Genomic DNA, 72,089 nt, shown 5'->3' with positions numbered 1-72,089 from the left:
CCATAAACTTATAAGTAACAAAAACACAGCATGCAGTATCCTCTTAAAGACCATCATTGTTCTCCTCACAATAACTTTTCTTCCAAGTTTGCATCGTCTGCACCATATGGCTTCCCCCAGAATGCAATTCTCTGTTAGTCTTTCTTTTAATATTGTGGACGTTTGACTCATCTGCGCTGCTGGCATTCAAGACTTTCACAAGTTGTTTTTTTTTCTCTCTTCAAAACTCTAATCTAACAGGTTTTCCGCTTTAACTGAAAATTACATTCAACTCTTCACGGGGTTCTAATTATAAGGACACGGTTTTATTCCAAGCTGCAGAACGAAAGTGTTTCTGCAAAGAAGCCGCTAAATACATCAATCATCCGAGGCATAATAGGCATTCCTGAGACGAACAATGTAGGAATGATTACAACATCAAATGAAAGCCAGTTATACAATGACTCCCACTTCCTTTCACAGAATTAGGGGGGAGTGCCTTCTCCCCGAACCTTGTATATTCTTCCTTTTCAGGCAATCGTCTATTTCTTCGATTGAACCTACCTCCACCACCCTCTCAGGCAGTGTACTTACTCCAAACCCTAACCACATGCTGCCTGTAACACATTTCTGTACAAGCCTCCCCAAACAGGTGCCAGAATGTGGCGACTAGGGGCTTTTCACAGTAATTTCATTTGAAGTCTACTTGTGACAGTAAGCGATTTTCATTTCATTATTCATTTCATTTCTTTTGCTTCTCTTGCAAATTAAATCTGTGCCCTCTTGTTCTTGATCCTTCCACAAGTGGGAACAATGGGCGGGATTCTCCGATATCGGCGCGATGTCTGCCGACCGGCGCCACAAACGGCACGAATCAGCCCGGCATCGCATCGCCCCAAAGGTGCGGAAGTCTCCGCATCTTGAGCAGCCGAGCCCTCACCTTGAGGGGCTAGGCCTGAGCCGGATTGATTTCCACCCCGCCAGCTGGCGGGAAAGGCCTTTGGTGCCCCGCCAGCTGGTGCAAAACTGACTTTGCCGGGCGGCGCATGCGCGGGAGCGTCAGTGGCCGCTCACGGCATCCCCGCGCATGCGCAGTGGAGGGGGTCTCTTCCGCCTCCGCCATGGTGGAGACCATGGCGAAGGTGGAAGGGAAAGAGTGCCCCCACGGCACAGGCTCGCCCGCAGATCGGTGGGCACCGATCACGGGCCAGGCCACCGTGGGGGCTCTCCCCGGGGTCAGATCGCCCCGCGCCCCCCCCAGGTCCCCGGAGCCCGCCCGCGCCGCCATGTCCCACCGTCCCAAAGGTGGTTCAATCCACGCCGGCTGGCGTGGGTTGACAGCGGCGGGACTTGGGCCCATCGCGGACCGGAGAATCGCCGGGGGATTCCCGCCGACTGGCGCGGCGCGATTCCCACCCCCGCCGAATCTCTGGTGGCGGAGAATTCGCGACACGGCGGGGGCGGGATTCACGCCGGCCCCCGGCGATTCTCCGACCCGGTGGCCCAGTTTCTCCCTATCTAATCTGTACAGACCCTTCATGATATCCAATATCCTGATCAAATCTCCTCTCAATCTTCCTGTGTCCAAGGAAAGCAGTCTTAACTTCTCCAATCTATCTTCATAACTGAAGTTCCTCATCCCCGGAACCATTCTCCTGAATGCTTTCTGCTATCTCTCCATTGCCTTCCCATTCTTCTTAAAGTGTGGCACACGGAACTGGACACAATACTCTAGGTGAGGCCGAAATAATGCCTCATCCAAGTTCAACATAACCTCCTTGCTCTTGTAGTCTTTACCCCTACTAATAAAGCCCAGGATTTTGCATACTTTATTAACCTCTCTCTCAACCTGTCCTGCCACTTTCAATAACTTATGCACAAGCAAACCCAGGTCCCTTTGCTCCTGCGCTCCCTTTACATTTGTACCCTCTATTTTTTATTGTCTCCCCATGTTCTTCCAAAATGAATCACTTCACATTTCTCTGCTTTGAAGTTCATCTGCCACTTGTCCAACCATTCCACCAACTTGTCTATGTCCCTATGAAGTTTTGCACTACGTTCCTCAAAGTTATATCAATGCTGCCAAGTTTCATGTCATCTGCAAATTTTGCACTATATACCAAGGTCTAGATCATTAACCATGATATGGAGATGCCAGAGTTAGACTGGGGTGGGCACAGTAAGAGGTCTTACAACACCAGGTTAAAGTCCAACAGGTTTGTTTTGAATCACTAGCTTTCGGAGCACAGCTCCTTCATCAGATGAGTGAAGAGGAGGGTTCCACGGCCACATATATAGACACAGTCAATGATGCAAAATGGTACTTTGAATGCTAGGGTGTAGAGAAAAGATCAACTTAATACGAGGTAGGTCCATTCAAAAGTATGATGGCAGCAGGGAAGAAGCTGTTCTTGAGTCGGTTGGAACGTGACCTCAAACTTTTGTATCTTTTTCCTGATGATGGAGGAAGGTGGAAGAGAGTATGTCCAGGGTGCGTGGGGTCCTTAATTATGCTGGCTGCCTTTCCGAGGTCGCGGGAATTGTAGACAGTCAATGGATGGGAGGCTGGTTTGCGTGATGGATTGGGCTACAATCATGACCTTTTGTAGTTTTTTGCAGTCTTGGGCAGAGCAGAACCAAACCAAGCTGTGATACAACTTGATATCAATCCCAATTCTGAAACTTCTTACGTTCTTATGATTTCAGCAACATTGGAACATTAAGCTACTCAACCCTTCAAACATGCTTAATGAGATACATGGCTGATCTGTACACTTTTTAAGAATATCGTCAATAGCAGCGCATGAATATTTAGTTACCTCTCAGCTCCTAACGCATAAAGACAGCTACTCATCTTCAGCACCCAAGGGGCAGAAACACAAAACACAGCGTTGGGTAGCAGCTACTCGGAATTTCTATCTGATTTTAAAGGATGGAAAATGATGAGAAGCATGTGCGTTGGTTTGCAATTCGCGCATCTAACCTGTCAAGGTAGCCAGATTCTCAAGAAAATGCCTGGCTCCCTATTATTTAATTGTCAGTGCTAACTTAAATCATTTAATGATCAGCATTGACTGCTAAGCCAGGGGTGAAACTTACAATCACGCATGCAACCATGGTAGTAGAGCTGACTGGACAACAGTGACCCAGGGTATATAAAAGTCAGTCAATAGGATTGGATTAACTGAGCAAGTGCAATTCTCACTCAAGTGTGAGCATTGGTAGGTAGCACAATAAATAGAACAGGTGGGAACAGAAAGTCTTAAAGGGACATAGAAAGATTAAGGCATGCATTGTTGCAGCACTGTAGAGACTCTGCGAACCTTTAAAATTAACTTGTCAGACCCAGATGCGAAGTTTCACCCCCATTTCCGACAGATCCCTTTTTCGCTGGTTAAGTTCAAACTGAACTCATTGTCACACTAGCAAGGGCCATAAACCAAAGTGCAGAGTTACATCTATGGAGTCGATGTAAAGACTCTTGAAGGACGGGTATGGTTTGTATAACTGTCATAAAATCAAGTTATTTAAAAACACGGCCCTTTAAAAAGTAACAAAATAGGCTGCCTCTCCCAGTGATGTTATAAAAACTCTATTCTAGCTGTTCATTGACATTTGCCGAAGGGCCCTTTGTGAATGCCTGGCTGCTTTCCACAATTTATAGAATTTACAGTACAGAAAGAGGCCATTTGGCCCATTGGGTCAGCACTGGTCCTTGGAAAGAGCACCCTACTTCAGCCCACGTCTCCACCCAATAACCCTGAAACCCGGTAACCCCACCTACCCTTTTGGAAACCAAGGGGCAATTTAGCATTGCCAATCCACCTAACGTGCACATCTTTGGACTATGGGAGGAAACTGGAGCACCCGGAGGAAACCCACGCAGACATAAGAACATAAGAACTAGGAGCAGGAGTAGGCCATCTGGCCCCTCGAGCCTGCTCCACCATTCAATGAGATCATGGCTGATCTTTTGTGGACAAAAAACTATCTATCTTTATCTTCAAAACATTTAATGAAGGAGCCTCTACTGCTTCACTGGGCAAGGAATTCCATAGATTCACAACCCTTTGGGTGAAGTAGCTCCTCCTAAACCCAGTCCTAAATCTACTTCCCCTTATTTTGAGGCTATGCCCCCTAGTTCTGCTTTCACCCGCCAGTGGAAACAACCTGCCCGCATCTATCCTATCGATTCCCTTCATAATCTTATATGTTTCTATAAGATCCCCCCTCATCCTTCTAAATTCCAACGAGTACAGTCCCAGTCTACTCAACCTCTCCTCGTAATCCAACCCCTTCAGCTCTGGGATTAACCTAGTGAATCTCCTCTGCACACCCTCCAGTGCCAGTACGTCCTTTCTCAAGTAAGGAGACCAAAACTGAACACAATACTCCAGGTGTGGCCTCACGAACACCTTATACAATTGCAGCAGAACCTCCCTAGTCTTAAACTCCATCCCTCTAGCAATGAAGGACAAGATTCCATTTGCCTTCTTAATCACCTGTTGCACCTGTAAACCAACTTTTTGTGACTCATGCACTAGCACACCCAGGTCTCTCTGCACAGCAGCATGTTTTAATGTTTTATCATTTAAATAATAATCCCTTTTGCTGTTATTCCTACCAAAATGGATAACCTCACATTTGTCAACACTGTATTCCACCTGCCAGACCCTAGCCCATTCACTTAGCCTATCCAAATCCCTCTGCAGACTTCCAGTATCCTCTGCACTTTTTGCTTTACCACTTATCTTAGTGCCGTCTGCAAACTTGGACACATTGCCCTTGGTCCCCAACTCCAAATCATCTATGTAAATTGTGAACAGTTTTGGGCCCAACACTGATCCCTGAGGGACACCACTAGCTACTGATTGCCAACGAGAGAAACACCCATTAATCCCCACTCTTTGCTTTCTATTAATTAACCAATCCTCTATCCATGCTACTATTTTCCCCTTAATGCCATGCATCTTTATCTCATGCAACAACCTTTTGTGTGGCACCTTGTCAAAGGCTTTCTGGAAATCCAGATATACCACATCCATTGGCTCCCCATTATCTACCGCACTGTTAATGTCCTCAAAAAATTCCACTAAATTAGTTAGGCACGACCTGCCCTTTATGAACCCATGCTGCGTCTGCCCAATGGGACAATTTCCATCCAGATGCCTCGCTATTTCTTCCTTGATGATAGATTCCAGCATCTTCCCTACTACCGAAGCTAAGCTCACTGGCCTATAATTACCCGCTTTCTGCCTTCCTCCTTTTTTAAACAGTGGTGTCACGTTTGCTAATTTCCAATCCGCCGGAGCCACCCCAGAGTCTAGTGAATTTTGGTAAATTATCACTAGTGCATTTGCAATTTCCCTAGCTATCTCTTTTAGCACTCTGGGATGCATTCCATCAGGTCCAGGAGACTTGTCTACCTTTAGCCCCATTAGCTTGCCCATCACTACCTCCTTGGTGATAACATGGGGGGAAGTGTAAACTCCACCCGAGTCTGGAATTGAACCCAGGTCCCTGGAGCTGTGAGGCAGCAGTGCTAACCACTGTGCAGCCATGCCGCCCAACTTATAATTATCTCAGCAAGTACTAAGTTCACAGCTTGATTGAGAGCTCAAATGATTTATTCAAGGATCAGCGTTCTCTGATGTGGTCCTTTGAATAAAAGTTTATTGTTAGAGGTGATTGAGCACTTGAGAAGATTTAAACATTTTGAACGGACTTTTATGAATGAGAATGTATTTTAATATGGTGAAAGATAGCTCTTTATTTTATATGATTTTAACCTGCCCATGGTGGATACTGGATGAGTTGAAATGCAGGGTGTAAATTGTGTAGTTTAACATGGATTGGCATTAAATTGGCAAGTGGGCATGGAGTTGGCATGGAACATGGATGGCGACATTATGGGGTGTGAGGAGAGACAATTTTTAAAAAAACAACTGGAAAGAAGTTCTAGACAACCGAGGCACTCGGTTGCCCCAAGGGTCTGGCCGTTCACCTTCCACCAAGGTGGGAAATTTCTAAACTTGAGCCACGTGCCTCAATGACAAAAATACAATTCCAAGTATTTCTTACTATTCATTCATGTGGGGCGGGATTCTCTGGTCCTGAGGCTAAGTGTAGACGCCGTCGTAAATGCCGTCACGTTTCTCGACGGCGTCAACATGCCCTCAGGAGCAGAAATTCTGACCCCTACAGGGGCCAGCATGGCACTGGAGCGACCCACGCCACCCGGCATCAAACGGGCGCAGCAGGTCTGCGCATGTGCAGTGGGGCCAGCCAACGTGCACATACACAGTGTGACCGGCGCGATTGCGCGCATGCGCAGTGGCTCCCTTCTCCGCGCCGGCCCCGACGCAACATGGCGTTGGGCTACAGGGACCGGCGCAGAACAAAAGAGGCCCCCAGCCCGAGAGGCCGGCCCGCCGATCGTGGGCCCCGATCGCGGGCCAGGCCACAGCGGAGCCCCCCCCCACCCCCCGCCGGGGTAAGGACCCCCTCCCTCCCTCCCTCCGCCCCCCCCCCCCCCCAAATCAGGCCGCCCCCAGGTGCATCCACGCCGAGGTCCTGCCGGGGAAGAGCAGGTGTGAACGGCGCCGGCGGGACTCGGCTTTTTTAGCGTGGCCGCTCGTAGACCGCACCGGTGCCAATGGCGCCGATTCTCCGGTGAGCGGAGAATCGGCGGACCGGCATCGGGGCGGCATGCCGCGATTCGTGTCCCGGGGTGTGAGAATCCTGCCCGGGATGTGGGGATCACTGACAAGAAATATAGTTTTTGCCAAACTCTAATTGCCCTTGGCAAGCAATGGTGGTGATGACCGTGAGCCTCCTTCTGGAACTGCTGCAGTCCATGTGACGTAGCTACACCCACAGTGCGGTTAGGAAGGGAATTCCAGGATTATCACCAAGCAACTGTGAAGGGACATCGATACATTTCCAAGTCAGGATGGTGTATAGTTTTGTGAGGAGCTTGCAGGTGGAGTTGTCACAATGCATCTGCTCCCCTTGTCCTTCGAGGTGGCAGTGTTTGCAGGTTTGTACGGCGCTGTTGAAGGTGAGTTACTGCATGGCCTCTAATAGATGGTACACACTGCTGCCACTGGGTTCCAGCAATGGAGTGGCTAAATGTGTAAAGTGGTGAATGGGGCACCAGTCAAGTAAGCTGCTTTGTCCTGTTTGGTGCTGGGTTTCTTGAGTGTTCTTGGAGTCATACCCATCCAGGAGAGTGGAGAGTAAACATCACTCTCCTGACTTATGCATTGAAGATGGTAGGAAGGCTTTGGGAAGTCATAAAGCAAGTTATTCCCCAGAGAATTCCCAGCTTCCGAGCTGATCTTCTGTACCCACAATATTTTTGTGGCTAGTGCAGTTAAGTTATATGGATAACACCCCTCCTCTTGTTCAATATGATTGTGGCAGATCTAATTGCAGCTACAACTCTACATTCTCATTTTGCTGATACCTTTAGCTTTTGACTCCCTTGTTACTGATTAATCTATTGACCTCTGCCTTAAAAATATTCATCAACCCTGCCTCCACCACTCATTGGGGCAGAGAGTTCCAAAGACTGACGACCCTCAGAGAAAATATCTCTCTTCATCTCCATCTTAATGGGAGACCCTTTATTTTAAACTGTGTCACCTTGTTCGAGACCCTCCCACACAGGGAAACATTCTTTCAGCATTGATCCTGTCAACTCCCCTCACTACCTTATGTGTTTCAATAAGATCACGTCTCAATCTTCTAAACTCCAATAGGTACAGCCCCAACCTGTCCAACTTTTCCTCATAAAATAACACTCACATCTCAGCTATTAGTCAGGTGAACCTTCTCTGAACTGCTTCTAACCCATTTATATCCTCTCTCAAATAATGAGACCAAAACTGTCAGCCCTGTACAGCTACAGCAAAACATTCGGCCTTTAATATTCCATTCCTTTTACAATACACAACATTCCATTTGCCTTCCTAATCACTTGCTAACTTTTCAATGATTCATGCACCAGGACAGCCAGAACTCTCTGTGCCTCAGAGTTCTGCAATCGCTCTCTATGTAATAAATGTTCCCCTTTTCTATTCTTTGTGGAATAGTGTATAAGTTAATATTTTCCTACATTATACGCCATCTGCCAAATTCCTGTCCACTCACTGGACCTCCACATTCCCCTTGCAGACTTCATGGGCGGGATTCTCCGACCCACTGCCATGTTGGAGAATCCCTGGGGGGTGGCGTGAATCCCGCCCTGCCACTCTGGTGCCGGCTGCCGTATTTTCCGGTGCCAGTTTTCAGGCGGGGGCGGGGATCACGCCACCGGCAATTCTCCGGGCCCTGATGGGCCGAACGGCCGTCGGTTTCTGGCCAGTCCCGCCGGCGTGGATTAGACATGATCCAGTTGGCTGGCGCGGTCCTCAGGCGGCCGCGGGGGGATCCGACCCCGGGGAGTCCCTCACGGTGGCCTGGCCCGCGATCGGGGCCCACCGATCTGTGGGCAGGTCTGTGCCGTGGGAGCACCTCTTCCTTCCACGCCGGCCCCTGTAGGGCTCCGCCGTGGCCGGCACGGAGAAGACACCCCCCCCCCCCCCCTGCGCATGCGGCAGAATACGTCGGCCGGTCTACGCATGCGCTGAACCACGCCGGAGGTTCTGATCATACACTAACTTGCGTAGTCCCTTCGGCACCGGCTGACGTGGTGCCAACCCCTCCGGTGCTGGCCTAGCGAATTCCGCAACTTCCGGTCGGCCCGACCCCAGAGTGGTTCGCACCGTTTTTTACGCCAGCGTCGGGCCATCGCGGAGAATCCCGCCTTGTGTGTCCTCTCCATAACTTACTTTCCCACCTGTCTTTGTCCTGTCAGCAAATTTAGCCACCCCATCCATCACGTGGAATGGAATTCAAAGTGATGGGAGTTAAGTTAGGGGTCATAGTTTGAGGCTAAGGGATGAGGTGAGCAGAAATTTCTTCACCCAGAGAGCGGTGAATCTGTGGAATTTGCTACCACATAAAGTAGTTGAGGCCAAAACATTGTGTAATTTCAAGAAGGAATTAGATACAGCTCTTGGGGCTAAAGATATCAAGGGATATGGTGGGGAAAGCGGGCTCAGGGTATTGAACTTGATGATCAGCCATGATCATAATGAATGGCGGAGCAGGCTCGAAGGGCCGAATGGCCTCCTCCTGCTTCTATTTTCCATGTATCTATGTATCTATAAGTTAGAGCTGTACAGAGTTCTGATGCAAGCCATTCCATCTCCTCAAACCTGTTCTGCCATTCAATTAGATCATGGTTGGTCTCGATTACCACATTCAGCTTTTAATTTCTTTTTAAATCTTTCCAATTCAGGAGGAAATTTAGCGTGGCCAATCCACCTACCCTGCACATCTTTGGGTTGTGGGGGTGAGACCCACGCAGACACAGGGAGATTGTGCACATTCAGTTTTTGGCCCTGAAGGCTTTGGTTGAGGCACAGGGCAGATACTGGAGTTAAAAGGGATAAATTATGAGGACAAGTTGTGTACATCAGAATAACATTCACCTTAATCTAGAAAAATTAAGGGGTGGTCTAATTGGGGTAGTGGAATGATTAAAGGAGTTCATAGTTTAATTAGAGAGAAGCTATTTATTGCTGAGGGGAAGTCCAGAACCCAAGGGGAATACACTCAGCATTACAGCTAGACTGTTTAGCTCGGTGGGCTAGCTCAGTGGGCTAGAGAGCTGGTTTGTGATGCAGAACAATGCCAGCAGCGCGGGTTCAATTCCTGTACCAGCTGAGAATTCTGGATTCTTCCTCTGTGTACCTGAACAGGCGTTGGAATGTGACAACTAGGGGCTTTTCACAGTAACTTCATTGCAGTGTTAATGTAAGCCTACTTGTGACAATAAAGATTATTTATTTATTTTATTTTTAATTCAATGGTAATGTCAGAAAGCCTTTTGGCTTGTGGAAATCTGGACTTCTCTCCCACCCAAAATGACGTTGAACCTGGGAGTTCAATTGAAACTTTCCAAAACTGAGATTGATAGATTTGGGGTAGGCAAGGGTATTGAGGCATTCTGGACCAAGCTGGCTAGATAGGAACAGGAGTAGGCCATTCAACCCGTGGAGCCTGCTCTGCAATTTAATACGAGCATGGCTGATTGGACACTTCAATGCCCTTTAGACCCACTATCCCCATAACCCTTTATACTATTGTTAATCAGAAATCTGTCAATCTCTGCCTCAAACATACACAATGACTGAACTTCCACAGCCCACTGGGACAGGGAATTCCAAAGATTCGCAACTCTCTGTGTAAAGAAATTATTTGTTATTTCAGTCCAAAGTGGTTTCCCTGTTATTTTTAAATTGTGCCCCCTGACTCTAGACTCCCCCAACTGTTATAACCCGCATGAGGTCTCTTTGAGTCTCGTTGGATACGAGCTCCCCCGGTAAAGGGGATTAAGATAATTCATGATTAAGATCAGTATAAAGTCAGCCAGGTATGGAACTGACAGAGCAGACCCGGCTGGGATCTGGGGCGCGATTCTCTGAAATGGAGACAGAGTGTTCGTGCCGTCATGAACGCCGTTGAGGTTCACAACGGCATGAAACGGCCCCTATCCCAACCGATTCAGGGCCCGACAATGGGCTAGGAGCGGCGCCGCGTCACTTACGCGCGCCAGGCCTTGCCGCCGCGTAAAGGCGGCGCCGCATACATGACGCGGCCGGCGGCGCATAACTGGCGATACCCGCGCATCTGCGGGTTGGCCGGCGCCAACCCACGCATGCGTGGTTGCTGTCCTCCCGGAGTCCGCCCCGCAAGAAGATGTCCGACGGATCTTGCGGGGCTGCGGAAGAAAGGAGGTCCTCCTTGAGAGAGAGAGGCCCGACGATCAGTGGGCACCGATCGCGGGTCAGACCCCATTTGAGCCCCCCCCGGGGGTGCAGGATCCCCCCCCCCCCCCGCAGGCCGCCCCCCCCCCCCCGCAGGCCGCCCCCCCCCCAGCGTTCCCGCGCTGTTCCCGGCGGCAGCGACCAGGTGTGGACGGCGCCGGGGGGGGACTCGCCGTTTTGGGCAGGCCGCTCGGCCCATCTGGCACTGAGAATCGTGGGGGTACCGGTGAATCTCCATTTTGGCTGTCTTGGGCGATTCACTGGACAAAATGTGATTGTGTCGATCTGGCCGCTTCCGTGAATCGCAGGAGGGCGTCGGACCGGCGTCGTGGGAAAATTTGGCGACCCAGGCGATTCTCTGAAACGGCGCGGGAGCAGAGAATCGCGCCCCTGATGTGTATTGGAAATATAATTGTTTTGCAATAAACCAAATTTTCTTTTCACTAACTCAGTCCGGACTTGTTTGTGGCCTACTAAACCAACCAAGGGAAACATTGTACCTGCATATATCCCTTTAACTATTTTGCAGGTTTAAATGAGATGCCTCTCATTCTTCAAAACTCGAGAGAATCCAGGTCCAGTTTACACAATCTTTCCTCATAAGAGAGTTCCGTCATTCGTGGAACCAGTTTGGTGAACCTTCATTGAACTCCCTCTGTAACAATAATATCCCTTTTGAGTGAAGGGAACCAGAACTAACAATAATAATAGCTTATTGTCACAAGTAGTCTTCAATGAAGTTACTGTGAAAAGTCCCTAGTGGCCACATTTCGGCACCTGTTCGGGGAGGCTGGTACGGGAATTGAACCTGCGCTGCTGGTCTTGTTCTGCATTACAAGCCAGCTGTTTGGCCCACTGTGCTAAACCAGCCCCTGAACTGCACTCAGCACTCCAGGGGCGGTCCAACCAAGCATCTATGCAACTGAAGCAAGACTTCACTATGCTGTACTCAAAACCTCTTGTGATAAAAAGTAATATTCCATTAGGGTTCCTAACTTCTGCAAGTGAATTTTGGATGAAGGTACTGGTCAACTGTAATCCAACTGAATGGTGGAACAGGGGCTGAATGACCTACTCCGATTTATATGGAGGTGACAGAAAGCAGTGCAATTCTCCGGGCGTTTGCTGGTGGTGGGATTCTCTGTTTCCGCTGGCAGCCCACCCTGCATATGGATTTCCCAGCAGCATGGGGTGGCTTCAATGGGAATTTCCATTGACAGCAGGGGGAACAGAGAATCCCGCTGCCAGCAAACAGTCTCCCACTGCCGAGAAACACACCGCTGGGAGGCCGGAGAATCCCGCCACAAGTTATGAACCATATTAAAACAATTTGGCGGAAAATGCAAGTGTAGAATTCAAATTTCAGTAGATGGTCAATGATATCAGAGTCTAGATTCATTTCAAGGAAAATCTACTTTTACCGAATCGTTTAATTTTCTGTAACTTTGATACAAGCCAGAGGATGTCGGTAGGGTTCGAAATGAATACTTTGTGTCAATGTTCACCAGTGAGAGGTACAGCGTGGGTCTAGAGACCAGGGAGAAAGACTGGGATAAAATTAAAGAAATTAACAGACAGAGAGGAGGTAGGCTTAAAAGTCAATAAGTCTCCAGGGCCGGATGGAATGTATCCCAGGCTGCTGAGTGAGGCTAGGGAGGAAATAGCAGGGGTGCTGGCGATAATTTTCAATTCCTCTCTGGCCACAGGAGAGGTGCCGGAGGACTGGAGGAGAGCCAATGTGGTGCCATTATTCAAGAAGGGAGGAAGGGATAAACCAGGAAACTACAGGCCAGTCAGTCTAACCTCAGTGGTAGGGAAACTAGTGGAAGCAATTCTGAGGGACAGAATTAATCTGCATTTGGAGAGGCCGGGATTAATCAAGAACAGTCAGCATGGTTTTGTGAAGGGGGACGTCATGTCTGACCAACTTGGTTGAATTTTTCGAAGAGGTGACCAGGTATGTAGATGAGGGCAATGCATTTAACATAGTCTACTTGGACTTCAGCAAGCCTTTTGATCAGGTCCCACATGGGAGAATGATAGTGATTTGAATAAGTCATATCAAATGAAGGTAAGAACCCATGGGATCTGAGGAAATTTGACAAATTGGATCTAATATTTGCTGAGTGGCAGGAAGCAGAGGGTGATAGTCGAGGGGGGGTTTTCTGACTGGAAGCCTGTGTCCAGTAGGGTCCCGCAGGGATCAGTGTTGGGACCCTTGCTGTTTGTGGTTTATATAAATTTCATAGATTTCATAGAATTTACAGCGCAGAAGGAGGCCATTCGGTCCATCGAGTCTGCACCGGCTCTTGGAAAGAGCGCCCTACCCAAGGTCAACACCTCCACCCTATCCCCATAACCCAGTAAACCCCACCCAACACTAAGGGCAATTTTGGACACTAAGGGCAATTTACCATGGCCAATCCACCTAACCTGCACATCTTTGGACTGTGGGAGGAAACCGGAGCACCCGGAGGAAACCCACGCACACACGGGGAGGATGTGCAGACTCCGCACAGACAGAGACCCAAGCCGGAATCGAACCTGGGACCCTGGCGCTGTGAAGCAATTGTGCTATCCACAATGCTACCGTGCTGCCCTTGATTTAGACTTGAGTATGGGATGGTTGATCAGTAAGTTCGCAGATGATACAAAAATTGATGTGGTGGTAAATAGTGAGGAGGATAGCCTTAGATTAGAGGAGGACATACACAGGATGGTCAGATGGGCTGAGCAGTGGCAAATGGAATTTAATCCCGATAAGTGTGAGGTGATGCACTTGGGCAGAAGGCAACGGAATACACAAGGAGTGGCAGAACCCTGAGAAGCACCAAATATCAGAAGGACCTTGGTGTTCATGTACATCGGTCCGTTAAGGTTGCAAGGCAGGTGGATACATTGGTTAAGAATGCATTTGGTATACTTGACATTATTAGCTGAGGCATAGCATTTAGGAGCTGGGAGGTTCTGCTGGAACTGTATAAAAAATTGGTTGGACTACAGCTCGAGCACTGTGTGCAGTTCTGGAATCCACATTATAGGAGGGGTGTGATAGCACTGGAAAGGGTGCAGAGGAGATTTACCAGGATGTTGCCTGGGCTGGAGAATTTTAGTTATGAAGAGAGATTGAATAGACTGGGGTTGTTTTCCTTGAAGCAGAGGGGGCTGAGGCGGGACATGATTGAGATCTATAAAATTATGAGGGGCATAGACAGAGTAGACAGGAAGAAACCTTTCCCCTTGAAATGAAAATGAAAATGAAATGAAAATCGCTTATTGTCACAAGTAGGCTTCAAATGAAGTTACTGTGAAAAGCCCCTAGTCACCACATTCCACCGCCTGTTCAGGGAGGCTGGTACGGGAATTGAACCTGCGCTGCTGGCCGGCCTTGGTCTGCTTTAAAAGCCAGCTATTTAGCCCACTGTGCTAAACCAGCCCCTTGGTGGAGGGATCACTAACCAGGGGGCATAGATTTAAGCTAAGGGACAGGAGGTTTAGAGGGGATGTGAGGAAAAACCTTTTACCCAGAGGGTGGTGGGAGTCTGGAACTCACTGACTGAGGGTGGTGGAGGCCGAGACCCTGAAAAGATTTAAGAAGTATTTAGATGTGCACTTGTGATGACAAGGCATACAAGGCTATGGGCCAAGTGCTGGAAAATGGGATTAGAAGTTAGATAGTTGATTTTTACCAGCGCAGACATGAAGGGGCAGAGGGCCTTCTCTGTGCTCTGGACCTCTACGACTGTATGGCTGCTTATCAGTCTGTTAAGTTATTGAAGTAAAATCATGAGCACAAGAGTGTAGAACCACCTACGAACCAGAGCGACAAAAACATCTTGCAGATCAAGACTGCATGAAAGGCTCTCTAATTAAACTCAGAACCACAGGAATTCCGGACGGAACATGGAAATGATATCGGAGTCGGTTAAAAATAGGAAGTAGACAGGAATCAGAAGAGGGTAATGGCAGGTGATGCTGATTTGAGCACTGCAGGAGTCAGTACTTGGGTGCTTGTTGTTTCCAATCTCCATTAATGATCTGAACATCAGAACTAAGTGTTAGCTTGTTAGGCTGGCTGAGGAGGCAGTGCAGGAGAGATACCAACAGGACTGGCTAGAATGCTGTAGTTTCATCACACCTGATTTACCTCTCAATGACTTCAACACAGAGCACGCTGGGTAAAATGTAAAGGTGGCATTTAACCTGATCTCACCAGATTCATGACTGGCAAGTGTCTGTGTTCAGGTTTTAAGGGGAGTTCTTTCTCCCAAAGTAAGCTGCTTGAGACTGTAGTTTGTTGAAACTATTACTCTTTACTGTACAGTGGGTCAGGTTAAAATTGGCATGGACTCAAATGGACAGAATGGCTGCTCTTTGGATCCGTAGAGACATAGAAAAAGGAGTAGGCCATTCAACCGCTCGAGCCTGCTCCGCCATTCAATGTGACCATGACTGATCCTCTATCTCAATACCATACTCCAGCACTCTCCCCATTCCCCTTGACACCTTGGGTGTCTCAGAATCTATCTATTTACTTCTTAAATATATCCAGTGACTTGGCTTCCATAGAAATCTCTGGTGGAGAATTCGTGTTAGGTTCCTCACCCTCTGAGTGAAGAACTTTCTCCTCACTTATTTCCTAAATGGCCTACCAATATCTTGAGATTGTGGCTCCTTGTTCTGGACCCCCCCCCCACCACCAGCCACAGGTGGCCATCTGTGAATACAGGCCCAGTAAACTCAATCACTCCTCAGACACCAATCCTGCTACCCCAGTTTTAGTCTAGCAGATATATCGCACTGTCCTCCTGCTCAGCCGGAGTCACAACGGCCTGCCCCTTCCGGCAAATCCTTGAATGACAGATGCTGCCTCATATGGCGCCTCCTTTGCACCTCCTCCTCCTTGGGCTGTTGGGCGGCTGGCTATCCAGCCTCAGCAGCTGCCTTTTATTCCTCCTCCTCAAGCATGTCCAGCCACAGGGCATCTCTCAGGGCTGCGGAGACTTGGAGGAAGGCCACCATTGCTGGATGTATTCTAATATCCATTGTCTGCAGGGGGTGAAAGGCTGACATGTTAGCATGGTGCGTATCCCCGTGCCCAATGGGTCCACATGGTCCAATGGACTACATGGTGGCATCGGTTGGCTCTGCAGACTCTGCCACTGCTTGTCCCCACATCCCCCATCCCCACACCCATGGCTCTGTGGCCCTGCGCCGTGTGGGCCTCTGGCCCTGGCACCCATCTCTGCTGTCAGGAGTACTATCGTCTGACACTACCTTTGCCAGCAATATGCTCTGCAGCCCCCACTGGTCTGGCACCCCCCCCCCCCATTGGGGCTACTGTGGGTGTTGCCCTTGGGTGGGCTGCGGAGAGCTGAAGTGTAGGGGTGGTGGAGTGGGGGGCCCATAAGGCCAGTGGAACTCTGCAGAACCAGGGGCCAAGGTGGGTGGTCAGTGGGGTGCGCAGCAAGTTGGCTGCTTTGCAGATTGCGACAATGACTGTCCGTGACTGGACACCGCTCCAGTCCCGTGAGGGGTCACCTTGCCCCCACACCCAACCCCTCCACCCCTGGCAGGGGTCTGCTACCCCAGTCAGCCTGGTCAGTGTCAGCCCATGGTTGCATCTCTGCGTGTCCTACCCACTCTCTCTCCCTCATCAGCCAAGCGCCTGTTTCTCAATTTGTAAAGCACAAGTGAATTTCGCCGTCGGGAATTCCCCAGCGGAGGCAGAGAATCACCGAGGCCCCAGATATTACCCGGTCAGGCCGCTAATTAACTGCAAACGTCATGGAGCGCATTGACACCGCTATCGAGGCACCGGAGAATTGCGATTTGGCGTGAACCCGGCGCCCGCCACAACTTTGGTGTTGAAACCGTTTCTCCGCCCAATCGCGTTTCCCGATTTTTGCCGTTGGTCGATGGAGAATGCCGCCCGAGGTGCGCAGAAATTCCTTCTCACAGAGCGTGGTGCATCTCTGGAAAATCTCCCCTGGTGGCTGGATCATTAGGAGTTTTTAAAGTGGAAGTGGATAAATCTTTGTCTGATCGAGGGATAGAGGGGGAATGGCACGGAAAAGGAGTTCAGGCCGGCAAAGATCAGCCAGGATCGTATTAAATGGCGGGGCAGGCTTGAAGGGCCTGGTGGCCTACTCCTGCTTCTATTTCCTGTGTTCTTGTGTGGGTTATATGCACCATCCTCCAATCTGCCGGAGCTGTTCCAGAATCTACAAAATTTGGGAAGATGACAACCAACGCATCCACTATTTCCATGGCCATCTCCTTCTGTACCCTGGGATGTAGAATATCAGGCGTTGGGGGGTTTATCTTTCAGTCCCATTAATTTTTCCATCATTATTATTTTAGCAATACTAATTTCCTTCAATTCCTCCTCACTAGACTCTTGGGCCGGGAAACCTCCGCACTTCCGGGGGTTAGACTGGCGGCCGCGGGGTTGGCACCGCACCAAGCGGCGCCGAAGGGTCGCCGTGGGCCGGCATGAGATGGCGCATGCGAAGAACCGCCGGCGTGTTCTGCTGCATGCGCAGAATCACCGCCGTGTTTCCTGCACATGCGCAGGGGCTTTCTTCTCCACTCCGGCCATGGCGGAGCCCTACAGAGGCCGGCCTGAAGGGAAAGAGTGTCCCCACGGCACAGGCCCGCCTGCAGACCGGTGCGCCCCGATCGCGGGCCAGGCCACCGTGGGGGCCCCACCCAGGGCTGGATCCCCCTGCGCCCCCTCCAAGGACTAGCCGTCCTCTAAGCCAGGTCCCGCCGGGATGGACCATGTCGATTTCACGCCGGCGGGACTGTCCGAAAACGGGGCCTGGAGAATTGCCGGGTGGGCCGCTGCCAACGGCCCCCGACCAGCGCGGCGTGATCCCTGCCCCCGTCCGAAAACACGCGCCGGAGAATTCGGCGGCTAGCGGCGGGGTGGGATTCACGCCGCCCGCTGCCGATTCTGCGACCTGGTGGGGGGTCGGAGAATCACACCCTTAGTTCCTGTGCATTTCAAGGAGGTTATTTGTATCTTTCTCCATGAAGACAGAACTAAAGTTTTTGTTTAATTGCTTTTCCTTTTCCTTGTTCTCTATTATAAATTATTCCATTTCTGACTATAAGAGACCTACATTTGTCTTCACTCATCTTTTTCTCTTTATAGACTTATGGAAGCTTGTAGACTGTTCATCTACAGAGGGGATCATTTCATAGTCGCACCTTGGGCTCTGGAATTCCCTCTCTAAATCTCCCTCTCTTTAAATCGTTCCTGAAAGTTTTTTTAAAAAATCATTCAGGGTTGTGGGTGTCAATGACTTCATTGGCTGGGCCAGCATTTATTGGACTAAATGGCTTGCTCGGCCATTTCAGACGGCATTTAATAGTCAATCACATCGCTGTGGGTCTGGAGTCACATGTAGGCCAGACCGGGTAAAGACGGCAGATTTCCTCCCCTAAAAGACATTAGTGAACTGGATGGATTTTTACAACAATCAACTATGGTTTCATAGGATGCTGGCTACAGGGTAGAAGGAGGTCAATCGCCCATCAAGTCTCCACTGACCCTCTGAAAGACCTCTATCAAGCCCACTCCCCCACCCTATCCCTATAACCCCCTTTGGGCACTAAGGAGCAATTTAGCATAACTAATTGACCTAACCTGCACATCTTTGGACTGTGGGAGGAAACCGGAGCACCCGGAGGAATCCCACACAGACACGGGGAGAAAGTCCAAACTCTACACAGAGAGTCACCCAAGATCAGAATTGAACTGGATCTCTGGCGCTGTGAGGCAGCTGTGCACTGTGCCGTCTCTTGTCATCATTCGACTTCTAAATCTGGATTTTTATTTAATTCAAATTTCACCATCTGCCGTAGTGGTTTCGAACCCAGGTCCCAAGAGCAATACTCTGAATTACTAGTCGTGACAGGAGCACTATGCCACCGCCTGCTTGTTTGACCAACCTTTTGATCAACTGTCTTATTGTCTCGTTCGGTAGTTCGGTGTCGGATAATTCTCCTGTGAAGGGCAGTTTGCTACATTATTAGTGTTATATTAATGCAAGTTGTTGTTGTTACTGGCCTGGTGGGATCAAATGCCAGGCTAGTTCACACCCAGAATGTTATATCGGGGAAGAGTGCAAATCCAGCATTCTGCCTGATGCCGTACATTCCCAACAAGGTGCGTTAGATTTAAATTACCACCGTCATTTACTTTGAACAGTTCTCAAATCATTCAACAAACCCAGGGGTTGGCATAAATGATGCAGCAGCCTTAGCAACCCCCCCCCCCCCCCCCCCCCCACTCCACCTGCCTGCTATTGCGGGTGGCCCCACCCTCGGATACAGGACGAAAATCAGGGATCAACCTCTTCTGGCCACAGAATGGGCATCGGATCTCTGAGATATTTCAACGAAAGATTTAATCAAGCATTGCCACAATCGGTCATGGATGAAATGTTGTATTGATGGTAAAAAAGTACGACAGGATCTACTTGTAGTCACCAAAGTTCACAGAGCTCAATGTCGACGTGGGGAAAACAATGGGTTTCACACGCTTTCGGTGGGCGAGGCTCGAGAATGAGGGCCAGCAGTTGGAACGCTTACCCTGTGTTCGTCATAAGGGCAATATATGTCCAAAGCCTGTTTGTCAAAAGTCAGCTTTGTTCAGTCTTTGCATTTTGGCTGCACTGATTGGTTTTATGGTGGGGACCCTGCTGTTTTACTTCTGTTAACTGAGCTGCTGTATGATCCAAAGATGTGCAGGTTAGGTGGATCGGCCATGATAAATTGTCCCTCAGTCTCCAGGGACATGTAGATTAGGTTATAGGCTTATGCGGATCGGGTGGGGTGGATGTGGGGGTGGACATAGGGAGAGTGTTCATTCGAAGGGTCAGTTCAGACTCGATGGGCCAAATTGGCCTCCTTCTGCACTGTAGGGATTCTATGATTCAAACAATGGTCTAGCTTTTTCTTCTTGGTGCCTCCTGTCAGGATCAAAGGGGTCACACTCTTTCTAGCTGCGCAGTCGTGGTCTGTGACACGTGCTCCTGTCTCAAAGAGTACTGCACTACTCCACAAATATATTGGCTTATAATAGGGAACTAGGCAAAGTAGGAATCCATTCAGTTCCTCAAGCCCATTCCTCCCACTCGATTAAGTTCATAGTTGCTCTGTACCTTTAGCCAGGTACATCTGTTGAAAGTAACTGCATATTAAAAATTAGGAGAAATGGTAATTGTGCATCAGGATGGATTTTTCCAGGCACGTGGAAATGGAATTGGAAGTGGAGGCGCAAGTAATGTAGGAGGAAGCCATGTTAGGATGGCTTACCGTCACACTCCTGCCTTCCAGGACGTTCCCAAACCACGTTGGCTGCCTGCACCATGGACGCATACAGTCAATTAGGGCAACTAAAGACCCCCTTAGCAGCTACTTTGCAAATCCCAACATTTGTGGAAGCTGCCAGCTCAATTGAGGCAGCTTCCCAGTGTCAGCGAGAGGCTCCATGTTCCACTGACAGCGCAGATGGGATGAAAAGGGGCAACCGCACCCGCCAATAGTCCTGAAGAGGGGTTTCCCTCCATCCCAGTGGCTCCAATGGCGTCAGGCTTCTGGCTTCTTTATTTGATGCAGGCAACTGGGGCTGAGGGGCCCCCATGCTTCACTGCCTGTTTAGATTGTTCAAAGTGATATGAATCGTCCTGCCTTTTGATTAAGTGGGAAACTGCTGGGCCTTGGTGAATCCAACCACATGGGGGAATTGGAGAATAAACTGTTGAACGCAGAACTAAAAACAGAAACAAATATTTAAAAATCGTGGCAAACGGTTGCAGTTTGTTTGTCAGTAAATGTGTATTTTCCGACTGATTGACTGTTACTTGTGACACATCCAGTGGATCCATTTGTTGCAAATGAAGAGACACATTTAATGCACCACATCCATTCATTCCTGCCTGAGCTTCAATGGATAATGGTAATCTTGCATTTTAATAGGCCCTTACAGTAACCTCTAGCCAGCTATTCATAAAATGCCAAGACTGCACAAAGCCAAGAGGGTTTTGCATTCTATCAAATGCTCTCTTCTAATTGCTGCAATTACATTCCCAACACAGCAATTACAGGTGGAAGTGGGGACACAGTAACTAATGCTAATATGGCTGTCCTTTACTTTAGCACCTGATCAATCAGGCATTTTACTGTGGAGTCCATTTTCCCAGAAAGTTTTGACGAGCTATTTACTGAATCTCTTGGCTCTGCATTCAGAAATGTCCGACGGGTCTCTAAACGGTCGAGTACCTCATTCCCATACAATTGGCAACAACAACTTGGATAGACCTAGCACATTTGACACAGTTAAACGTGTCTGAAGGCATCTTGCAGAAGAGTTACTGGGCAAAATTCGATGCTCGAGGAGAACCAACTGCCTGGTCAAAGAGGTAGGTCTCAGTGAGCATCATAAAAGAGAAGAGAGAGGTAGTAAGGTTTGGGCAGAGAATTCTACGATTGGGGCCCAGTTGGCAAGGCTGCCACTGGTAGAGTGAAGTAAATTAATCTTATCTTTGAGCTTGTTGAGTGTGTTGCTGCCACACGCTGATCAGCATTTCACCTGGACAAATCCAACCCTGTCAACACCATGTTATTTGTCAGATTGAGTGACACGTCAAGAAGACTAATTCCCAATCATCACAGTTTCTTATCGGTGGCACGGTGGTTAGCACTGCTGCCTCATAGCGCCAGGGATCCTGGTTCAATTCCAACCTTGGGTGACTGTCTGTGTGGAGTTTGCAAATGCTCCCCGTGTGTGTGTGGGGATGTTCGTGGATGACTGCACAATGTTCAGTACCATTCGTGACTCCTCAGATAATGAAACAGTCGTGTCCAAATGCAGCAAGACCAGGACAATTTCTAGGCTTGGGCTCACAAGTGACAATCACATTTGCACCACACAAGTACCAGGCAATGACCATCTCCTACAAGAGAAGATCTAACCACCAACTCTTAACATTTAATGGCAATACCATCAGTAAATCTCCCACAATCAATATCCTGGGAGTTACCATTGATCAGAAACTGAACTGGCCTAGCTATATTATTAATACTGTGGCTACCAGGGCAGGTCAAAGGCCAGGAATCCTACGGCGAGTAACTCACGTCTTGAACCCCCCAAAAGCCTGTCCACCATCTACAAGGTACAAGTCAGGAGTGTAATGGAACATTCTCCATTTGCCTGGATGAGTGCAGCTCCAACAACACTCAAGAAGCTCGACACGGCAGCCCACTTGATTGCTCCCCCTTCCACAAACCTTCAAACCCTCCACCACCGATGAACAGTGGCAACATGTGTACCTTCTACAAGATGCATTGCAGTAACTCACCACGGTTCCTTAGATAACACCTTCCAAACTCACGACCATTACCATCTAGAAGGACAAGAGCAGCAGATACCTGGGAACCCCACCACATGGAGGTTGCCCTCCAAATCGCTCACCACCCTGACTTGGAAATATATTGCCATTCCTTCACTGTCACTGGGTCAACATCCTGGAAGTCCCTACTGAACAGTGCACTGACACCTCAAGGACTGCAACGATTCAAGAAGGCAATTCACCATCACCTCCTAAAGGGCATCTAGGGATGGGCAATAAATGCTGGCCTAGCCAGCGATGTCCACATCCCGTAAATTGGTTAAAAAAACACACACTAACCCAGCTTTACTGCACCAAATATCTACAATACAATATATGTGAAATTCCTAAATTCATCACACTTTTCTCTGTTATAACACTAGAAATGCAGCAGTCACTGATAATAGCAGAGTTCAGCTTGTTTTGTAATTCCTCAGATAGTGAATTAGTCTGTGCCCAGATGCACCAAGATCTGACTTGGATTGATAAGTAAAAATTAACTTTGGTGCCATTAAAACTGTCAGGTATTGACTCGCTCCGTCAAAAGAGAGAACCTGAGCACCTCCCTGTGATATAACGGGTTGAAAGGTGGCATATGCTAATGTATGGCATGGATGATGATGCATCACTGACATCAGTCAGTCATGTGTTTGTCTCCAGAGAGAGCGGTTGGAACAGCCTAAGAGCAGCATGTCTGATCTCTAACCTGTTCAGATGTAGTACTAACGAACAAGTGTTAAGCAGATATGACTATAGTCTGTCGAAGATCCAAATATCACAACTAGGGTCCACAAATAGAAGGACCACCTCTAAACATTCCCCTTAACATTCAATTGCATCAGAATTGAATAGAATTCCTACAGTGCAGAAGAAGGCCATTCGGCCCTTCAAGCCTTCACCACCATTCAATATGATCATGGCTGATCATGAAAATTCAGAATCCTACTCCCACTTTCTCTCCATACCCCTTGATCCCTTTAGCCGCAAGGACCATATCCAGCTTACTCATGAATATATCCAATGAGCTGGCCCCAACAGCTTTCTGTGGTAGAGAATTCCACAAGCTCACAACTCTCTGAGAGAAGAATTTCTTCCTCATCTCAGTCCTTGAATGGCTTGTCCCTTATTCTTAGGCTGTGACCCCGAGTTCTGGCTGTCCCCAACCCCGGGAACATTCTTCCCGCATCTAGCCTATCCAGCCCCATCAGGATTTTATATGTTTCTATGAGATCCCCTCTCATTCCTCTGAACTCCAGTGAGTACAAGCCCAGTCGATACAGTCTTTCTTTATATGTCAGTCCTACCATCCCGGGAATTAGTCTGGTGAACCTTCGCTGGACACCCTCAATTGCAAGAATGTCCTTCCTCAAACTAGGAGGCCAAAACTGCACAAAATACTCAAGGGCCTCACCAAGGCCTGTATAACTGCAGCAAGACATCCCTACTCCTATACTCAAATCCTCTTGCTATGAAGGCCAGCATGACATTAGCCTTCCTCACCGCCTGCTCTACCTGCATCCCAACCTTCACCGACTGTTCCACCATGACACCCAGGTCTTGTTACACTTCCCCTTTTCCGAAACTGCCACCATTCAGATAATAATCTGCATTCCTGTTTTTGCCACCATTTCCAAATTCCCCTCCAAGTTACAGACCATCCCACCTTGGACAGAATTTGCCTTTTTTCATCGCTGCTGTCTCTTAATCCCAGAATTTCTTATCTAACAGCACTACAGAAGAACCTGCAGTTTTACAAGTAAAAGGCCCAGCAACACCTTCCCGAGGGCAACCCAATTCAGATTTAGTCCAGCCACACCCACGTCCAGAAAATTAATTTGAAAAATACAATGGGCGGGATTCTCCGACCCATCGCCGGGGGGGAACGGCTTGAATCCCGCCCCGCCGCTCCGATGCTAGCTACCGTTTTTTGGCAGGTGTGGGGATCGCGCTGTGCCGGTCGGGGGCCAGTGGCAGTGCCCCCCCCGGCGATTCTCCGGGCCCCGATGCGCCGAGCGGCCGCCCGTTTTCGGTCAGTCCCGCCGGCGTGAATTACGCAAGGTCTGTACCGCGGGACCTGGTTCTGAGGGCGGCCTGTGGAGTCCTCGGGGGGGGGGGGGGGCGCGGGGGATCCGGCCCCTGGGGGGGGCGGTCACGGTGTCCTGGCCCGCGATCGGGGCCCACTGAACTGCGGGCGGGCCTGTGCCGTGGGGGCACTCTTTCCCTGCGCGCCGGCCTGTGTAAAGCTCCACCATGGCCGTTAAGTTTTTAAATATTTTAAATTTCATTCTAAATGGGGGTCCGTTCAGCTCAGTGGGCTAGATAGCTGGTTTGATGCAGGACACACCAGCAGCGCAGGTTCAATTCCCGTACCGGCTGGGATTATTCGTGAAGGCCCCGCCTTCTCAACCTCACCCACCTGAGATGTGGTGACCCTCAGGTTAAATCACCACCAGTCAGCTCTCCCCCTCAAACGGGAAAGCAGCTTATGGTCAGCTTGGACGAGGGCAACCTTACAACGGCATGGACAAGTTGGGCCGAAGGGTTTGTTTCCATGCTGTAAACCTCGAAATGAGGAAAAGATCGGTCACAATTCTTTGCCTCAGTTCTTAATATTGGAATTGCGATGAGCTGCTTACTTTTAATGTTAGATTATACATCCAGTAGCACCATTTTAAATGCCTGCATTATTATGATGCATGCACACTTTAACTGAGCTTCTGCTGAAAAAGTGAGGGTGGAAACAAGAAGACACGAAACCCCAACAGGGAGTACAGTCAAGGCACACAGGAGTTGGTGCCTGGGCAGGAACACTGGACTCTGAGAGCCCTGAAATTCCCTCGGAGTTCTGCTGCGTTCCAATTTCCCAGGCTCTGCTCAGCTGAATCTAACCAACAGTGAATAATCCATCCTGATTATTATTCTCCTTGAGCTTTAACGGTAGATTGGCTATTTGGCTGTAAACCCGACTGAGGGCTTAATAACCCTGAATTTAAGTTAATTCAACAAGCCTTCCTGCTAAATAAGATGTTTAGGTTTCAAGCAGACTAAGGGTCAATTAAATGCAACGCTAAATGGATTACAGCATCAATTAAATCCGTTGTTAAAGAGCGGGCCTGACTGAAAGAAGAGGCAAGTAGCAATTTGCTGTAATGATACTGTGTGGTAAACAAAGGGGCGCTGGGACTGAGGTGTAATCTACCTGCACCGCTGGACAAATGTTCAATCATGTAGCCACCACATGCAGCCTGCACCATGCCAGCCTGCTGTGATTTATGGGGCTGTTCCAATTCATAACCAGTGACTGATGCAATGTGAACGGTGTTTTAGTAAGTTTAGCGTGCCGATGATAAATCCTGCATAGTTGACCGAGCAGAACACAAACAGGCCGAGTGCTTTGATGAAATCAGATAAAAAGAAATGGGTATTTGTATGTTGGTATACACAGCCGGTTTAGCCTAGGAGTGAATCAATGCCAGTTTTGCACCGAGGCCAAGCCGGGATTCTCAATCGGGGGTCAGATTCCGGAGTGAGACTGCACGAGAATCCTTGGAGTGAACTGCCGCACATTGATTCGGTCTGACACCACGCGGGGTAGGAATACAGTCGAGTGGCAAATGCAGCCTACAAAATGTTAACCTTGATCCCCATACCGTAATGACCCCTGACCCCCACCACGGCACGCCCCCCCCCCCCCATGTCCCCACCCACAACATCCTAACATTTCGAAACAGCACAAAACCGACGGATAAATGTTCAAAGAATGTGTGGGGACTCGCAGAGAATTCATTGTGGACCACGCCTGGTGAACTGCTTCGAGGACAGTGACTGGTAGCTGCAGCCCATTGGGAATAAATAACCAACACTGGCGGTCCAACTTGTGAAAGCTCTGTTGCCAGTTTTATTCGGCACATGCAATGTACACAACACTAGCATCACAGCCAGAGGTGAGCTCAGTTCACTTCCTTGGCCAGTGTTGCCTGGCTCCATCATTCATTGAATAACAAAATTGAAAGCTACTAGGTGCAGAATTGATCAAATAAAATAAAGTCGTCACAGTCCCAGATGACCATAGGCTGCTTCCCCCTTTTAAGGGGATGAGCTGACTGGTGGTGATTTAACCCGAGGATCACCACACCTCAGGCGAGGGGCAAGGTTGAGATGATGGGCCCTTCATGAATAACCTCAGCCGAAACGAGGATTGAACCCGCGCTGTTGCCTTCGGTCTGCATTGTGAACCAGCTATCAAGCCAACTTATTTTATTCATTTTTACCAATGTGGGCTTTGCTGGCTAGGCTAACATTTGTTGCCCATCCGTAATTGCCCATGAGAGGGCGGTGGTGAGTTGTCTCCTTGAACTTCTGCAGTCCATGTGATGTTGGTACACCCACTGTGCTGTTAGGGAGGGAGTTCCAGGATTTTGACCCAGCAACAGTGAAGGAACTGAACTAAACTTGCCCCCTGTTAAAATCAAATAACACTTTATTCAACGGGGCTTGGTAGGAAATGGAAACCTTTTTGCAAAACAAATGCAAAACCATGAGGCAAAGGCGTAGGAAAAGCCATTCTCTGAATGATCTGCCACTGGTGCAGCTTTTGAATGGGGTGACAGATACGGCACCGTGTCACTTGAGGTTTCCCCAATGGTCCAGTTGTCAATTGGTGTCAGTGGGCTATATTTAAGAGGGGGACAATGGAGAACATAGTGCAGAGAGCAGAATTTGATCATCGTCAACCTACTCAGCATTACAATGTCCAGGAGTGCCCTCAACAGCCCATTCACCTGAAGTAAGTGTGCCACAGTTAAACCAGCCAAAACAGGGACATCATCTTTGCCCTGTGATGTTGACCAGGGTGCAGGGTGCAACTCACCATTGCCTTCTCAAAAGCAACTTGGGGAGGGCACAAATGCTGGCCGAGCCAACGATACCCACATCCCGCGAAAGAATAAATTAAAAAATAATCCATTGGGTGAGAGGAGCTTCCACTCTGGGCGGCACAATAAGTGGTTAGCACTGTTGTTTCACAGCACCTGGGTCCCAGGTTCGATTCCCAGCTTGGGTCACTGTCTTTGCGGAGTCCTCACATTCTCCCCGTGTCTGCGTGGGTTTCCTCCGGATGCTCCGGTTTCCTCCCACAGGTCCCAAAAGACGTGCTGTTAGGTAATTTGGACATTCTGAATTCTCCCTCTGTGTACCCGAAGAGACGTCAGAATGTGGCGATCTGGAGCTTTTCACAGTAACTTCATTGCAGTGTTAATGTAAGCCTACTTGAGACACTAATAAAGATTATTATATTACTATACTCCACTCGAGACTGATCTGTAAAAAGCTTCTGATAGGATGTCTGTTTGCTTCCTGAACTTGGTGCTCATGTGATCTTTATCGCAATTGCTTTTACAGAGTGACTCCAGAGGGGCCCCATAGCTGAGTTGTAATTCTCTGGCCTTTCTCTTCCATTGGTTGGGGTAGATCCATTAGATATTATGGAACATTCCACTTCCAATCTCACCTCTCCGATCCTTTTTTCCTTGCCCTGATCTCCTTTTACCTGTGGATGAATTGCATATGTAAATGTTGTTTATAGAGAGTGATGCGCAATCAATTACTCTCGAGACAAGGTGAGTCATAACTGATCGGCGTTAATCAGCTAGAACTGTACCCAGCAGCTTCGATACAGAAAGTGAAGGCCGCTGGGATGGCATTGGTTCTTATACTCCGCCTCTCAGGGCGGAGCTATGTACATTAGCCGATGGTAGACTCCTAGGTCTAGCCAATGGGCATCCACCTCTCAGGTACTGCAATACCTGGTATTACCACAGAGAGGGAACTTCTAAGCAAGGGGAGAGGTGGAACTGTGAGCTGGTCCTGGCATGAAACCATTTCAAAGACCTCTGAAAATACAGGTTTTAATATCCATTGGATTTCCCCCATTGCACGAGGCTGCAACCTTTTCAATGAGAAAAATCCCACAGCGTAGCTAGTTGTGATATCCCCATCACTAAACAGAGTACCAAGTTGTAGACTGACACTCCAGTGCACTACTGTCAAAAGTATCACCTTGCAGAAGAGATGTTAAACCAGTCCTCAATGTGGATGGGAACATTCTCATGGCATTATTAGACAAGGGTGTCCGAGCTAACATTTATCCTCCCAGCATTACAAAAAAATAGATTCTTTGGTGATGATCACATTGCTGTTTGCGGGAGCTTGCTGTGCCTAATTTGGTTTCCGCATTTCTTACATTACAACAGTGACTACATTTCAAAAATACATCTTTGACTCGAAATGGTTTCTGGGTATAGCTGAGCTTGTGGAAGGTGTTATTGTTGGGGTATCTGTAGAGTGTTACGATCCCACTACAAAAACACCAGACAAGTCGGACACTTGTTAGAATCTGGTTTGATAGACCATGGGCTGGGATTCTCTGAAATCCCGACCAAGTGTTGACACCGACGTCAAAACGGGCGCGAGTGACGCCAGCATCAACGGGCCTCCAGGCCCAGTCATTCACCCCTTCCTCGGGGGCTAGAACGGCGCTGGAGTGCTATCCGCTGGTCCGGCGCTGAAAGCCAGTGCACCACGTCTGCCGCCAGTCCGCGCATGCACGTGGGTTGCCGTCTCCGCGTCAGCCTACCGGGCAATATGACGGAGCCCTACAGGGTAGGCCCCGATCGTGGGCCTGGCCACCGTGGAGGCCCCCCCCCGGAGTCGGATTCCCCCCCCCCAAAACCAGGACGACCCCCGAAGTCAGAACTCCGAGGTCCCGCTAGGTGGGACCATACATAACCCACGCCGGTGGGACTCAGCGGAACTTGGCGGGCACTCGGCCCGTCGAGCACGGCGAATCGCCGGGGGGGGGGGGGGGGCGCTTTCAACTGCCCCCAACCGGCGCGGTGGCGACCGTGCGGTCCCGATTGGCGCCAATTCTCCGGTCGACAGCCCGGCGGCGGAGGGGCGAGGCGCAAATCTCGCCCCCCCCCCCCGCGCTTCTCCGACCCGGCGTGTGGTCGGAGAATCCCAGCCCATGACCTTTCAAAGAATATAATTTGTGAAAGACCCAAGGATCAGGAAATAAGCGGCAGGGTTCTAAGACTAAATTGAAATGCCCAAAGAATCTTTACGATATAAACGTGAACAAAACCAGTGCAAGCAACACTGATTAAACCGGTACACTGAGCAAATATGATAATGATTATAAACAATATGAGTCTCGACCTTCAACTCAATGCCGCAGACTTAGCCAAGCTTAACTTTTCTATTCCCTGTGACAGGCTTTCAAACATACTTGCACGCTGGGAGGCAGATTTTTTTCTTCACAGTCTTATATATCGGCCAGAGCTCGGGTCTGTGGTGCATTATCTCCAATACAACCTCCTGGTCCAAGTATAGGTGTCACTGATGAGCCCACCTCACAATCCACCAGACACCCCTCTTCACAGAATGACTTGGTCCGACCCAGCTTTCTGCTTAAACACAACAGACTGGATGTTTGCAGTCATTACCGGGCCCCCACACTGGAATCATACACCCATGTCAACAAATGCACCCATGGCGGCATGGTGCCAGAACAGCATGATGCATGACTGGTCTCATAAGGTGTGCACTAGGTGGGCATCATTCCAAGAGGAGCTCAGAGGTAAGTGTAGCACTCATGGTGCAGCTTTGCACTCAGGGGTGATGGCGATGCCAGGGTAATGACAGGATGGTGCCGAGAGTGCCATTGGGGGGCGGTGGGGGAGAGCTGCAGTGAGTGAATCTTGGTGGAGAACGTTTCCTGCCTCTGCCTGATGTGCACCAGGGCAGCCTTTAAAAATTGTGCCTGGATTTTTGAAGCATTGAGGTGATGGCGTGGTGGGGGAATCACGAGACCCCCGCCAGTGACATATTGTGGAATGCTTGCCAGCTTTCTTCTTGCATATAACAGGTTATTCCAAACAGACCTGTAATAATAGTAATAATCTTTATTATTGTCACAGGTAGGCTTACATTAACGCTGCAATGAAGTTGCTGTGAAAATCCCCTAGTCGCAACATTCCAGCGCTTGTTCGGGTATACTGAGGGAGAATTCAGAATGTCCAATTCACCTAATGAGCACGTCTTTCAGGACTTATGGGAGGAAACCAGAGCGCCTGGAGGAAACCCACACAGATACAGGGAGAACGTGCAGACTCTGCACAGACAGTGACCCAAGCTGGGAATCGAACCTGGGACCCAGGCGCCATGAAGCAACAGTGCTAACCACTGTGCTAACGTCCCGCCCATAAACTAATTATTCTTTGCATTCAAAATAACCCAATACATAACTGGGACACATATGAATAATTTATATTTCTAATAGAGTTACCATCCCTCTCTCTGGTTCTGCGAAGAAACTCCGTTAACCCAAATTAAAGTCTGTGATGTTGGTAGAAAACACATTTAGGTTGGTCACTTTGGAGCTCTTCTGGTGCCTCGAACCAGCACTGCACAACCTTCTTAAGCGGATTCTCCCGCTTACGTTTCTGTTTGTATGCTGGGAGAAGGAGCACCGTCTTATGGTCCGTGTTTCAGAAGTGTGGTTGGGGAATGGATTGGTAGACGCCGTTGATTTTCATGTAGCAGTGGTCGAGTGTTGCCGTCCGTGGTGGGACAGGAGATATGTCTTGTGGAATTTTGGCAGTACACTCTTGAGGTTGGCCTGGTTGTAGTCGCCAGCCACGATGAACAAGGACTCGGGTGTTCTGTTTCATTGTTATTCATAGTGGTGTACAATTCGTCATCCCTTTTCTGAAATATCTTTTCCCCCTTTCATTTCAGGTTCTGTTACCCGATTCCTCCAAAAATAAAATATATTTCATATTTTCACGCCATTTCTGGGGAAGATCTCAAACCGCTTTCTCGCCGGGAAAATAATGTTACAGCTCGCTCGTGAGATTTAATGACCATAATGGGATTTGTGACTGTGGCAAACAGGTGGTCTAAATTTCACCCAACATGATTAACATGTTTAATCTGTGTTCAAACTATTTTATGCGTTTGGGTGACACTGGTCATTGGCGCCTGAATGGGAATGTTTTTTTTAACATAGTGAAGGTTTTAACAGATATTTAGTTCTTTATCTCACCTCATTTCAACATGGCTTCTGAGATCTGCCCATGGTAAATATAGGGTTGGCATGGAGGATGTAAGGGCCAAGAATGATGGCATGAGTTGGCATTAAGTTGGTCAGGGGCCACGAGGGTGAGTGATTGACATGAGTTAGTATAGGTGGCATGGATGGGTTGAATTGGATTTGTTTATTGTCACGTGTGCTGAAGTACAGTCTTGTTCTGCGTACAGTCCAGACAGATCATTCCATACATGGAAAAGAAAACATGGGGCATACGGAAGTGCCATTGGGAGTGGATGGGGGTGGGTGATGGGGTATTAGCAGCACAGACCAGAGGGAATAAAGAGAGACAAAACAACGAACATAAAGTTCCAGACAACAAACGCAGGCCTTTTACACAACACACCTTGGCATTTAGTAGCGCCTGCATCGAGGGGCAGTGAGCCAGGAAATTTCCTGACTTTGGGCGTCAAAGATCCGGGTGAATATCTTCTTAGCTGACTCGGTTTTACACTTTGTGTGTTGGCACTCATGTAAAGCACCTTGGGACATTTTATTATATATGAGATGCTATATAAATACAAGTTGATGTCGTAGTTGTTGTTGTAGACAGCAATTGCTGTCAGGGTATTTGAAACTGATCAAGGCAGGTTTTGGGGGCCTAGTTCGCAGGATGGCCTTAGAGAGGAATGCAGGCCTTTTGAGCACAGATTTTCAGGTCAGAAACACATTCACCTCATTATAGGAATTGCTTCAACTTATGGCTTGGCCATAACCAAAGTATCGATCCTCAGGCTCAGATTTTAACGCGGGTGGCACGGTGGGTGGCACAGTGGTTACACTGCTGCCTCACAGCTCCAGGGTCACAGGTTCAATTGCAGCGTCAAATGACTGTCTGTGCGGAGTTTGCACTTTCTCCCTGTGTCTGTGAGTTTCCTCCGGGTGCTCCGGTTTCCTCCCACAGTCCAAAGATGTGCAGGTTAGGTGGATTGGCCACGCTAAATTGCCCCTTAGTGTCCAAAAGTTAGGTGTGGTTACTGGATTACGGGGATAGTGTGGAGGCGTGGACGTAAGTAGGGTGCTCTTTCAGTGGGTCAGTGCAAACTCAATGGGCCGAATGGCCTCCGTCTGTATTGTAAATTCTATGCTTCAATGATTCTTTGATTCTGTGCTTCCAACAGGGTATCTGAACAGACGAGGGAGGTGAGGGAAAAATAATGGATGAGACCTGATTGTGGAGTTCCACTCCCATTCCCAGTGCCCTCAATTTAGTTCCTTTCTCTCTCCATAGATGCTGTCAGACCTGCTGAGATTGTCCAGTATTTTCTGTTTTTGTTCCTGAACTACCTCACTGAGCCTGTAACAAGTATTGCTTCGTTGACACGACTGAGAAGAGAAACCTTTGTTCAGTTGACAACTTTACGATTCTATAATAAGCTACTTTTCTGTGACCTCTTTCGTCAATGGCACGATGTAACTTGGTCCATTTATTTGCACAAGTTAAATGCTTCTGTTACTGATACCTTAAAGGTCTGGTTGACCGACACTTCCATAGAGTTGTGGCATCGATAGTAATTTGAAAAATATATTTTGAATGTGTTTTTTTGTGGCAGTTCCACACATACCATTATTACTGCAGGATTCATTAGTTCTGTGCAGAGTGTGCACTGGGGGAATGGGCATGGAAGTCACACGAGCTGGCATGAAGGGTATTAAGGTATGAAGTATGGAGTGGATGGGGCATGAGTTGGCGTGGACATTATGAAGGCTCACAGGGGTGGGGGGAGAGTATGACTTTGCACGCAGGGAGCATAGGTAGTGGGTGGGAGTGTGAGGGGGCATGAAGGGTGAGGGCTAGAGGGACTAAAATATAAGCAAACAGCTGGAACAAAGTTCCAGAGAACAGGCCTTTTAACCAGCCTGCCCGGACACTCGGCTGCCCATGTAACTGACTCCAATCTAATTCCAGAGCGGTGGGCCCAACTCCATCCTACACCCATTCCCCAGGAGTGGAAAGTCTTTCTGATGGCGCACTTTCTGCCGAGGCAGTTCCGCCGAGTCGAGAAATTTCACGACTTGAGATCCTCATCTCCAAGACAAAAGTCTCCATCTTAGTCTCCTAACCAGTCAACATTCCTCAACCAACAGCCTCCGACACAGATTAATTGGGCCTTCATCTCAGTGTTGCTAGATTTGATGCACGCAAAACCTTTCACTGCGCCATTGAGACTGAGAAGTCCTTCACTTTGATTTGCCGCATCTTTTCATCTGTATGCATTTAAAAAAACATATCACATTGAGGCAAAAGTGATTGAATTACCAGCACATAAAACACTCCTCAGTATCACTGGTGCTGCTGTATCTATTGGGAGCATTGCCGGAAATGCGGATAATAAAATATTAATAACATGTTTCGCAAAGATGTTCCTGACTCACTTTAATTGTTGGTGGGAGGTGTTTCTAAAATAAGAAAACGTAACTCCATTCTGAACAAAATACTTTTGTCAGACAATAACATCACACGCCATATGGTTGACAATGTGAAGGATTTCGTGAGCAATCCCAAAGGCTACAATTTTTTAATGCTGCTGAGTTTACAGAAATATTCCCGTAACAGCAGTTCACACCTCTAACTCTTCAGTCAATGGGAGTGTTGCTGAAGCATCTTCGGATTAAAAGAAATCGGGTTTCCCTTTTCTCTGTCTGAATGGGCACTTGTTTCATTCAGCATCTGATTTACGAGTCATCAGTCAATTCCTCGTTGCATGAATGCGGCTAAATTGACGCCTCTCATGTGAACTCTTTGAACTCTGACCCATCCTGGGAGGTGGCAGTCTTCCTGGACTGATTTGGATTTGTTTGCTTTCACGTCACACTCTGTGACAGGTGGACCTAGGAACAAGAGTAGGTCACCCTGGCCCTCAAGCCCGCACTGCTATTCAATTAGATCATGGTTGATCTTTATCATTTTCTTTTTAAAATCTTTTTATTGGCTTTTCTCAGATTTATAAACAGTTGTTACTTAGATACATTACATTTTTCTTGCCCGTGCTAATTTGCTTTATTTTACAGAGAGGTTTGTTTTGTCCTTAATTTCACGAACTTTATGTACATTTTGCTGCTCTCTGGCTCGGTCATTGATATCCCCCCCTTCCTCCCCTCCCCCCCCCCCAATTGGTTTCAGCACCCTTCCTCTTCTCTTGCGGTTTACCCATTCACCCCCACCACCCCCCCCCCCCCCCCCCCCACCACCACCTCCCACCCCCCACCCAGGGTTGCGCAGTCCTTTGGTTCTTCATCTATTTTTTCCCCCCTGGCTACTTACTCCTTGTTGCTGGCCTCGAACAGGTTTCGGAACAGGCCGACAAACTGCCCCCAAGTATCCAGGAGGCCTTCCTCTGATCCTCGGGTGGCGTACTTAATCTTCCCCAGGTGGAGAAATTCCGAGAGGTCAGCGAGCCAGCCTGCAGCTTTGGGTGGTGCTGCCGGTCGCCAGCCGAGCAGGATTCTCCGGCGTGCGATTAGGGAAGCGAAAGCAAGGGCGTCGGCCCCCTTCCCCATGTGTAACTCTGGGTGCTCCAATATCCCGAAGATTGCCCCTATTGGGCATGGCTTCACCCTCACCCCCACAACTTTGGACATTGCCTCGGAGAAGGCTGTCCAGAACCCCGGTTGATCTTTATCTGAAATCCATTTTTCTGCCTTCATTCCTTGAGCCTTCGTGTCTTCACCCAACAACAATCCATTAATCTCAGTTTAAAAATTTTCGATTGACTCCCAACCTCAACAAATTTCTGGGCTAAGAGTGTTTACCCAATAAAAATCCTTTACTTATCCCAAACACCTCAATTAGATCATACTTTGATCTTCTGTACGCAAGGGAATAAAAGCCTAGCTGTGCAATCATTACCCTTTTGGCCCCGATCCTATCCATTCAACCTTCCCCCTGTGAAGTAATCTTCGTGAATCGTTTGCGTGTGATAAAGATACAGAACATGTAGCTTTCTGCCTGCAATATTAAACCTAAATAACAAAACTGTTCGCTTAAAATTATCTGAAACCTGCTGAACTTGAATGATTAGGCCATCAGTCCACTGTATTATGAACAATGTTCTGAAATTCTGTACTGGCACTGAATCAGTGTTGTGATGGTTCCCACCTCTACCACATGTTCAGGCAGCGAGTTCCAGATACCCACCACCACTGGGTGAAAGGTTTTTCCTCAAATCCCCTCTAAATCTCAGGCCCATTACCTTAAATCTATGCCCCCTAATTATTGACCCGTCTACCAAGGGGAAAGATTTCTTCCTTTAGTAAGGGCCCTTCCTGTTGATTCCCTTATTTCCTATTTCTTTATTTTTGCTGTTTTCATTTTGATTCATGGCTGCTTAATGGACATATTACCTCTAAGTCGAGCAGGGGAGATGAGGAATCCAAGAGTTACAAAAGAGAACACTGTGCTAGCCTTTGGACCGGAAGAACTCAGACTTTACGGCACCCGAGAGATCGGTGGAACCCGGTTCGATTGGTTGGCTGGTGGCCTATGAATTGGCCAAAAGGCCGTATTCTGCCCGGTAACAGGCGGTGATTGGATTCTGCCAGGTGGGATGATTTCTCCGAGAACCAAGGAAAGATTGTTGAGTCTCTGGATGTTCAGAGGAAAGAAACTGTTATATCTCTTTTTCTCTCTCTCTCTCTCTCTCTCTCTCTCTCTCTCTTTCTCTTGTGTTTTCTCCAGAAAAGTTGCATAGCTGTACTTGGAATATGAATGAATCGACAGTAAACTGTTACAGACTGAAAACAAAACCTCTAACTGAAAGCCTACACTGAAGGAAGGTGTGCTACAAGACAACCATCTGAAAAAAAACTTTTATCCCTTTTCATTATTATTTTACACTCCTCTTCTCCCCTTTGTGTGTGTTTGTCTGTCTTGTGTGTGTGTTTGTGTGTGTAGAGGGTGGCGGGCAAGTTAGATTGCAGGTTAGAGATTAGATGACTGACATCTTTGCATCCTCATTGGCTACAGGTGAGATCCCAGAGGACTGGAGAATAGCTAATGTGGGACCGCTGTTTAAGAAAGGTAGCAGGGATAATCCTGGCAACTATAGGCTGGTGAGCCTCAAGTCGGTAGTGGGTAAATTATTGGAGAGAATTCTCAGGGACAGAATTTGTTCCCATTTGGAAACAAATGGGCTCATAAGCAATAGACAGATTTTGTGAAGGGGGGGTTGTGCCTCATAACTTGATCGAGTTTTTGAGGAGGTGACAAAGATGAATGATGAGGGCGGTGGATGTTGTTTACATGGACTTCAGTAAAGCCTTTGACAAGGTGCCTCATGGTAGTCTGATTTGATTTTGATTTGATTTGATTTATTATTGTCACATGTATTAATATACAGTGAAAAATATTGTTTCTTGCATGCTGTACAAACAATGCATACCGTACCTAAGGAAGGAAGAAGAGACTGCAGAATATAATGTTATAGTTGGAGCAAGGTGTAGAGAAAAGATCAACTTAATACGAGGTAGGTCCATTCAAAAGTCTGATGGCAGTAAGGAAAACTGGTACAAAAAGATGAAGTCACACGGGATCAGAGGGGATGTGGTAAGATGGATACAGAACTGGCTCGGTCACAGAAGGCAAAAGGTAGCAGTAGAAGGGTGTTTTTCTGAATGGAAGGTTGTCACTCATGGTGTTCCACAGGGATCTGTGCTGGGGCCGCTGTTGTTTGTAGTGTACATAAACGATTTGGAGGAAAATGTAGCCGGTCTGATTAGTAAGTTCGCGGATGACACCAATGTTGGTGGAGTGGCAGATAGTGTTGAGGATCGTCAGAAGATACAGCAGGACATGGATAGGTTGGAGACTTGGGCAGAGAAATGGCAAAAGGAGTATAATCTGGACAAATGTGAGGTAATGCATTTTGGTAACATAGAGGGGAAATATATTGTAAATGGCAAAACTCTTCTGAATATAGAAAGTCAGCGTGATCTGGGCGTGCAGGTCCACAGATCTTTGAAGGTGGCAACACAAGTGGACAAGGTAGTCAAGAAAGCATACGGAATGCTTACCTTCATTGGACGGGGCATCGAATATAAAAACTGGCAATTCTGGTCACCGCACTACCAGAAGGATGTTGAGGCTTTGGAGAGGGTGCAGAGGAAGTTTACTAGAATGTTGCCTGGTCTGGAGGGTGTTAACTATGTGGAGAGGCTGAATAGACTTGGACTGTCTATTCTCTCCAATAATTTACCTACTTTCATTGGAAAGACGGAGGTTGAGGGGTGACCTGATAGAGGTCTACAAGATTATGAGGGGCATGGATAGAGTGGATGGGCAGGCACTAGTTCCCAGGATAGAGGGGTCAGTCAACAGGGGGAATAGGTTTAAGTCCATGGGGCAAAGTTTAGAGGAGATGTGCGAGGCAGGTCTTTTTCACAGAGGGTGGTGAGTTGGAACGCGTTGCCAGGGGAGGTTGTGTAAGCAGATATATTAACGGCATTCAAAAGGCATCTTGACAAACACATGGATAGGATCGGTGAAGAGGGATACGGCACAAGGAAGTGCTGAGGGTTTTGGCAAAGGTGGTATCATGACCGGTACAGGCTTGGAGGGTCGAAGGGCCTGTTCTTGTGCTGTCTTGTTCTTTGTTCGTTGTTCTAGATGATAGTTAACCTGTTTTATTTGCTGCATATTTAATTATAGTTCTTGTTATTAACAAAATGAACAAATTAAAATTTACAAACCTGGTGACTGTAGTTATTGGGCAGCCAAGAACCAAAGACTTTGGGTGTTCTTCTGAAAATTATTTACTTATTTCAATTGTGTTGCGACTCTGGGTCAATTGGAGTGGTAATTGACCGCACACTATCCCCGGGGCGGGGGGTCATCACACAATTTGGAGGTTCAGGTCTGTGATGTTTGGAACAGTAGATGGCGATGTTTGAGTTACAGTACAGATTAAAAAGAGACACCAGGGGCGAAATTCTCCGGAAACGGCGCGATGTCCGCCGACTGGCGCCCAAAACGGCGCCAATCAGACGGGCATTGCGCCGTCCTAAAGGTGCGGAATGCTCCGCATCTTTGGGGGCTGAGCCCCAACATTGAGGGGCTAGGCCGACGCCGGAGGAATTTCCGCCCCGCCAGCTGGCGGAAACGGCCTTTGTTGCCCGCCAGCTGGCGCGGAAATGACATCTCCGGGCGGCGCATGCGCGGGAGCGTCAGCGGCCGCTGACAGTTTCCCACGCATGCGCAGTGGAGGGAGTCTCTTCCACCTCCGCCATGGTGGAGACCGTGGCGGAGGCGGAAGGGAAAGAGTGCCACCACGGCACAGGCCCGCCCGCGGATCGGTGGGCCCCGATCGTGGGCCAGGCCACCGTGGGGGCACCCCCCCCCCGGGGTCAGATCGCCCCGCGCCCCCCCCAGGACCCCGGAGCCCGCCCACGCCGCCTTGTCCCGCCGGTAAGGTAGGTGATTTAATTTACGCCGGCGGGACGGGCAATTTATCGGCAGGACTTCGGCCCATGCGGGCCGGAGAATCGAGCGGGGGGGCCCGCCAACCGGCGCGGCGCGATTCCCGCCCCTGCCGAATATCCAGTGCCGGAGACTTCGGCAACCGGCGGGGCGGGATTCACACCAGCCCCCGGCGATTCTCCGACCCGGCGGGGGATCGGAAAATGTCACCCCAGGTTTGTAGTGGTCTAACTGGAGGCTGCTAAGATCTTTCTCCAGGTGGACGACTTGCCTTTGGTTTACTTAAAGGGGCTACGTAAAGAGAAGCTAATCAAATTGGAAGGTGAATTAAAAATAGAAGTGCCAGCTAAAGCTAGGAAGGTAGAGATAATTGAAGCAATTACTCAGAATTCAAATTTGAAAGAAATGCCAGAAATATAGCCTGGATCATATAGAATTAGCTAAAATTCAGTTCCAAATGGAACAATTAGAAATGCAGCAAAGAAATAAAGCTTTTCTACTGGAAATGGAAATGAGGGGGTTAGAATAGAGAGAGAAAAAGCAAAAGCACCTTCTCTGCTCGAAGGAAAACAACCCCAGCCTAACCAGCCTCTCTTCGTAGCTGGGGAGGCAGAGAGGCAATGGTATTGTCACTGGACTCTAATCCAGAGACCCAGGGCAAGGTCTGAGGACCCAGATTTAAATCCCACCATGGCTGATGGTGAAATTTTAATTCAATAAATAATTATTGATTGTTGTTAAAAACCCATGTGGTTCTCTAATGTTCTGCCATCCTTACCTGATGTTACCTCCCAAACACCCTCTGAAATGGAAAGGGTTAGGGATGGGCCAACGATGCCCACATCCTGTAAATGAACACCAGAAAATGCTCCAGCATCCTGGTGGAGGAATATCCTCTGCACCCTTTCGAGTGAAATCACATCCTTCCTATAGTGTGACCAAAACTGCACACAGTGGGCGAAATTCTCCCCCAACGGCGCGATGTCCGCCGACTGGCGCCAAAAACGGCGTCAATGAGACGGGCATCGCGCCGGCCCAAAGGTGCGGAATGCTCCGCATCTTTGGGTGCCGAGCCACAACATTGAGGGGCTAGGCCGACGCCGGAGGGATTTCCTACCCGCCAGCTAGCGGAAATGGCGTTTGTTGCCCCCCAAGCTGGCGGAAATGGCGTTTGTTGCCCCGCCAGCTGGCGCGGAAATGCAGCGCATGCGTGGGAGCGTCAGCGGCGGCCGACAGTTTCCCGCGCATGTGCAGTGGGGAGAGTCTCTTCCGCCTCCGCCATGGTGGAGGCCGTGGCGGAGGCGGAAGGGAAAGAGTGCCCCCACGGCACAGGCCCGCGCGCGGATCATTGGGCCCCGATCGCGGGCCAGGCCACCGTGGGGGCACCCCCCGGGGTCAGATCGCCCCGCGCCCCCCCCAGGATCCCGGAGCCCGCCCACGCCGCCTGGTCCCGCCGGTAAATACCAGCTTTGATTTACGCCGGCGGGGCAGGCAATTTCTGGGCGGGACTTTGGCCCATTCGGGCCGGAGAATTGAGCGGGGGGTCCCGCCAACCGGTGCGGCCCGATTCCCGCCCCCGCCCAATCTCCGGTACCGGGTTTCACGGCGGCCAACGGCCATTCTCCGACCCGGCGGGGGGTCGGAGAATGACGCCCAGTATTCTAGCAATGGACGAACGGGTGTTTTGCACAATTTTTGCATTTATATTATAAACCCTGACTAATAAAGGCAAGTATCCCATATGTCTTCTCAACCACCAATCTGGCCTGCTGTCTTCAGGGACCTATGTACATGTGGTAATCACCACTGTTGTACATATTAGAAGATGTGTGGTAAGACATCTTCTCGTGCAGATATGGGGGTAGTCCCTGCCTGCTGGCTCCACCCAGTAGGCGGAGTATAAATATGTGTTTCGCCAGCTGCTGTAGGAGGCCACACATCTTAGAGTAATAAAGCCTCAGTTGTATTCAACTCACATCTCTGTGCAATTGATCGTGCATCAATTAATTACTCTAAGATTTTCAGAAGATGGACCTCCGCATCAAGACGGATCGCCTGCAGCTGGATCCGCAATCAAGCGACGCCAAAAAGGACTTTCAACACTGGCTAACTTGTTTTGAAGCTTACATCAGGTCTGCACCAGACCCAATCCCGGAAGCTCAGAAGATCCAGATACTCTACTCGCGGCTGAGCTTCAACGTCTTTCCTCTTATCCAGGACACGCCGAATTACGCCAAAGCCATGGCGCTACTGAAAGAGAATTACGCCCAGCAGACGAAAACTCTTCGCCAGACATCTACTCTCTACTCGCAGTCAACCCCCTGGTGAGTCCGTAGAAGATTTCTGGAGTGCCTTAATTCCTCTGGTCAGAGACTGACTGTCAGGCCGTCACGGCCACGGAACATTCGAACCTCCTCATGCGGGACACCTTCGTTACGGGGATAGGGTCAGACCGCATACGGCAGCGACATTTAGAGGGGGCCACGCTCGACCTCGCAGCAACAAAAAAACTGTCGCCTCGCGCAATATTTAGGCCTACACCACCAGCCGCGCGGCCCACCCCTCCTACACATCGTGGACTCCGCAGACAGCTGCCCCACCGGGGGCCTCAAGCAGCCAATACGCCTGTGCCACGCGCCAGCCACCAACCCCGGGGCCCCCGATGTTACTTCTGCGGGCACCCCCGCCAACGCTGCCCGCCAACGCTGCCCGGCCCGCACTGCCCTTTGCAAGGCCTACGGCAAGAAGGGGCATTTCGCAGCGGTGTGCCAGGCCCGTTCGTCGCCGCTATTGCCCCGAACCCCCTCACGTACGGACAATGGATGCCGCCATCTTCACCCCCCCTGGACCATGCGCGGCCAGTGGGCGCCGGCATCGTGTCCACCCCAAGATCATCAGGCGCCGCCATCTTGTCTTCCCCACGGCACATGGGCACTACCATTGTTCCAGGACCCGTGCCCCTCAGGCACCCCATCGTTCGACACCAGTGACGACCAGCCACGACTCGCCTCAGTCACGATCGACCAGTCTCGCCCGCACAATCTAGCCACCGCATCGACAAGAGTGAAGATCGATGGGCACGAGACCTCTTGCCTGCTGGACTCGGTGAGCACCGAAAGCTTCATCCATTCAGATACGGTAAGGCGCTGCTTCCTTGCGGTACACCCCGCCAATCAAAGAATCTCCCTGGCCTCCAGATCCCACACCGCGGCGATCCAGGGTTACAGTATTGTCACACTCATGGTCCAGGGCGTGGAATTCAGCGGCTTCCGTCTCTACGTCCTCCCCAACCTCTGCGCTGCCCTGCTACTCGGCCTGGACTTCCAGTGTAACCTCCAGAGCCTAACATTGAAATTCGGCGGGCCCCTACCACCCCTTACTGTGTGCGGCCTCGCGACCCTAAAGGTCGTCCCACCTTCCCTATTCGTAAAACTAACCCCGGATTGCAAACCCATCGCCACAAGGAGCAGACAGTACAGTGCCCAGGACAGGACCTTCATCAGGTCTGAGGTCCAGCGGCTGCTTCGGGAAGGCATCATCAAGGCCAGAACAGCCCCCGGTGAGCCCAAGTGGTCGTGGTGAAAACTGGGGAGAAACACAGTATCGTGGACTACAGCCAGACTATCAATAGGTACACGCAGCTCGACGCGTACCCCCTCCCACGCATATCTGATATGGTCAATCAGATTGCACTGTACCGGGTCTTCTCAACTGTAGACCTCAAATCGCCTACCACCAATTCCCCATCCGTAAGGCGGACCACCCATACACTGCCTTCGAGGCAGACGGCCGCCTCTACCATTTACTCAGGGTTCCCTTCGGCGTCACCAACGGGGTCTCGGTCTTCCATAGGGAGAAGGACGAAATGGTCGACCGGTACGGGTTGCGGGCCATCTTCCCATATCTAGACAATGTCACCATCTGCGGCCACAATCAGCAGGACCACAATGCCAACCTTGCTAAATTTCTCCACACCGCCACTCTCCTAAACCTCACCTATAACGAGGAAAGGTGCGTATTCAGCACGAACCGCTTAGCCATCCTCGGCTATGTGGTCCAGAACGGAGTTCTGGGGCCCGATCCCGACCGCATGCGCCCCCTCATGGAGCTCCCCCTTCCCCACTGCCCCAAGGCCCTCAAACGCTGCCTCGGGTTCTTTTCATACTACCCCCAGTGGGTCCCAAACTACGCGGACAAGGCCCGCCCAATCATCCAGTCCACCCTTTTCCCCCTGACGGCAGAGGCTCAACATGTCTTCAACCGTATTAGAGCCGATATCGCCAAGGCCACGATGTCCGCAGTAGATGAGACGCTGCCCTTTCAAGTGGAGAGCGACGCATCAGACGTCGCCCTAGCCGTCACGCTCAATCAGGCAGGCAGGCCCGTGGCATTCTTTTCCTGCACCCTTCATGCCTCTGAAATTTGGCACTCCTCCGTCGAAAAAGAGGCCTAAGCCATCGTTGAAGCTATGCGGCATCAGAGGCATTACCTGGCCGGCAGGAGATTCACTCTCCTCACTGACCAACGGTCGGTAGCCTTCATGTTCAATAACACACAGCGGAGCAAGATCAAAAATGATAAAATCTTGAGGTGGAGGATCGAGCTCTCCACCTACAACTACCAGATTTTGTATCACCCCAGCAAGCTCAATGAGCCCCCAGATGCCCTATCCCGAGGTACATGTGCCAGCGCACAGGTGGACCGACTCCGGACCCTGCACGATAACCTTTGTCACCCGGGAGTCACACGGTTGTACCATTTCATAAAGGCCCGCAATCTGCCCTACACCGTCGAGGAAGTCAGGGCAATCACCAGGGACTGCCAGGTCTGTGCGGAGTGCAAACCGCACTTCTACCAGCTGGACCGCACGCGCCTGGTGAAGGCCTCCCGCCCCTTCGAACGCCTCAGCGTGGATTTCAAAGGGCCCCGCCCCTCCACCGACCATAACACGTATTTCCTCAGTGTGGTCGATGAATACTCCAGATTCCCCTTTGCCACCCCATGCCCTGATATAACGTTTGCCACCGCCATCAAAGCCCTCAACACAATCTTCACTCTGTTCGGCTTCCCCGCCTACATCCACAGTGACAGGGATCCTCATTCATGAGTGATGAGCTGCGTCAGTTCTTGCTCAGCAGGGGTATCTGCCTCCAGCAGAACAACCAGCTGTAACCCCAAGGGAAACGGGCAAGTGGAGAGGGAAAACGGGACGGTCTGAAGGGCCGTCCAGCTGGCCCTACGGTCCAGATATCTCCCGGTCTCCCGCTGGCATATGGTCCTCCAGGATGAACTGCACTCCATTGGGTCACTACTGTGCAACGCCACTAACAACACACCCCATGAACGTCTCTTTGTCTTCCCAAGGAAGTCCACATCCGGGCTGTCGCTCCCGACTTGGCTCACAGCTCCAGGACCCGTCCTCCTGCGTAGGCACGTCCGACTCCACAAGGCGGATCCGTTGGTTGAAAGGGTGCAGTTACTCCACGCTAACCCCCAGTATGCCTATGTAGCGTACCCCGACGGCTGCCAGGATACTGTCTCCCTCAGGGACCTGGCACCAGCAGGTTCGACACTCACACATCCCTCCAGGCCGGCTCCACCCCCCCCCCCTCCCCCGGCGCACCCAGCAGCAACCCCCCCAGGACCATCCGTCCTCCCCCTGCCCACGCCCGAGAATGAAGAAGATTTCGGCATGCTCCCGGAGTCACTGAGGACCAGACCAACACCGGATTCACCGCCACCAACGCCACATCAAGGCCCCGGACCGGCTAAATCTATAATTGGTTCGGGACTATCAAACCACCTTGTACTGGACTTCAGAAAGAAATATTTTTTTTCCCTTCTGTATATTAAACTTGCTCTGTATATAGTTCTCCACCACCCCTGCCGGACTCATTTTAACAGGGGGTGAATGTGGTAATCACCACTGTTGTACATATTAGCAGATGTGTGGTAAGACCCTGGTTACGCTGGTAGTCCCTGCCTGCTGGCTCCGCCCAGTAGGCGGAGTATAAATATGTGTGCTCCCTATACAGCAGCCATTTTGCCAGCTGCTGTAGGAGGCCACACATCTTAGAGTAATAAAGCCTCAGTTGTATTCAATTCTCATCTCTGTGCAATTGATCGTGCATCAGGACATATACACCAAAGTCCGGGAAATTTATCCACTTTTAAGTGCACTAAAACTGTTAACACCTCCTCCCTCTCAATGCTAATCTGTTCAACTATATCATCACAGTCCCTCTCCCTGATTTCTATACTTAGGCTGTCCTTCTCCATAGTGAACGCAGATGCAAAATATTAATTTAATACTTCACCACGTCTTCCAACTCCAGACACAGAATGTCACTTTGGTCGCTAATGGGCCCCACTCTTTCCCTGGTTACCCTCTTGCCCTGAATATACTGAAAAACATCTTTGGCTTTTCCTTTCTTTTTTTTCCTTCATCCAATTCTTTACATCCCTTGGCAGCCAAGGCTCTCTGGACATTGTGGTCCCACCCTTTACCTTTACAGGAACATATTGGCTTTGCACTCTCTCTATTTCATTTTTGAATGACTCCCACTACTTTGATGTGGATTTTCCCACAAGTACTGTGGCAGAGTGGTTAGCACTTCTGCCTCACTGCACCAGAGACCCGGGTTTAATTCTGGCTTTGGATGACTGTCTGTGTGAAGTTTGCACTTTCTCCCCATGTATGTCTGGGTTTCCTCCCACTTTCCAAACATGTTCAGGATTGGGCTTTGGTAGGGTGGTCTTTCAAAGGGTCGGTGCAGACTCGATAGAGCTGAAAGGCCTCCTTCTGCATTGCGGCGATTCTATTCTCTGATTCTACATCAGCTGTGAAACACTTTCGGACCTCAGGTCATCTTAGGTGTTGTAGAGATTCCTCAGTCGGATCCAAGGAAAGTAGGAAAAAACCCAGTCAGAGCCTCCCTAATTTCCATCCTTGCTTCCTTCTGTAACCTAGGGTGCATCCCATCCAAACCAAGGGGCTACTTTGAGGACAGCAAACCTGTTGAGTACGTTCTCTTTCTCTTTTTCCATCCTTCTCCAACACTACCACTGCATCCTTCTTTGTTGCTGCATTGGCAGCATCCCCTTCTCCACTGTGAAAACAGATGGAGAGTATTCATTTGATAACTCATTCATTCAATGATTCATGTGCGCTTTTCCCAAAGGCAGGTTCTTGGCTTAGGATTGGCTTATGTATTGTAGCCACCTAAAATGGCTGATCCCCGAGTAAAATGGCCAAACCCCGATGTAAAATGGCGAACTAAAGAGGCTGATGGGAAAATCAGCCAACAGGACTTAAAACTGACAGCTGCAGGCAGAACAGTGTATTCGGCTCTGGGGAAGTCGGCCAGACCGATACCTGCAACCATTAGCAGCACATCAACCCAGCCATCTGCAGTTTAATCGGCCATCCCCGGGAACAATTGCTACAAATTAGTAATTGAAAGCCGATCCAGACCTCTCGGCGCCTGCAGTGGCGGAGACAAAGAAAGGTGGACGACTACCCCCCGATCAAGGAATCGCCCCATTATTGGAGCATATCGAACCCAGTGATTGGGACCAAGTCCAATCACTTGGGACCAGGGTCAAGGTCCGCCCCGAGAAGCGGGAAGCCCCTAGGGACTATAAAAATAGGGGCCAAGTTCAGATCGACCCTTCTTCTCCTGCTCGCAACCTTCGAGAGACCCTTCGACGAAGAACAAGTAAGTTTTACTCCAGCGATCGCTACCAGATAGGTGTTCCAGACTATCGACCCGTACCAGCCTTTTTGAATCCCGCAGGCCAGACCTAATTCGATAGACCATTTGTTTCCCTGACCTGGTGGGCCATCACCAAAGTTAAGTCTTGGCCTTTAGTGGTAGGTAATAGTCTAGAAGTAGGATTATTGTGTAAGTATTTATTGCTGTATATAATAAATGATCGTTGATTTAACATTTACTAAGCGGTGTGCTGTATTATTAATCATTACTTGAGCTTGAACCACGTGGCGGTATCAGAAAGATACCTGGCGACTCGTGAGCAAAGGTGACAGAATTAGAGCTAATAAAACTAAGGCTAATAAGAGCAACAGTATTGTCCCATGTTGCTTTTCTCGACAGTGGTTTGCCCTTTGTTGGAAAGTGAAAGGTGGTTAGATGTACCCCGACCGGTCTTGACCAGTTTATAGGAACCCTTTTCAACTCAGGCACATTACGCAGTGAGATAGACAAAGGGGATAAGAGTCAGGTGAAGGTCCAGCACAACTTCATTGAATACCTTATCAAGGAAAAAGAATATTTATCAGACTCTACTATTGTACTTTAATTAAACTCTATCGAACTCTAACAATCTCTTCACAGAACTCTTCAATAAATAATCTCAAATCTGCACTAGCTATCTACTTCTGACACACATTTCCAAGGATTCACTACACTCTATCCACAGGACCCGATCACTGTATTTGAACTGTTTGTCTGAAAATACTGGTAATACCTGTTCAGGAAGGCTGGGACAGGCTGTTCCTCGGTCTTTGAGGGTTGTTTCAGGATCTGCAGTTGTCGATTTGGGCTTCCCCTCTTGTCTAGGGCTGGTTCTAGTCTTTGGGTCATCTCACCGGGATGGTCTCCTAGTCTGGTCGGTCTGATGATGCTCACCATGAGGTACAAGGAGCTGGAGATTTTGTGCTGCTTCGCTGCCAGTCGAAGGTGCTCTCTGGAGACACCGTTGAAGAAGGAGCAAAAAGCAGATGGCGCTGGAGTTCCAGGTTGCCCCTTTTACCCCCTGTTCCCGCTGTCGTGCCCTTTTGCAGATTCTGGGGCCTACATCCAATACTGGCATCGGGTAGGGGCAGGAAGATCCAATGAGGGACTACTTTCCATATTTGGAGGTCACAGAACATGGCTTTGAACCTTCAACTGTAAAGTGCTGTCCTTTTCACGCTATGCCTCTGGCCTCCGACTGAGCTGGGTGCCACCAAGCTTGTGTAGCATTCTTATAACAATTGGAAGGCCCCTTCGGACTGGCAGTGCCCTCCCCTCACGGACCGGGGAGCTCCAACCTTCTTCGCACCAACCCCCATAGCCTACTGCCTGACACTGGGATCCGACCACCCCCAACAAAGGCATCTCCTACCCACCCCCTCCCCGGGGCCCCTGGTACATACCTGAAATTCTAACTCGGGACTTAGTCTCAGGCACAGTGCTGTAGGACCTCTTTCCGCCAGAGCTTCCATTTTCAGAGGTTGCAAGGTCTGGGGCTGGATTCTCCCAAAATGGGACTATGTCCCCACGCCGGAGTAGAAACGCTGGAGTTTTACTCCAGTGATTCCTGGAAAAAAGATGAACTAATTCAGTGCCCTGCAGGGGGCTAGCAGGGACCGGAGTAAATCTCGCAGATTTACAGACCCCCGCACTTTCGGTTCAGAGTCCGCACAGGCCCACGCCGGCGGCCTCCAGCCGCTGCTCCGAGCTCCACGGCGAACCCGAACTGTCGAGCTGGACCACATAAATTAGAGCCTCATGATCGGCCGTGCACCCGAGCATCTAACCGCGTGAATGTAAACCCCGACCGCCTATAAGGTCCCACCCCCCGGTGTCCGATCCCCCCCGCACCCCCCGCACCCCCCCCCCCCCCCCCCCCCACCATGGCGGCCGTGGACTGAGTCCGGAGCCGCCACGCCAACATCCCAACTGGCAATCGGTGGTTAGTTCCACGTTGTCGGGAACTCGGCCGGTCGGGAGCAGAAGATCGCCGGGCGGGCCCCTGGCAATGGGCAGCCAGTCGCGCACCGTACTCCGCGATCACGCCGATTCTCGGGTCCCGGAGAATCACCAGACCGGCGCCGAGCCCGATTTCGGAACGGGGCTGCAGAGAATCCAACCCCTGGGCTTTAATTTCTTTTTGAGAATTTATTAAATCCTCAGTTTCTAATACAGGAATGGTTGAAGTTGCAAATATAGAAGCTTTCGTGATATTGCTAACTATAACTTATCAGGGAGCTTGGCGAGCCTCTAATTTCCCGTTGCTTTCATCATGGCAACGCCTTGGCCAATCACAGTCGACTTGCCAGCCAATCAGAACCCCTTTCTCCTGCAGCATAAATTATTGTGGCATTCTTGTATTTGTCCTGGTGAGTGTACAATGAGAAACTTCCTCAACAGGTCTCTCTCTTGAACAATGTTTAAGCCCTCCACGACTAACCGACTGTTAATCTCTTAATTAATCATTCTAACAGTTTTCTGAAGGAGATTTCCAATCCGTGCTGCCAGCAATTGGGGCAGTTCTGCCCAGGGATGGCAGGGAAATTTAAATAAAGCGTAGACGAGCACCCTCTATTTTTAGGCCACCATTCTGCAGGTACTGCTTCATGAAGCGCAATGGAATATTTTATTCACTGGAACTGTCTGTTGTGTTCTGTGATCTTCTCTTTGCAATGAATCTACAGAACTGCTGGTGACTTAACTAGAATGATGATTTATTGATGTATCAGAATTGCTATACGGACCAAGTTATCAGAGAGTTACATTAAACTATCATTATGTGCTGGTGTATGCCTTACAGCCTTCTGCCAATAGTTGGATGTCACATGACTGATGTCTGACGCCACTTGCTGGTCGGAAGTCGCATCGCTGAATGCATGCAACATTGTGCACAGGCATATCACCACACTGTCCATGCAGTAACTGATCAAAGGAAGAAGGCATAGTATTTCCATAGCAACTTTCATGACCTTATTGCACTTTACAGCCAATTAAGTACTTTGGATATGTAGTCACTATTGTATTGCAGGAAACTGAGCAGCCAATTTTCACACAGCAAGGCCCTGAAAATGAGGTAGACGTCGAGACAAGCTGTTTTTATCCCATTGGTTAAGATTGGCCAGGACACCAGGGAAGAACTTCCATGTTCTTCCTCAAAGTCACATCATGCGATCTTTTAGCCTGAGTTGATGGATGTGGTTGAACTTATGTCTAAAGGATCGTGCAACATCCCTTCAGTACTGTGCTGGAAGTCAGCTTTTTGTGTTCAACTCCCTGGAGTGGGACTTGAACCCACAAACTTCAGGCTTGGAAGCAAGGGCGTCTCAGCCTGGTGGATACCACAAGGTAAAGAAAGATGGCAGAGGCTGTCCGTGGAAATCCATAGCACCGAGTGTCCCTTCCCCCACTTAGAGTGCATGAAGAAATGTCACAACCTCACCAGGGCTGCAAAGCTAAGTGAGCTGTCAGCTTAAATAACCTGACAGCTGCAGAGAAAATTCCTCATTCCATGTCCTAAGTGTAGAGGTTCAGCATCTATGGGTTTTGACAGAACACATATTGTACCTTCCACCAGTCAAACTGACCCATGGACAATAACAGCTTTCAACTTTAACATTGAAAAGCATCCCTTGGCATAATAAAAGAAAAATCCGCTTAACATACCATAATATCTTAACCTGCCTGCATGTTGTGACGAACTATCATGCTCAAACACCTCCGACTACTTCAATGCACTCTTTGAATGCTGGCGGTCAATTGAAATAAGGTTCCAAGGACGTTGCGGTTATCTGATATTGATGAATTATTTTTTGCAGGAAAAAATGGCAAAGAGAACTGCAGCTGAAGGCCACAGTGGATTGATTCAGGCAATTAGCCAGCAGGATGAACAAGCCATGGATATCATAGAGAAGAACTCGTCTCTACCTGTGGGAGGACAGAGGTCTGCAGGCAGTTGGCGATGATCAAGTCATACACGGACACTGATTTTGATTCTGAAAATAGAGTCCATGAACTGAATTTGCATTGAGTTACAAAGAGTCGACAGTGCAAAGGCCGGCCATTCAGCACAACAGATCGATGCTAGTTTTTATGTTCCTCGTAACCAGACTGTTGCTTGACAGCGCCAGGGTCCCAGGTTCGATTCCCGGCTTGGGTCACTGTCTATGCAGAGTTCTCCCCATGTCTGCGTGGGTTTCCTCCGGGTGCCTCAGTTTCCTCCCACAAGTCCCGAAAGATGTGCTGTTAGGTAATTTGGACATTCTGAATTCTCCCTCTGTGTACCTGAACAGGCACCGGAGTGTGGTGATTGGGGTTTCTTCACAGTAACTTCATTGCAGTGTTAATGTAAGCCTACTTGTGATACTAATTACGATTATTATTAGAATCTCTGCATGGGGCAGCACGGTGGTGCAGTGGTTAGCATTGCTGCCTCACGGTGCCGAGGTCCAAGGTTCGATCACGGCTCTGGTTCACTGTCCGCAAGGAGTTTACACATTCTCCCCGTGTTTGCGTGGGTTTCGCCCCCACAACCCAAGGATGTGCAAGCTAGGTGGATTGGCTACGCTAAATTGCCCCTTAATTGGAAAAAAAAATGATTGGGTACTCCAAATTTATATAGAAAAAAAAGAATCTCTGCACCTCTCTTTGACTAACGATATCAGCATATCCTCCTATTTCTTCCTCCGTCATGTATTTATCCCACTTCCCCTTGTCATTGAAACTGCAGCACATGATGATAATAACAGACATTTGTGGCAAGTCATTTAGCTTTACTGCTCTGGCAAGGTCATTAAACCTCTTTCTACATCGCACGGGCATTCTTGATGTTATGGAGATGTTGCTGACTGGCTGGATTTATCACCTTTCACATATCACAAATTAACACATGGACAAATCTTTTACCACCTGAGCAAGAAGTGCTGAATTGGCACAAATGACGAGGTGGGATTACATGGATAGGGTGGGGGATTCTCCCTGGTAGAGTGCTCTTTCGGAGGGTCAGTGCAAATGGTCCGAATGGTCTCCTTCTGTACTGTAGGGATTTTATGATCCTATGATTCTGTGAAATCAGGTAACAAGAGCTCTTTTAAAAACTAAAAGACGATTTAGAAGGGCTGGTCTGATGGGCAGAGCAGTATAAATGAAAAGTGTGAGATGATGCATTTTGGAAGACTAACAAGGCAAGGGAGTAGATAATGAATGGTAGAAAGTACAGAGGACCAAAGGGTCTTTGGGGTGAATGTCCAGTTATCCCTAAAGGCAGCAGGACAGGTAGATAAAGTGGTTAAGAAGGCATATGGAGCGGCGGCACTGTGGCGCAGTGGTTAGCACTGCTGCCTCACGACACCGAGGATCAGGGTTCGATCCAGGCCCCAGGTCACTATCCGTGTAGAGCTTTTACATTCTTCCCGTGTCTGCATGGGTTTCACCCCCGTAACCAAAAAGATGCACGGGTAGGCAGATTGGTCACACTAAATAATTGATTGATTGATATTTATTGTTACATGTACCGAAGTACAGTGAAAAGCATTTTTCTGCGGCCAAGGGAACGTACACAGTACGTACATAGTAGACAAAAGAATAATCGACAGAGTACATTGACAGTGGTGCATCAACAAATAGTGATTGGTTACAGTATAGGGCAGCATAGGGCATCGTGAATAGTGTTCTTACAGGGAACAAATCAGTCCGAGGGGGAGTTGTTGAGGAGTCTTGTAGCTGTGGGGAAGAAGCTGTTCCTATGTCTGGATGTGCGGGTCTTCAGACTTCTGTCTTTTCTGCCTGATGGAAGGGTCTTGAGGAGGACAAAGCCTGGGTGGGAGGGGTCTCTGACAATGCTGTCTGCCTTTCTGAGGCAGCGGGAGGTATATACAGAATCAATGGGAGGGTGGCAAGCTTGTATGATGCGTTGGGCTGAGTTCACCGCACTCTGCAGTTTCTTGCGATCTTGGGCCGAGCAGTTGCCATACTAAGCTGTGACGCAACCGGATAGGATGCTCTCTGTGGCACATCTGTAGAAGGTTGTGAGAGTCGATGCAGACATGCCGAATTTCTTTAGCTTCCGTAGGAAGTAGAGACGTTGTTGGGCTTTCTTGACTGTTGCATCAACGTGAGTGGACCAGGACAGACTGTTGGTGATGGTGACCCCCAGGAACTTAAAGCTATCGACCATCTCCACTTCGGAGCCATTGATGTAGACAGGGTGGGTGTTGTGCTACGCTTCCTGAAGTCAATGATCAGTTCTTTGGTCTTTCCAACATTTAGAGATAGGTTGTTTTTGGTACACCAGGCAACCAAGTGATCTATCTCCCTTCTGTATTCTGATTCGTCGTTGTTTGAGATACGACCCACCACAATCGTATCATCTGCAAACTTATAGATTGAATTGGAGTTGAATCTCATCACATAGTCGTGTGTGTATAGGGAGTACAGTAGAGGACTGAGCACACATCCTTGCAGGGCCCCGGTGTTGAGGACTATTGTGGAGGAGATGTTGTTACCTATCCTGACAGATTGCGGTCTATTGGTGAGGAAGTCAAGGATCCAGCTGCACAGGGTGGGGTCAAGTCCAAGATTACAAAGTTTGGTCATTAGCCTTGTTAAATTGCCCCTTAATTGGAAAAAAAAATAATTGGGTACTCTAAATTTATTTAAAAAAGAAGGCATATGGGGTGTTTGTATTTATTAACAGAGGCATAGAATTTAAGATCAGATAGGTTATAATTGAGCTGTATAAAATACTCATTAGGCCACAGCTAGAGTACTGTCTACAGCTCTGGGGCGAGATTCTCCGACCCCCCACCGTGAATTCCGCCCCCGCCGAAGTCTCCAAAGGGAGAAAGGTCGGTGGGGTGTCAATGGCGCCGCACACCTCGGAGAATGGCACGGGTAGGCGCAAGGCAATGGATTTTGGGGCTGCCGATATTCTCCCGTCCGGATGGGCCAAAGTCCCGCCGACGTGATGACGGGTCACGTCGGCGTAAATCAAACCACCTTTCAATCGGCGTCAGCCAGTGCTCAAGGTTTACGCCGACGACTGTGGAGGTGGGTGACGGCCTGGGGGTTGGCCGCTGGACAGGCGATGGCGTGGCCGCAGTCTGAATGTGTGGGGGAGAGGTGTGTGTAGGGTTTTGTGTGTGTGTGTGCGGGGGGGGGGGGTTAGAGTGGGCTGGGCTCCGGGGGAGTGCCGGGAGGGGGGGTGAGTGCCAGGGAGGAGGATGGGGTCCGTGCGGGGAGGAGGATGGGGTCCGTGCCGGGGAGGAGGATGGGGTCCGTGCCGGGGAGGGGGATGGGGTCCATGCCGGGGAGGGGGATGGGGTCCGTGCCGGGGAGGAGGATGGGGTCCGTGCCGGGGAGGGGGATGGGGTCCGTGCCGGGGAGGGGGATGGGGGGGGGGTCCGTGCCGGGGAGGGGGATGGGGTCCGTGCCGGGGAGGGGGATGGGGTCCGTGCCGGGAAGGGATGTGGGGGGGGGGGGGCAAGTGAGTTGGTCCACCTGGCCAGGTGCCAGCCTCCAACAGTCGGACCCATGCGGTCCATGCCACCTGGCTGGAGGTGGAGGGGGTATGGGCAATGATGACATGCCGTCGTTTCCCCCCCACCGCCCCAGGCCATCATGTTTTCCGATCAGCCAGCGATGTTGGCCGCCGTGGCGGCAGCCGCTAATGTCCATGTTGCCCTGGATGAGGAGGAGGAGGAGGATGAGCGTGCCAGAGAGGACGAGGAGGGGAAGGAGGACGTCGCGGAGGAGGAGGAGCGTGCCAGAGAGGACGAGGAGGGGAAGGAACCTTGACAGATGCCCTATATGCCATGGCGCACCGCTACATCCGCTTCCCTGTGGACCGGGCCAGCCAAGATGCCCGGGCCGTGGGCTTCTCTGCCGTGGCCGGGTTGCCCATGGTCCAGGGCGCGATTGATGGGATGCACGTCGCCGTGCGGCCACCTGCAGATAACAGGGCCGTGTTCACCAATAGGAAAAGGACCTATTCGATGAACATACAGGTTGTCTGCGACCACCGCATGATGATCCTGCACATCTGCGCCCGTTACCCGGGCAGTGTACACGACTCATACATGTTGTCGCGGTCATACATCACCGGCATGTACGAGGGACGCCATCCCCGGCTGAGGGGCTGGTTGCTGGGCGACAGGGGCTACCCATTGCGATCGTGGCTGATGACGCCTATGCGGAGGCCATGCAATGAGGCGGAGAACCGCTACAATGATGCCCATGTAGCGACAAGGGGAGTGATAGAGAGGTGCTTTGGCGTGCTGAAGATGCGTTTCAGGTGCCTGGACCTCTCTGTTCGCCCTCCAGTATTGGTCAGATAGGGTCGGCCGCATCATTGCGGTGTGCTGCGTCCTGCACAATATAGCCCAGCAGAGGGGCGATGTGCCGCAGGCAGAGGAGGGCGGAGTGGAGGAGCAGCAGGAAGAGGCGCAGTCCTCCCCAGATGAGAAGGATGGGGGTAATGGTCAGGGCAGACGGGCTAGACACGGGCGGGTGGGTGTCCACCGTTACCGGCTGGGCCAGCGGGCACGGGACAGGCTGATAGCCGCCCGCTTCACTGACTAGATGGGCGTGGGAATCGGGTAGTATGGCCACAGACCACACACCATGGCAACAGCCGACCACCCACACCCCCCACCCATCCACCCACCCAGCACCCTCACCCCCCTTCCCAACCCACCCACCCCATCCGCATGCACACCACCCCCCCATTGCCGATCCACCTGCGGCACAACGGCCGGGCTCACACAGTTGCCGGTGGACGCGTGTCTATTGCAGGCCATGGAGGATGATGACAACCCGCCCTGCGATGAGCTCCTGGCTCCACATCGTTGGACTATGTCTGACCCATGGCCACAGTACCACCATCCACCCGGACCATCCCTGCATGCGGCTGTTACACTGCAGCGCACGGTCCCGTCCTCTGCCCGGGGGGGATGTTGATGGCAGCCCAGGAGGAAGGGGGCAGACTCACCTGGGGCTGAGCTAAGACCACCCCTCACACACACACTTGCGCTCAACGTACATGACACCCCCGCACGCTTTGGACAGAGCACAAAGGCAGCTTCTGTAGGTGTAACATTGACTTTAATAACCAAAGGAGTTCATGCACGTGCCCTAGTCCCTAAAACTCATCTGTGCCCTGCACCCGTGCCAAATTACTCAGTGTCTAATTGTTTGGCCTTACGGACCCTATGACTACGTCTACGTGGTTCCCCAGACGGTTCAGCAGAACTGGAGGTGGACTCCTGTGATTCCTGCCCTCTGACACGGGATCCCTTTGGCGGCCGTTTCCTGGGGCGTCCTGGCCTAGATGGGCCAGGCTGCGGCCCGGGCGACTGGGATGGTGAGCTGCCAGCCTGTCCTGCCCGTTGCCCACCCGATGCACCTGGGACGGAAGGGGGGGGGAGTCCGAGATGTCACGGTGTTCCGGGACCTCCCCTACAGGGGGACCCGGGACGGACCACAGCACCTCCTCCTCCCTCGGGGTGCCCGATGGCCCCCTGGCCTCTACATGGGTGGGGGATGCAAACGGACTGGCCATCCGACGCCCCCCGACATCTGGCGCTGCCAGTCCTGGAGGCCCGTGCTGGTATCGACAGGGGTCTGCAGGTTTGCAGCCATGGAACTCAGGGGGTTGGCAAACCCTGTCTGCGACTGTGCGACGTTGAGCGCCTCTGCCTTCTGGCGCTGGCACTGGCTCATGGCCTCCTGTGAGAGGGCAGCCATGTCCTGGGCCACAGACGCCGCCTGCACGGAAAGCCCCAGGCCTCTCAAACCGTTCCCTATGTATGACACCGTCGCACCCATTGCCTCCACCGTGGACGCCACCCGTGCGGTGTCGGCCTGGGTGGCACGCATGACCGGCACCACTCCCAGCTCCTGGACGCGGGTGGACTCCTCCACCTGCGACTGCAGCCGCCGCAAGCCGGCCGTCACCCTCTTCGCTCGTCTCCGGTTCGGTGGTTGCATCGGATCTATGGGTGGGTGTGGTAACTCCAGGAATCCGGGATCCATCTGGGCGGCAGATGTTCGCTTGGGCTGGGCTGCCCTCCGACTGCCTGGCCCCTCTGCTGCTCCTACCTCCACCTGCTGTACCGGGACGGCTGTGTTGTGCGCCAGTGAGTGTACCAGATGCCTCATCACTAAAGTGCCCAACCGAGGTGAGCGTCTCTGCGATGGTGGAGGGTGCTGGTGACAGCAGTGGCGTTGTGTTGTGTGCATCGTCCCACTCTGAGTCCATGGCACTTTGGGGTGGCGGTTCGTCTCCGCCCATCCAATCTGTGTCACTGTCCTGTATTTCAGTTTCCTGGGTAGTGGTGTCCTGGGTAGGGGTGTCCTGGGTAGTGGTGTCCTGGGTAGTGGTGTCCTGGGTAGTGGTTTCGTGGCTCGGCTGTGACGCGGGCCTATGGCTGCCCCTCTCGCCGCTGGGTGGCACACGCCTGCGTCGTCGCACCCGCACGAGACGGGGGCATCGTCTCCCTGTTGCTCCAGGTCTCTCCATCTCCAGTGGTCTCCAAGGGACATTGTGCGGGCGTCGCATGCCAGAGGGTCCGGGTCTCTCCATCTCCAGTGGTCTCCAAGGGGCATCCTGCGGGCATCGCATGCCAGAGGGTCCGGGTCTCTCCGTCCCCCGTGGTCTCCGAGGGGCATCATGCGGGCGGTCTGCATCTGCGGGGATGGGTGCCTCGACGTTTGCTCCTGCGATACACAATGAAGCATGCATGGTTAGACACGCAGGCAGTGATCAGGTGATATGGGGGAGGGGGGATATGGGGATGGGGGGATATGGGGACGGGCTGTCGGTGGCTCACTTGCTGGTGGGCCCCTGACCTCTGCATCAGCAGCCTCCCGGCCCTCAGGTCCGCCAGCCAGTTCCAGGGCCCTTCCCTCATGTTCGGTCAGTGGCCTCTCATCAGCTGGGCCTCCTCCAGTCCTCACATGCTCCCTGGTGTTGTGTGCGCGCTTCTCCCGTGGGGGGTGGTGGCAGGGGTAAAAGGCAACAGTGTTAGACAGGTATATTAATGCACGCCATCGGTTGCGCGTGTATTGCAGAGGTTAAGGTTAGGGCTGGATTCACTTGGGGAAATGGGGGAAGGCGGATATGGGGGAGGGGGGATATGGGGGAGGGGGGATATGGGGGAGGGGGGATATGGGGGATATGGGGGAGGGGGGATATGGGGGATATGGGGGAGGGGATATGGGGAGGGGGGATATGGGGGAGGGGGGATATGGGGGATATGGGGGAGGGGGATATGGGGAGGGGGGATATCGGGGATATGGGGAGGGGGGATATGGAGGAGGGGGGATATGGAGGATATGGGGAGGAGGATATGGGGGAGAGGGGATATGGGGGAGGGGGGATATGGGGGATATGGAGGAGGGGGATATGGGGGATATGGGGAGGGAGGATATGGGGATATGGGGAGGGGGGATATGGGGGAGAGGGGATATGGGGGATATGGATATCAGGCAGGGGGGGAGGCTCACCCTGGCTGCTCTGACGAGGTCGTTCACCTTCTTGGGACACTGGGTGCCTGTCCGTGGTGTCAGGGCCGCAGCGGTGACGGCCTCTGCCACCTCCCTCCACAGACGCTGGCTGTGGCGTGGGGCAACTCTGCGGCCGTGCCCGGGATACAGGGCGTCCCTCCTCTGCTCCACTGCGTCCAGGAGCGCCTCAATGTCACGAGACTGGAACCTCGGGCCTGAGCGGCGGGCGGCCATCCGGTCGGGTGTTCTGGTCGGGTGGGGGAGCAGCGCGTCCTTAATGAGCCGTCACGCCATGCGGCGTGTATGACGCTGCACGGCATGAACCACGTGAGCCAGTGCGGATAGCATCACGTCGCTGCTCGCCCATTCCGGGCCGGAGACATTGCGCCGTTTTTGCCGCCGGTCGGCGGACTTTGCGCCGATAACGGAGAATTTCGCCCTGGTTGCCTCATTATAGGAAGCATGTGATTGCACTGGAGAAGGTGCAGAGGAGATTCACCAGGATGTTGCCTGGGCTGGAGAGTTTCAGCTATAAAGAGAGATTGTTTAGGCTGGGGTTATTTTTCTTGGAGCAGAGAAGTCTGAGAGGGGACACGATCAAGGTGTACAGAACTATGGGGGAACATAGATAAGGTAGAAAGGAAAAAAAACTTTCCCCGTATTAGAGGGGTCAATAGAGAGGGACCATAGATTTAATCTGAGGGGCACGATATTTAGAGGAAAAAGATTTTCACCCAGAGTGAGTTGGGAATCTGGAACTCACTGCCTGAAAGTGTGACAGAGGTGGGAACTCTCAACACTGAAGAAGTATTTAGATGAGCACTTGAAACAGCATTGAACACAAGGCTACGGAGCAAGTGCTGGAAAATGGGATTAAAATAGGTGGATGCTTGATGGCTGGCTCAGACATAATTCTGCTTTGAAACTCTGTGGACGCAATTTTATGGCCGCACAGTGCTTGAGTGAGAGTGCGATGAGACTGTTAGATGGCGGGAGAGGCCAAAATCGAGAACCGCGCCACTCCCATTGGCGAAATCAGGTTACCGCCATAACGTGGCAAGAAACCAATAATCACCACTTAAGGCCAATCTCCATACAATTAATGGGACCGACCCCCTATCCAACGGCCTCCCATGATCTAACCCCCTCCCCAGCAAATGGTCATGCGGGTGCCAAGTAGTACTCCTTTTTAAAAACGTGAGCTTGTGGAATAGCTGCTATGGGGATCCAAGGAGGTGAGTAACCATCTTCATTCCCAGGCAATGAGCTGGGTGGCACTGGGGTTGCTGCCCTGGTGCTCGGGGGGAGGGGTGAAGGGAGCACCCGGGGGTCAGCATTGGTCTCGGTGGGTCACCATCGGTTGGGGGAATTGGTTGACCCTGGGCTTGGGGTGTGTGGTTGTCTCAGCACCCATGGGTCCACCATGCCACCCCCTAGATCATGAGTACCCATTGCAGGGGCAACCCCAGCATGTCCGTCCACCGACCACACATAACTCCTACTGACCATGGAGGCCTGTGGCCACGTGGCTGAAGACTACAGCTAATAGGGAATTGGCGATCGTAATTAAGTCAGCACCACACAGCTGCCAAGTGGATTCCTGTGGGTCAGCATGCCATGTACCATGTGGGGTTTATTACCAATCAGACCGTGATGCCTGGATACTGAGCCTGAGCACTATAGGAAGCAACATCATGGACACAGCAGCCAACATCCGAACACCCAGGGGCTGGGCCCCGATTACCGGGGACATCTCCACCACCAGAGGGTGGGTGAGTACAACGGGTTGAGGACGAGTGCCCAGTCCAGGTAACATTACATGCAGGTGTCTTGGATACAGGGTGTAGGGTCTGGTGGCCAGGGGCCCCCGCTGCGGCCGGGCGTGTGTGGGCAGAGTGTGTTGGATGGCCGGGAATGTTGGGGGGTGGGGGGGGTGGGGGAGGGGGGAGCAATGGGGGAATGGAGGATCCAAGGGTGGAGGACACTGCTAGTTGTCAGTCTCCCAATCTCTCAAACTCCTTACAGATGTTACACGGGATGAATGATATCATGGACCCTGCACAGGCTGAGCTTGCAGTGCCAATGTTGGGCCAGGTGGCCAGATCCCGGAGGAGACAGAGGCAGCAGCATCAACAGAGACTGAAAGGGTGACCCATGTGCAGGACCTCGCCCCACACCCTGCGGACCCTGGTCATTCAAACATGATGGACAGGGTGTACAGCAGGAAGCGCCACTCCCGGTGGGTGCCAAGCTCACCGCAGCCCTGAAATTGTATGCTTCAGGATCACTCCTGGGCTCAAGCAAGGACTTGTGCGGCATCTCACAAGCTACAGCCCACAAGTGCATCCGTGAAGTCACGGATGCCCTGTGTACTCGGGCAGCGACCTCTATAAACTTTGACATGGACCAGGCCCAACAAGATGCCCAGGCAGCAGGATTCTCTGCCATCGCCGGGATGCCCCAAGCTCAGGGGATAACAGATGGCACACATGTCGCCTTACAAGCACCGAGCCATCAGGTGAAAGCTCCTCCACTGTGGTGAAAACTGCAGAGCTGCCGAAATGTTACGGCCCCAACACAGCAGTTCACATGTTTACGGGAGCAGGAACAGGGGCAAGATATGTTTTGCACATGTGTGTTTATCAGAGATTGCTGGCCATGTAAATAATCAGAAATGTGGTGCGGCAGGGCAGAGAATCCAGCCCCTTGTCTCTGTGCACCCGGCTCAGGGGTAGGGAATTGGTCCGTGGCAAGGCAAGAAGTGGACGAAAAGATTCCAAGCTTTTCTGTATGTGACAACTGTCATCGAAGCTCACCCTCCCTTCAGTTTCACCATCAACTGCACTCAGTAGTCCAGGTTGAACCACTATTTAAGCATGACAGGGTGTGAGGGAATGTCAAGGAGAGATTCACAAGGAAGCCAGAAGGATGAGTGAAATGGGAGCTTGATGTTGCTGAACACAGCCTCAGAAACCTCAGCGGCTGGCTGACAAGTGAGTGGACGATGATGTTAAATGCCACAAGACAGGAGCTGTTCACAGAACATCAGAGCCATGTAAGCGCATTGTGTGTCGCCTCTGAGTAAACAAGCAGTGAGTGGTTGGCATGGTGACAGCATCCAATGTCATCTTCCATGTCACCATTCAAGAGGGAACCCATTCAATGTGGTGCATGTTAGAGAGATTGACAGCTCCAGAAACATCTTAATTTTACACCTCAAAGAATAAGTCACCCAGATTAATCAGTGACCTCCACGTAGAAAGACTGGCAACTGCTTGGAGCACACAGTGCACAATGGTTATTGGACTTTGAACAACATCATGGATAATACCCAGTACATACTTTCTCTCACTCTCAAGGCTTGTGGAATATTAGTGCTTCAATTCAAACAGTTCTACAAATATTGTTATGTCAGTATCCTGTTCCCAGCTCAAATCGACTAGTTGTGAATCACGCTGAAGAAATAGTTTTCTTGGTCGCTCAGCAGCACCACAGACATCTCTTGAGAATGGCGTGCAGATGTGGACAGATTGGAAGCTTATTTGAGCACTCAGATTGCTTTATCAATGCAAATTCCTGTCCTGTTGCGAGTTGCACTGTATCTCCCTTCTGTTTCATTGACCATTCTGTACAGTCATGTCATCAGCTATGGAACCAGAAGGTATCTGTCTCCAAAAGCCTTCCTTGCCGTTCAATTTGAAGGAAGCAGGCACGTTGAGATGACTGATTATAGATACGGCATGGCAAATGCAAGCGTGCTTGACAATCACTTGAAGAAATTTGGCTAAAAGGCAGTTCACTGTTCAGGGAGTAAAAGTGGGAGCTTTTAATGAAACGGTGACGTGCGAGACAAACATAACAATGAATGTTTTCAATGACATCCAGAAACATGGGAAACCCTAGCACCTTGGCCCCTGTATGGTATCAAGCTTGATCAAACTCGCAGGCCTGACAGATAAAACATTGCGAATATTTAGAATTCACGACCCCAGTCGAGTGGATGCTCAGACATTTAGTGTATTCAAGGCGGAGGTCGGTAGATATTTGGGTGCTCAGGGAACTGAGGCTGAGAATTGGCTAATGTAATTAAAGGACCCGATCGTACCTTGTAAATACCTAGTGGTATGGCAGGTTGTGGCTGTGGTCACGTTACCCACAGTGGTAAGCAGGACCCTGAACCCAGATAGTTTCATTTGCAACGGGGACTGCTGGCGTTCAAGACTGAATCAAAGCCTCTTTTGGAATAACACATGAGAGAATTTCAGGACATTTGTAGGGCTGGACTCTCCATCGGTCGGATCCTCCGCTTCGCGGGCAGCGCACTCACGCCCGCGGATTACCCGACAGCATGGGGGTGCCCAAAATGGGAAACCCCATTGGCCGGCTGCTGGGATGGAGAATCCCGCTGCTGGCGGGGGAGCGCCGCACCGGTAAACGGGTACAGCGGGACGGAGGATCCTGCCCATATTCTATTGAAAAATATCTGCAGGAGAACAAGAAAGAATGAGAAATAGAAGCAGACTTCGGTCATTTGGTTTTTGAAATGACTCAACAAGATCATGGCTGATCGTTGACCAAATTCCACCTTCCTGCACCATTCCTCTATCCCATAATTCCCTTCAGTCACCATCATCTTAGCCATCGTCCCAAAGGTGTCTCTCCCCATTAATGGAAGACAGTTTTGGCAAATGGGAGCTTGAGGGATGCCATGCAGCAATCATGGGGCAAGGTGAGGAGGCAGGGCCTCCAGGAAGTACACAGCCAGTACAGGGGTTGAATCCACGCCATTGGCGTCATTCTGTGTCACATTCTAGCCTCTGAGCTACTGACTCCCAGTTCCCTGAGCAACCAAATATCTACCGACCTCCACCTTGCATATACTCAATGACTGAGCATCTACTCGGCTGGGGTAGTGAATTCCAATGAATCGCAATGACATGAGTGAAGAAATTCCCCTAAATGGGCAACTATAAGACCAAAAGACATAGGAGCAGATTTAAGCCATTCGGCCCATCGAGTCTGCTCCGCAATTCAATCATGGCTGATATTTTTCTCATCCTCATTCTCCTGCCTTCTCCCCATAACCCCTGATCCCCTTATTAATCAAGAACCTATCTATCTCTGCCTTAAAGACACTCAGTGATTTGGCCTCCACAGCCTTCTGCGGCAAAGAGTTCCACAGATTCACCACGCTCTGGCTAAAGAAATTTCTCCTCATCTCTGTTTTAAAGGATCATCCCTTTAGTCTGAGATTGTGTCCTCTGGAACATAACATAGAACATAGAACATACAGTGCAGAAGAAGGCCATTCGGCCCATCGAGTCTGCACCGACCCACTTAAGCCACTTTAGTTTTTCCTACAAGTGGAAACATCCTCTCCACGTCCACTCTATCCAGGCCTCGCAGTATCCTGTAAGTTTCAATAAGATCCCCTCTCAGCCTTCTAAACTCCGAGTACAGACACAAAGTACGCAACCGTTCCTCATGCAACAAACTTTTAATTCCAGGGATCATTCTTGTGAACCTCCTCCGGACTCTTTCCAAACATAGGGGGCCCAAAACTGCTCACAATACTCCGAATGAGGTCTGACTTATACAGCCTCAGAAGTATATCCCTGGTTTGTATTCTAGCCCTCTCGACATGAATGCTAACATTGCATTTGCCTTCCTAACTGCCGACTGAGGGACTCCCAAGATCCTTTGTGCTTCTGATTTCCTAAGCATTGCCCCATTTAGAAAATAGTCTATGCCTTCATTTCTCCTTCCAAAGTGCATAGCCTCACACTTTCCCACATTGTATTCCATCTGGCACTTCTTTGCCCACTCTCCTAGCCTGTCCAAGTCCTTCTGCAGTCCACCTGCTTCCTCAATGCTATCTGCCCCTCTACAGATCTTTGTATCATCTGCAAACTTAACAACAGTGCCTTCAATTCCTTCTTCCAGACCATTAATGTATGTTGTGAAAAGTTGTGGTCCCAGCACTGACCCCTGAGGTACACCACTAGTCACCAGCTTCCATCCTGAAAAAAACCCTTTTATCCCCACTCTCTGCCTTCTCCCAGTCAGCCAATCCTCTATCCATACCAGGATCTTACCCTTAACACCATGAGTTTTTAACTTATCTAACAGTCTCCTATGCGGCACCTTGTCAAAGGCCATCTGGAAATCTAAATAAATCACGTCCACTGGTTCTCCTTTGTCTAACTTCCTTGTTGCCCCCTGAAAGAACTCTAACAGATTTGTCAGACATGACCTCCCCTTGATGACGCTGTACCAATTCAGTCCTATTTTATCATGCACTTCCAAGTACTTCGCGATCTCATCTAATAATGGACTCTAAAATCTTACCAATGATCAAAGTCAGGCTAATTGGCCTATAATTTCCCGTCTTCTGCCTACCTCCCTTCTTAAACAGGGGTGTTGCATTAGCCACTTTCCAGTCCTCTGGGACCCTTCCTACCTCCAGTGATTCCTGAAAGATCACCACCAATGCCTCAACAATCTCCTCAGCTCTCTCTTTTAGAACCCTGGGGTGTTGTCCATCCAGTCCAGGTGATTTATCCACCTTCCAGACCTTTCAGTTTACCCATAACCTTCTCCGTAATGATGGCCACTGCACTCACCTCTTCCCCCTGATTCCCCTGGAACTCTGGCATCCCACTGGTGTCTTCCACCATGAAGACTGATGCAAAGTAACTATTCAGTTCGTCTGCATTCCTTTGTTTCCTGTTATTACTTCTCCAGCCACATTTTCCAGTGGTCCAATGTCTATTTTTGCCTCTCTCTTACCTTTTATACATTGAAAGAAAAACTCTTCCTATCTTCTTTTATATTACTAGCTAGCCTGTACTCATATTCCATCTTCTCCACCTTATTGCTTTTTTAGTTGTCCTCTGCTTACTTTTAAAAGCTTCCCAATCCTCTGGCTTCCAACTAATCCTTGCCACTTTGTATGCTTTTTCATTTGCTTTTATGCTGTCCTTGACTTCCCTCGTCAGCCATGGATGCCTTGTCCTCCCCTTAGCATTACTCCCCAAACTCCTGCCATTGCTGTTCCACTGTCTTCCCTGCTAGGCTCCTTTTCCAATCAACTCTGGCCAGCTCCTCCCTCATGTCTTTGTAGTTACCCTTATTTAATTGTAATATCGTACATCTGATTCCAGCTTCTCCCTCTCAAGCTGCAGGGTAAATTCTATCATATAGTGGTCACTGCTCCCTAAAGGTTCCTTCACCTTAAGTTCCCTAATCAAGTCTGCCTCATCACACATCACCAAATCCAGAATTGCTTGTTCCCTAGTAAGCTCTGTCACAAGCTGCTCCAAAAGAAATCTCTTCGACGTTCCACAAATTTATTTTCTTGTGATCCACTACCAACCTAATTTTCCCAGTCCACCTGCATATTGAAGTCCCCCATGATTATTGTAATATTGCCTTTTAAACATGCCCTTTCTATCTCCTGATTTATTTTCTGCCCCACATCCTGACTACTGCTAGGGGGCCTGTACATAATTCCCATCAGGATCTTTTTACTTTTTCGATTCCTCAGCTCTACCCACAGAGATTATATGCCTTCTGATCCTATATCGCACTTTGTTATCGATTTAACTTAATTCCTTACTAACAATATCTGTCCTTTCGGTAGGACAGATATCCTTGTATATTTAGATCCCAGCCGTGATCCCCTTGCAGCCACGTCTCTGCGATGCCCACAACATCATACCGGCCAATTTCAATGTGCCCAACAAGCTCATTTACCTTTTTCCGTATACTGCGCCCATTTAGGTACAACATCCTCAATCCTCCATTAATCACCTCCCTTCTCACACTTGTCACCTTTTCTTGCCCTGCCTCAGGGTGATGTTGTTCTCTTATTTTTGTTCTCTATTTCCCCTTCAGTTATTATACCTTCTGAGCTAACGCTCTGGTTCCCACCCCCGTGCCATACTCATTTAAATCCTCCAGAGTGACTGCTTACTTTGAATCTCTGGCCTGTGCTCTATATTCAACAGTCAGGGGAAACTGCTTCGCGGCAACGATCTTGTTAAACCCCTGAAGAATTTTATATGTTTCAATTGGATCACCTCTCGTCCTTCTAAACTCTAGGGAAAAAAGGACCTAATGTACTCAATCCCTCCTCATGGGACAATTTCCTCATCCCAAGAAGCAGTCCAGTGAATCCTCGTTGCACTTCCTCGAGGGCAAATATGTCCTTCCTTAGGTAAGGAGACTCGAATTATACACAGTACTCCAAGGGTGATCCCAACAACACCCTGTGCGATTGTTACAAGACTTTTATTTACTCTTATCCTCTAATCCCTTTGTAACAAAAGCTGAAATACCATTTGCCATCTTAATTGCTTGCTGTCTCTGAGTGTTAACTTTCTGTGTTTCATGTACGAGGACACGCAGGTCCCTCTGGATTTCAGCACTCCCAAGTCTCTCAACGCTCAAAAAATATTCCTTTTTTAAAACATTTCCTCCCAAAGTGCAAAACCTCATGCTTCCACCTTATCAGCCACATACTTTTCTACATTTTCTATATCCCTCTCCAGCTGCACAATTTCTCATTCACTTTGGCTACACCCAGTCCCTTCACCTAAATCATTAAGGAGATCCTCTTCCTTTCCTGACACTCCGCGGTATGGAACCTGCTTCCTCTGAAGATACTTATGCCTTTTTTCCCCTCTGCCTTCAAAATAAATGTCAGCTACAATTCCCATTGGAACAGTGTTTCAACATTCCCAATTTCAAAATTCTCTTTCTTTGCCGTCTTCACATCAATATTCAAACATTATTTTTCAGAAAGATGCAAGTGAAAGCAAAGTTTTACTCCTGACATTATTCCTGCCAGATAATGTGTGCAGTTTGCCTTTAAGACATCACTTTGGCCTTGAACTCACGGAGCTCTGGCAGGTACGCCTTTCCTTATTGGAACGATGTTGTTCAGGGCAAAGATTTGCGAAGGGCAAATCCATTTGTGTGATTTGACCCAAAATGGGCAGGTGTTCTTTCTCCTACCTCACTTCAGGCCATTTGGGAGCCCGAAGCACATGGCCGGGGAACTGGGCCTTGTCCCAAATTCCGGCCTCCATGCAAAAGCCTCACCGTTACATGCTCCCCAACCCCCATGAATGTCAAGACTCTAGTGCTTCATTTAATAGGCATTACGGAGACTTGGCTGCGGGAGGACATGGGTTGGGACCTGGATGTTAAAGGCTGCAGAAACTTTAGGAAGTGCGGGAAAGTTGGAGGGGGCGGGGGGTGGCTCTGTGAGTTAAAAATTATATTCACACAATAGGAAGTGAACCCAGAATGTGTTGGGTGCTCTGGATCCGTGGAACACATACCGGCCACCAACACTTAAAATAGTACAACACTTTTATTAAGTCAGAAACTGTTGAACATACTGTCACTGTGGGTTAACACAATGTTAGATTGAACTAAAGACCTATGCCTTGTCCTAACCAGTCTATGTACTCAGCACATGGTGAGGATCTGTGCTGCAAGCTGTAAGCTCTGTCCTACTAGGAGGCTGCAGCTCGAATAAGCAGGAACTCTGATGCCCCCTGTCTTTATAGTGCGTGTGCTCTAACTGGTGATTGGCTGCGGTGTTGTGTGTGTTGATTGGTCCCGCTGTGTGTCCATCAGTGTGTGTGTCTGCACCATGATATACTGGTGTATATTATGACAGAAACGGTTTGGGTAAAGATGAGAAATAGTTAAGGCAGGAAGCCATGTGTGGGAGTGGCAGAGAGACCTCTTAATGCCAACCATATGGTAGAATGGGGTATAAAGGAAGAAATAATGGGAGTATGTCAGAAAGGCACAGAGACTTTAATTTACAAATAGACTGGAAAATCAGATAGACAAATGGTTTCAGGATAGTTTCTTTGAAGAGCCCTGGAGCCAATCAGAGAGCGATATTGTTATGTTTCAAATGCCCCAACAGACCCAGATGACCATAGGTTGCTTTCCCCATTGAGAGAGAGCTGACTGGTGGTTGTTTAACTGGAGGGTCACCACCACCACGGGCAAGGTACAAGGTTGAGAAGACAAGGCCTGCATGAATAACCTCAATCGGTATGGGAATTGAACCCGCGCTGTTGTCATCATGAACCAGCCACCCAGCTAACGTAGCTGTCATGATATTCAAACACACATCACAACACACACATCATGATAGACAGACCAACAGACCAATTAGCACACATAACACAACAGCCAATCACAGACAAGAGCAGACACAGTATAAGACAAGAAACACGACACCTGCTGGCCAGTCCATCTGGAGACAGGACAAGGACAGGACCTCATTAACAAGACTCTCACACAGTCACCACGTGCTGAGTACCAAGTCAGATGTGTAAATAACTAGTTGGAATAAAACTGCGTTGTACCAATCGCAACCGTGTTGGTTCGTCTGTACCTCAGAGCACCCAACACCACATGGTACCAGTGAGTGAATCGATACTTACCGGCAAATCTGCCATCCTGAGCCATGGACACCCACAACAAACCGCAGCCGTTGCAAGTCACTGGGAACCTGGGCACCAATTGGAAGCTCTTCAAGCAGCGATTCGAATTGTTCATGCGAGCCAACGAAAAACAGGGCGCCTCGGATGAAACAAAGATTGCCATGCTCCTCACTACCGCAGGTCAGCACGCCATCGATGTATACAACTCCTTGGTGTTCGCGGAAGGCGCGAACAAATTTAAATATGACGCGGTCCTCCTCAAGCTCGACCAGCACTTCAACGTTGAGGTCAATAAAAGCTTTGAGAGGTATATCTTTCAGAAGCGCCTACAAGGTAAGGATGAGCTCTTTCAGTCCTTCCTGACGCACCTCCGCATACACGCGCAGTCCTGCGGTTACGGCACCACCTCAGAGTCCATGATCCGGGACCAGATCATTTTTGGCGTTGCCTCCAGTGGCCTACGCCAGCAGCTTCTAAAAATTAAAGGCCTGACCTTAGCATCTACAGTTGAAGCCTGTGTCCTGCATGAAAATGCGACCAGCCGCTATGCCCAATTTCAGGCGACCGAATCGGCACGGAGGGGGTCCCACGCGATCGAATCGGCAAGCCAGGCCGCCCACGAGGCCGAACGCATCTAGGCAATCGAGTTTCTCCCTGCCCGCGGCCCGGACGAGGGCGGCCGTTTCGCGCGCTTTTTGAGGCCTCCCGCGTTTGTGCGCGCCAAAACCTACGGCAACACTGAGGGACGTGCTGCGCAGGCGCGCCCGACGCAAGACCGAACTGCGCATGCGCAGTGGCGTAACGAACGCCATGACGTCACAACGTGCGGCAACTGTGGAGCTGCACATTTAAAAGGGCAATGTCCTGCAAAAACCCGACAATGCCTACGCTGTGGCAAGGTGGGCCACTACGCTGCCTACTGTCGAGCGGCTCAACCTGTGGATCTTCCACATCTCCGACAACCTCGCAGGAACGTGCGGACCATCCAGCCTCCACATCACGACATCCAAACCGACGACACAGATGACCAAGACGCCTTCCGGGTTGCGGTCATTGATGTGAACCGGGTCAACACCATCAATCCGGCCGATGAATGAAGTGCCACCCTGACGGTCAACCCGAATTCGTCGCCCACCTACTGGACTGGACTTATGAGACTGTTCACATGTCACATTTTAGCAACTACTGACGAGGGAAAGAGTAGGACCAGTCAAGGACAGGGATGGGAAATTGTGTGTGGAGTCTGAAGAGATAGGCGAGATACTAAATGAATATTTTTCGTCAGTATTCACTCAGGAAAAAGATAATGTTGTGGAGGAGAATGCTGAGTCCCAGGCTAATAGAATAGATGGCATTGAGGTACGTAGGGAAGAGGTGTTGGCAATTCTGGACAGGCTGAAAATAGATAATTCCCCGGGACCTGATGGGATTTATCCTAGGATTCTATGGGAGGCCAGGGAAGAGATTGCTGGACCTTTGGCTTTGATTTTTATGTCATCATTGGCTACAGGAATAGTGCCAGAGGACTGGAGGACAGCAAATGTGGTCCCTTTGTTCAAAAAGGGGAGCAGAGACAACCCCGGCAACTATAGACCGGTGAGCCTCACGTCTGTAGTGGGTAAAGTCTTGGAGGGGATTATAAGGGACAAGATTTATAATCATCTAGATAGGAATGATATGATCAGGGATAGTCAGCATGGCTTTGTGAAGGGTAGGTCATGCCTCACAAACCTTATTGAGTTCTTTGAGAAGGTGACTGAACAGGTAGACGAGGGTAGAGCAGTTGATGTGGTGTATATGGATTTGAGCAAAGCGTTTGATAAGGTTCCCCACGGTAGGCTATTGCAAAAAATACGGAGGCTGGGGATTGAGGGTGATTTAGAGATGTGGATCAGAAATTGGCTAGCTGAAAGAAGACAGAGGGTGGTGGTTGATGGGAAATGTTCAGAATGGAGTACAGTCACAAGTGGAGTACCACAAGGATCTGTTCTGGGGCCGTTGCTGTTTGTCATTTTTATCAATGACCTAGAGGAAGGCACAGAAGGGTGGGTGAGTAAATTTGCAGACGATACTAAAGTCGGTGGTGTTGTCGATAGTGTGGAAGGATGTAGCAGGTTACAGAGGGATATAGATAAGCTGCAGAGCTGGGCTGAGAGGTGGCAAATGGAGTTTAATGTAGAGAAGTGTGAGGTGATTCACTTTGGAAGGAATAACAGGAATGCGGAATATTTGGCTAATGGTAAAGTTCTTGAAAGTGTGGCTGAGCAGAGGGATCTAGGTGTCCATGTACATAGATCCCTGAAAGTTGCCACCCAGGTTGATAGGGTTGTGAAGAAGGCCTATGGAGTGTTGGCCTTTATTGGTAGAGGGATTGAGTTCCGGAGTCGAGAGGTCATGTTGCAGCTGTACAGAACTCTGGTCCAGCCGCATTTGGAGTATTGCGTACAGTTCTGGTCACCGCATTATAGGAAGGACGTGGAGGCTTTGGAGCGGGTGCAGAGGAGATTTACCAGGATGTTGCCTGGTATGGAGGGAAAATCTTATGAGGAAAGGCTGACGGACTTGAGGTTGTTTTCGTTGGAGAGAAGAAGGCTAAGAGGAGACTTAATAGAGGCATACAAAATGATCAGGGGGTTGGATAGGGTGGACAGTGAGAGCCTTCTCCCGCGGATGGATATGGCTGGCACGAGGGGACATAACTTTAAACTGAGGGGTAATAGATATAGGACAGAGGTCAGAGGTAGGTTCTTTACGCAAAGAGTAGTGAGGCCGTGGAATGCCCTACCTGCTACAGTAGTGAACTCGCCAACATTGAGGGCATTTAAAAGTTTATTGGATAAACATATGGATGATAATGGCATAGTGTAGGTTAGATGGCTTTTGTTTCGGTGCAACATCGTGGGCCGAAGGGCCTGTACTGCGCTGTATTGTTCTATGTTCTATGTTCTATGTTCTATGTAACATGTCACTGTTTTATCGATCCAGACTTCGTTTGATCGGTCCAAATTTCAACGTTCTTCTTCTTCTGTTATGGTACAACTTCGTTAGCATGTCACACCTGACATCGCCCCTTGTATATAGTTACGCTACATGCTGTAAATATCACGCACACACACCTTTAGCTGCACTCAGGACACATTATTTATAACCACGTAGGCACATAATCTTGTAAAAAAGGGAGGATGTCATGATATTCAAACACACATCACAACATACACATCATGATAGACAGACCGACAGACCAATTAGCACACATAACACGACAGCCAATCACAGACAAGAGCAGACACAGTATAAGACAAGAAACACGACACCTGCTGGCCAGTCCATCTGGAAACAGGACAAGGACAGGACCTCATTAACAAGACACTCACACAGTCACCACGTGCTGAGTACCAAGTCAGATGTGTAAATAACTAGTTGGAATAAAACTGCGTTGTACCAACCGCAATTGTGTTGGTTCGTCTGTACCTCAGAGCACCCAACACCACATTAGCTAACCGACCTCCTATTGCACACAATAAGTGCAGGTGAGCCCAGA

The 72,089-nt window shown here is 49.9% G+C and overlaps 1 long non-coding RNA gene across 1 annotated transcript; it reads left to right on the top strand.

The window, feature by feature from the left end:
- The first annotated feature begins 29,640 nt into the window (after positions 1 to 29,640).
- On the top strand, positions 29,641 to 51,385 carry LOC140409631 (uncharacterized). Its single transcript, XR_011940447.1, has 2 exons — positions 29,641 to 29,894; positions 50,390 to 51,385. It is a non-coding gene; the product is annotated as an uncharacterized lncRNA (long non-coding RNA).
- Positions 51,386 to 72,089: the final 20,704 nt, after the last annotated feature.

This window comes from Scyliorhinus torazame, chromosome 3 (assembly GCF_047496885.1).
Source record: "Scyliorhinus torazame isolate Kashiwa2021f chromosome 3, sScyTor2.1, whole genome shotgun sequence".
NCBI lineage: Eukaryota > Metazoa > Chordata > Chondrichthyes > Carcharhiniformes > Scyliorhinidae > Scyliorhinus > Scyliorhinus torazame.
This window is presented reverse-complemented; position numbering and strand designations above follow the sequence as displayed.